This window comes from Macaca mulatta, chromosome 11 (genome assembly GCF_049350105.2).
Source record: "Macaca mulatta isolate MMU2019108-1 chromosome 11, T2T-MMU8v2.0, whole genome shotgun sequence".
Taxonomy (NCBI): Eukaryota; Metazoa; Chordata; class Mammalia; order Primates; family Cercopithecidae; genus Macaca; species Macaca mulatta.
In genome coordinates, this window is record NC_133416.1 from 11,566,332 (window position 1) to 11,626,794 (window position 60,463).

Genomic DNA, 60,463 nt, shown 5'->3' on the forward strand with positions numbered 1-60,463 from the left:
TAATCTTGAAATCTTGACCCTGAGGCCATACTTTTAGTGGCAGTGCCCTGAATTTGCTCTTTTGCTCTGTTGTCGTTTATTACTTTAATCATCTTTTACTGGAAGATAATGGAGATGAGAAACAGTTTTCTTTTCAATCCTAAAATATCTGGCTAAGAAATGTGTTTTCTCTAGATTCTAGTTGAAAACTGAGCAGTTACTTCTTTAGTTCATCTCCAACTTTACCTTATCACATGCAGCTGAAAGAAACCAGCTGGTACATTCAACATCCTAGGTGGATACTTCCTTAGTCACCTTATCACAGGCTGAAGCATTGCTAAACTTTCTGCCACTACATTACACAAGCGACCTTTTTTCTAGCTCCCAATAAAAAATGTATTCCTTGTCCTTCCAGCCTTTACAAAGAATTTCTTAGAGGCCCTTCCAGATTCTTCTCATCACCTGGTCCCCAAACCAATACCACATACCTTAGATTTTTGTGAAATCATTAGCCTTTCATAGTACCAATCTCTGTTTTGGTGATAAATTGTTTCGTGCCAACCACTCCAAAACTTAGCAGTTTAAAGCACTTATCATTTTCTTAGTTCTCATGGTTCTGTGGTTGGCTGGGGTAAGGTGAGAGGTCTCCCGTGGGGTACCCCAAGCAGTTAGAGAATACCTAGAGCTGGAATTACCTGAAGATTTGACTAGGATACTGGGACAACTTGACCTCTCTCACCCTCCAAATAGACTTAGGTCCTCTCTACCTAGTCTCTCCAGCAAGTACTCCAGTAACACTTGTTACAAGGCAGGTCAGGCATCCCAAATGCAAATGTGTCAAGAGACAGTGGAAGTTGCAAGGCTTCTATAACCTAGCTCTACAAGACACACAACACCAGCTCCACACCACTCTGTTGGTCAAGTGAGTCACAGGGCTGGACTGGATTCAAGAATAGTAAAAATAGACTGGAATTCTTGGAGAAGCAGTGTCAAGGACACATGGCAAAAATTCCTGTGGTGCATTAAGATATGCATGTCAAACAGGTGCAGTTTACGGTACATAAATTACATCTCAACCAAGTTTTTGGTTTTGTTTGTTTTTGAGATGGAGTTTCGCACTTTCACCAGTGATTCTCCTGCTTCGGCTTCCTGAGTAGCTGGGATTACAGGCATGAGCCACCTTGCCTGGCTAAGTTTTGTATTTTTGGTAGAGACGGGGTTTCACCATGTTGGCCAGGCTGGTCTTGAACTCCTGGCCTCAGATGATCCACCCGCCTCAGCCTCCCAAAATGCTAAGATTACAGGCATGAGTCACCACACCTGGCAATAAAGTTGTTTTTAAAGGGTATGTCTGTTGGAAGATATGCAGTGATATGCATCTTTGGAAACAGTCTGCCACAGCATTTTGCACAGTTGCTGTCAGGTGGGCCGTGGTCATGATTTACTTGCCTTTCCCTCTTCATGCATAATCTTAGTTGTTTTTCCATTGACATTCCCATTGAACAACCACCATCTCTCAGTGTTCCAATCAACAAACCATTTAATAAGCAGTTGAAAAAGGAATCTGTAATTCTAGTTGTTTCTTGAAATCTTTCAGCGATAAGTTCTTGTAAGATCAAATCATTTTGAGCATGAAGAGCTGCAGAATGGTTTTCAACAGTTTGCAAAACAGCCCCAGAGACAACAGCGAGGCATCCTTTTAGAAAATGTCCTGTGATGTCACAGACCACACAATCGTGTATAAAAGCACAGAATCTGAAAGTGATTCAGAAAAATTACATTCTAAATAAAAGTAAGTTTTAGTAAAAATATCAGAGATGAAGACGGGAGGGAGGCACTGGGCAGCAAAGCTAGCCGACATTCCAAATATATCATTGCTATTTCATGACAGGACAATAAATATCTAGGTTGAACAATACAAAAGTGTCCTTCTTATAGATCCAAACCATCAATGGTGAAGAACCTCCTGATTTGTAGCCTAATGAGTCCTACAAAATTCTGAGGAAAGATTTTCCGATGGATAGCCCAACACAGAAGGCACTTAAACAGAAAAATGGATATAGTATGGTATTTATCTGTCAAGATGAGGTGAGAGAAGTTAAATTATATATTATTGTTTGATGACAGACAAGGCCTAGGAACTTAGCACTGTGTGATTCTGTGATGAGTCTGTGCCATATACTGAAATCGTATATTCATGATCATGGACCATTTCAAAATGGTAGCAAAATTACCACGATCCTACTTCTCTCCTACTTTTCAGAAAGTTTACTTTCCTATAATTGAGTGCCTTCTTTTTATTAAGAATCTGAAGTGTTTCTCAGTCTTATCTTCTCTTGTCTTTTTCTTTACTAATTAGCCTTCTATTATTGATAGTTCCATTTTCCTTCTTACTGAAAGGTATCATTTCTTTTTTCTTTCTTACTCACTGTCATTCTAGTAGGGTCCATAGCTGGCAATAACCTGAATGCATTGCACAGGCATTTTTGCGAATCAAATAATCTATCTTGGAAATGTACAATAACAAAGGAAATAATCGAATGGCCACTAATGAACTATTTATGTCTGAGCATTATAAAAAGAATGCACAAATTTTTCTAGAATCAAGTTAGTAAGAAAATGTTTTTTCCTCTAGTGATTGAATAGAAGAGACTTTACCCTTGATTGGCTACTAAACAAAGAAAGAAAGAATCCTGGGAGAGAATCTGTAATCTCAGCACCCTCTGAAAAGTCACTGGACTGACTGCTTTAGCAACTGTCATTAATAGTGCAATTACTGGCATTGACCAAAAGAGGGCAGTTAAATCCTATAATGAGATAATGAGAGCACTGTGTAGTAAGACATCAGTTGTTAAAGTGGTGTCATAAGGAAGAAGAAACAGAGGAAAAGGTCATGAATAGAAAAAAAAGTTTTTTAAAAAAACATAAAATTATACATATGTCAAGAACAAATAAGATCGTTTGGTCAATCCTAAGTTTCTGTGTACACAGATTATTAGAGAAAAATACTTTTTAATCATTCTATTTGTAAAGTTATCAGAGAAGGAAAACACAATCTCACTTCCTAATATTTCACATACGCAATCTAAGCTGGTTTTCTCATTCTTCTGTTCTCGGCAAAAGCAGAGAATGGCCATCAAAAACAACAAATGAGAGAGGACAAAGAGAATAGATGCGGAGGTAAAGAGATAAGCCTTGAGTGTAATAACTAATGTTTTATTTAGCAATCATCTACTTTATACGTGTGACCAACTTATTGAATGAACAGAATTCATATATTACAATCAGGAAAGAGCTTTATTCTCCAACCAGAGCCTCCATACCCTTGGACAACTTATCAGACAAATCAGTTAGCTCTTCTAATAAATTCAAGCTACTCTAACAGTCTCATTTGACTATCTGATAAAGTTTAATCCAGTCTAAATTAAAATGTTATTCTTATAACCAATTCATTCTTTGTTTCAATTTTTTTTTTTTTTTTTTTTTTGAGACGGAGTCTCACTTTGTCACCCAGGCTGGAGTACAGTCCACGATCTCTGCTCACTGCAGCCTCCACCTCCCAGGTGGAGAATCAAGCGATTCTCCGATTCTCCTATCTTAGCCTCCTGAGTAGCTGGGATTACAGTTGCCTGTCACCACGCCCGGCTCATTTTTGTTCTCCTCTACATACAGCTCTCACAAACCAGCAGTGGGTAAGTGCTGCTGCCCTCCAGCCTCAAGAGATGCGGAATTCAAAGAAAAAGGAAAAGTCTTGCTCTGGTACTATTGTTATCTGGCCATGATTTTGTGGAAGATACCTGGGATGGTTTTTTGATGTGTCAACTTTGCTAGGCAATAGTCCCCCGCTACTCAATCCAACACTAATCTAGATATTTATTGAAGGTATTTTGTATTAAAGCCCATAACCAGTTGATTTTAAGGAAGGGAAAGTATCCTAGATAATCTAGGTGAAATTGGTTCAATATCAGTTGAAAGGTCTTAAGAGTGGTATTAAGGCTTCCCTGATAAACATGAATTTCTACCCATAGACAGCAGCTTCAGCAGCTTCGGCCTCTGCTATAGAGTCCCAGCCTGCCCTTCCTGGCAGCCTGCCTTGTGAATTTTGGAATTGCCCAGCCGTGAGCCAATTCCTTGCAGGATCTTACTCTGTTGCCCAGGCTAGAGTGCTGTGGCACAATCACAGCTTACTGCCATCTTGAACTCCTGAGCTCAAGCGAGTCTCCAGCCTCAGCCTCCTTAATAGGTAGGACAATAGGCAAGCACCACCACACCCAGCCAATTTTTTTATTTCTTTAAGGACTGGGGAGTCCCACTATGCTGCCCAGGCTGGTCTCAAACTCCTGGCCTCAAGCAAGCCTCCTGTCTTGGCCTCCCAAAGCACTGGGATTACAGGCATGAGCCACTGCTGTACATCTTTTAACACAGCCAGGTCTCACTGAATTACAGGGATATGTTCTGATAAATGTAACCCTAAGCAACGTTGTTTTGTGCAAAGGTCATAGATTGTATTTACACAAACCTAGATGGGATAGCCTACTCCACACCTGGGCTGTGTGGTATAGCCAATTGCTCCTAGGCAGCAAACCTGGACTGCATGTTACTGTAGGCAATTGTAACAAAATGGCACATATTTGTGTATCTAAATGTATCTAAACATAGAAAAGGTACCATCAAAATACAGTATAAAATATTTATGGTACACCTCGATAGGGCTCTTACCATGAACAGGGTTTGCAGGACTGGAAGTTGCTCTGGGTGAGTCAGTGAGTGGTGAGTGAATGTGAAAGGCTAAGACATTACTGTACATTACTGTAGACTTTATACACACTGTAATACTGAAGCTACACTAAATTCATTTAAAATTTTTTTTCTATGGTTTTCATAAAGGTTTATTTCATGATTGGTGGGTAGTGCATTTAACAGTTAAATATACTTAAATAATATATAGATGGCTGCATGGTTACAGCATATTGGTAACTAGATACATAACCAATTCAACTAGAAACCAGCTAATGAGTAGCTGTTTAAATATTTAAAATATAGCTCTTGTTTAGATCCTTTGTTTTGATCACCTTCTTTGTGGGGAGAGTCTGTTGGTCATAATGAAAATGTGTTAAAGCCAAATCTTCTGATATCCATTGCCATTTCTTTCAACTGGATTAAGTCTCCAACTCCAGGACAAACCCAGGTGTTTGGCCTCCTGCATTAATGTGCTTTTTATCTAGCAGAGCAGAAAGTGCAAGCTTCACAGCAGGCCTCAGAGTCTGCGTGTAAATGAAGTCTCTTTCTTTCCACTCCGATTAAACTAGAATTGTTGACTTTTGCAAAAACAGAAGCAGTGAAATGCAACTGATATTTAGTGTCAATGACAAAATGAGTACAGTTGGTACTTGATGTCCAAGCAAAGTGTACGGAAGTGTCAAGATTGTCACATACCTTCTGATAAACTAAGCGTCCAAATTCTGTCCCATTATTGTTATTAGTGTGAAGCTCGAAGTCCCCTATCCAGTTATTCCTTGTCAGCTTTGACTTCGCACTGTCAGTGGTCATCTGGTACCCAGCAAGCCAGCCTTCGTAATCAAAGACAGCTGAAGCACAGATTGCAGGTCCAGCAAAATCAAACTTAACATCACAAGCAAGGTTTCTGCACTCCCTCTTGCAAGAGGACTTGATTTTACCACTTTTGTTTCCTGTGATTGCAAAGAAGGTGGTATCAAATATTAGTTTCAAACCTTGACAAATCTGGTCCAATTGTGATTTCTGTTCCCAGAGTATTATCAGCGTCTCATTTTTCTGGGAAAGTCACACCATACTCACACCGTTTATATTTGGTCTCCAAGACCCCAAAAGCTTTTCCAGTGTCTGTATGAAACGAACCAGATGTTGAGAATCCCACAGCACTTCATGACTTTGTTCTCACATCCAGTTTTACCAACCCCCAACCAAATCCTTTGTTAAAAATATCTCTGGCAGCTTTGCCAAGGTTAACATATGATGAAGAAATACACACTGGCCACATGCAGGTCTGCCCATAGGTCGCCACGGTGAGGCCACAGTAAGAGGTGATCTGGTGGTCTCCTAAGGAGGGCCACGGCCACCAGTGCACTCTCAGCTGAGGCTGCCCAGCTGGCTCACAGTCAGGCCGCACCTCCCGTGAAGTGAAGTCATAAATTCTTCAGTAGTAAATTAACCTTAGCTTATTCTAACTTTTTTACTTGATAAACTTTTTCCTTTTTTTGTTAACTTTTATTTTAGGTTCAGTGGGTACATGTGCAGGTTTGTTACATAGGTAAATTGCATGTTGTGGGGGTTTCGTGTACAAATGATTTCGTTACCCAGGTATGAACACAGTACCCAAGAGGCAGTTTTTCCATCCTCACTCTCTCCCAACCTCCACTCTCAAGTAGGCCTCGGTGTCTTTTGTTCCACTCTGCCTCCCTGTATACTGAATGTATACACTTCTGCCTCCCTGTATACTGAATGTAAGCTCCCACTTACAAATGAGAACACGTGGTATTTGGTTCTCTGTTCCTACATTAGTTTGCTTAGGATAATGGCCTCCAGCTCCATCCATGTTGCTGCAAAGAACATGATTTTACTTTTTTACAGCTGTATAGTATTTCATGGTGTATATGTACCACACTTTCTTTATCCAGTTCACCACTGAGGGGCGTCTAGGTCGATTCCATGTCTCTGCCATTGTGAATAGTGCTGCAATGAACCTGCACATGCATGTGCATTTTTGGTAGAACAATTTATATTCCTTTGGGTATATACCCAGGGATGAGACTGCTGGGTTGAATGGTAATTCTGTCTTTTTTGTTTTTTGTTTTTTGTTTTCTTACTTTAAGTTCCAGGGTACATGTGCAGAATGTGCAGGTTTGTTACATAGGTATACACGTGCCATGTTTGTTTGCTGCACCCATCAACCCGTCACCTTCATTAGGTATTTCTCCTAGTGCTATCCCTCCCCTAGTTCCCTACCCCCCGACAGGCCCTGGTGTGTGATGGGCCTCCCTGTGTCCATGTGTTCTCATTGTTCAACTCCCACTTATGAGTGAGAACATGCGGTGTTTGGTTTTCTGTTATTGTGACAGTTTGCTGAGAATGACGGTTTCCAGTTTCATCCACGTCCCCGCAAAGGACATGAACTCGTCCTTTTTTATGGCTGCATAGTATTCCATGGTGTATATGTGCCACATTTTCTTTATCCAGTCTATCATTGATGGACATTCGGGTTGGTTCCAAGGTAGTTCTGTCTTAAGTTCTTTGAGAAATCTCCAAACTACTTCACTTTTTTGTATTAACACACAGTTTACCACACAAATGTATTGTACAGCTATACAAAAATATTTTCTTTCTTTATATTCTTATTATATAAGCTTTTTACTATTTAATTTTTTTTTACTTTTTAAATAGTTTTGTTAAAAACTAAGACACAAACACATTCATTAGGCTAAGCCTACACAGCGTCAGGATCATCAATATCACTATTCTGCTTCCTCATCTTGTCCCACTGGGAGGTCTTCAGGGGCAATAACACTCATGAGGCTGTCCTTTCCTGTGATAACAATGCCTTGTTCTGGAAAACCTCCTGAAGGGCCTGCCTGAGACTGTTTTACAATTAACTAATTTTTTTATAGATAAATATAAAGAACATACTCTAAAATAACAATAAAAAGTATAATGGCCAGGTGCGGTGCCTCACACTTGTAATCCCAGCACTTTGGGAGGCCGAGGCGGGCAGATCACCTGTGGTTGGGAGTCTGAGACCAGCCTGGCCAACATGGTGAAACCCCGTCTCTACTAAAAATACAAAAAATGAGCCAGGCATGATAGTGCATGCCTGTAATCCCAGCTACTCGGGAGGCTGAGGCAGGAGAATCCCTGGAACCTGGGAGGCAGAGGTTGCAGTGAGCCGAGATCACACCATTGCACTCCAGCCTGGGTGACAAGAGTGAAACTCCATCTCAAAAAAAAAAAAAAAAAAAAAGTATAGTATGTTAAGTACATAAATCAATAACAGAGGCACGTATTGTCGTCAGGTTTTCGGTATCATACATAACCGTATGTGCTATAGTTTTTACACAACTGGCAGTGAAGTAGGTTTGTTTACACCAGCATCACCACGAACACGAGTAACGAGCAATGTGTTGTGCTGTGATGTTGTGACAGCTATGATGTCCCTAGAGATAGGATGTCACTAGGAATTTTTCACCTTCATTATAATCTTACGGATATTCTTATGTCAGATATGTGATCCATTGTTAACCAAAACATCATTATGCAGTGCATGACTGTGTGTATCTCTTCTCCTGGTTCTGCTTCTCTGGTTGAAACCTGACTGGTACAATACACAAACACCAATTGTCCCTCATGGTGTCCTTCGATGGGTCTTAGGAAATCCTACACAGAGATGCCTCCCTGGGGAATTTCTGCAGGGCATCATTCCCCGATACAGGTGAGATGCTCTCTGGAAGAACTCCTGTGACTTTACCTTAGCTCTCAACTTCTAGTGAAGCATCCAACATGGCTTTTTTCTTGTAGGCTCTCCTCAGCAATAGGGAGTCCGCTTGGATGAAGCCCTTCGTAGAGGACTGAAACCCACATCCGCTTCTTCTGGGATGAGGGGAGCTCATATACCCGCTCACCAAATAACAAAGCTGCACCTTGAAGCCACCGCACCTCACCCTGTCATCAGGTGTAACTTCTGCTAACTTCTCACCACTGGGCCTCTCTAAACAATAGTCACACAGAAGTGTCTTTGTCCTCTTCAATAAGGGACATAGGTCACGTTCTTCCAAACACTTTTTTGTTCTCCATGCTGTCTCAAATTTACAAGCTCCCGTAGTCAAGCAAGCGTAGAGTCAAGGAGTAAGACTCTGTCCACCTTCAGCAAGCAGCGCCCAATCTCTCCAAAGTGCCCTCTTGTTTCACCTCTCACTTGGAATCAGGGTGGGAGGGGATATACCCCAGTCATCCTTTTTGATTTGTTTTAAGAGTCTCATTCTGTCACCCTAGCTGGAGTGCAGTGGTACGATTGTAGCTCACTGTAGCCTCTATCTCCCAGTCTCAAGCAATCCTCTCTCACCTCAGCCTCCCTGGTAGCTGGGACTACAGACATGCACCACCATGCCCAGCTAACTTTTTTATTTTTTTATTTTTGTTAGAGATGACGACTTGCTATGTTCCCCAGGCCAGTCTTGAACTCCTAAGCTCAAGCAATCTTCCCGCCTTGGCCTCCCAAAGTGCTGGGGTTACAAGTGTAAGCCACCACACCAGACGCCAGCAATCTTTCAATTCACAAATTCTTTGAAAGAATTTGTCTCTGCAATCATGTAATCACCAGCAGGTTCTTCCTGCCCTCTGCACGGGCAACAGCAATTCACTGAGACTACGGCACAGCAGTAAAGAAAGAGTTTGATTGACAGGAGGCTAACTCATGGAGTAGAACCAGAAGTATCACTCAAATCAGTCTCCCTGAAGGCTCGAAGTTTAGGGGTTTTAAAGGATAGTTGGTGGTCAGAGGGCTAGAGAATGGGGAATATTGATTGATTGGGGTCAAATCATAGGGGTATGAAAAATAGTCTTCAGGCACTGAGTTGCCTCTGGGTAGGGCCGCAGGACTGATTGACTCATGAGTTGCAGGTCTGGCTCGAGTCAGCTGGTCTTGAGAAATGTAACAGTCTGAAAAATATCTCAAAAGGCCAGTCTTGGGTTCTATAATAGTAGATGTTATCTGTAGGAGTAATTGGGGAAGTTACAAATCTTGTGACCTCCAGAACAATGGCTGGTTATCATTTAACTTTGCCTACATTTCAGCAGAATTCAGGCCCCTCTCATAATCCCAACCTGTGGCCTTTCATTGGTTGTACAGAGGTGGTTTAGTTTTAGGAAAGGGCTATTATCATCTTTGCTTTAAGGTTAAAGTATAAATTAAGTGCCTCCCGAAGTTACTTTGGCCAAACTGAGGAATCACCAAAGACATCTTGTAGCTTAGAAGCAAAATGGAGTGGACTATGTCAGTTTTCTCTACTGTCATAATTTTGCAACGGTGACTTCATTAAGTCTCTATCTTTTCCTGATATAGTCTGTTGGCAATTGTCCTTAGACCAGTTTTGCAAAGTCCTGTAGGATATGCTAAGAACTCTCTTTGGAATATAGGATTTCTTAACACCTATTGTTCTCTGCTTTAGATTTTAGCCAAAATTCTGAGTCAACCAAAAAATAATCTCTTTCTAATATTTTGTTATACTCATCACTGAGTAGCTTTTTGCACCCTCAAAAAAATCAATTAATCATAGGTGAGCTTCTGTGATGATTAATTTTATGTGTCAGCTTAACAGGGCCATGAAATATCCAGATACCTGGTTAAGTATTACTTCTGAGTGTGTCTGTTCAGATGTTTCCACTAGAGATTAGTATTTACATTAGCGGACTGACTAGAGCAGATGCCCTACGGGGTTGAGCATCATCCAATTAAGTGAAAGTCTGAACAGAACAAAAAGACAAGGGAAGGGACAGTTCTCTCTCTTTCTCTTTCTCTCTCTCTCTCTCTCTCTCTTTCGCCCCCCGTCTCTCCCTCTGCTGACTGTTTGAGGTGGGATACCAATCTTCTTCTGCCCTCGGACTGTGACTTACATCATCAGCACTCCTGGTTCTCGGGTCTTCAAACTTGACTGGAACTTATACCATCAGACCTCTAGTTCTCAGGCATTTGGACTTAGACTAGAACTCACACCATCAGTTCTCCTGGTTCTCAGAATTTGGGGCTTGGACTGGACTACATCACCAGCTTTCCTGAGTCTCCAGCTTGCAGATACCAGACTGTGGGACTTCTCAGCTTCCAAAATCATATGAGCCAATTCCTCATGATGAATCTCTTTCTATATCCTATTGATTCTGTCCCTCTGGAGAACCCTGATTCATATAGATTTTGGTACGGAGGACTAAGCTCTGATTTTTTATCTTGCCCAAATTCTTACCTAAGGGGTCTAGGGAATCATGCCCTACAAACCATAAATTCTCATCAGATGGGTTTTATTTGACCCTACGTATCGTGACTTACTTTTCAATCTGACTCTGGCATAACATTACAAGACAATGAAAAAGTATTTCACCCCAAAATATATTTCCTGGCCGCACCTTGAAGTTGCCCTGCAAAGTCTCTTCTGGGAAAAATCCACAGAATCCCCTTTCCCCTTTGTTTTCCTTCCTTCCTTTTCAGATCCAGGAGATAATCAACTGAGAGCAAGGCACCCTTTTAGGTCTGATAAGAAACATTTCACAACCTGCTGTCTCTCTGAAGTCTGCTATCTGAGAGATTCCTCTGCACAATAAAACTTGGTCTCCACAATCCTTTATCTTCACCTGAACACTCCTTTCTGTCGATCTCAGGTCTTTGTTGTGGGTTGAACTATGTCTCCCCAAAAAAGATATGCTGAAGCCCTAACCCTCAGTACCACAGGATGTGACCTTCTTTGGGAATCGGGTTGTTGAAGATGTAATTAAAGATGAGGTCATTGTGGAGTACTGTGGGCCCCTAATCCAATATGACGGGTGTCCTTATAAGAAGACAATCATGTGAAAAAAGACACAGGGAAAATGCCATTTGAAGACAGAGGATTTGAGTGATCGGTTACAATCCAAAGAATACATGGGGCTCTTGGAAGCTGGGAGAGATGCATGGAACAGATTCTCCCCGAGAAGGAAGCAACCCTGCCAACACCTTGACTTTGGGCCTCCAGACCTATCAAACAATACATTTCTGCTGGCTTTAGCCACCAGGTTTATGGTACTTTGTCAAGAAATTAATATGAGTCAGACAAACTCAACCAATTTATCAGCCAGAAAATATTTAAATTTACCTGTAGCCTGGAAGCCCTTACTTTGAGTTGTCCCACCTTCCTGAATGAAACCAATGTATTTCTTAAGTGTATTTGATTGACGTCTCATGCCTCCCTGAAACATATGAAACTAAGCTGTGCCCCGACTACCTTAGGTATATGTTCTCAGGACCTCCTGAGGGCTGTGTCATGGGTCATGGTCACTCATATGTAGCTCAGAATAAATCTCTTAAAATGTTTTACAGAGTTTGACTATTTTTGTTGACAATATTTTGGCGCCCAAATACACGGGGCCTCAGAGAAGACTCAGGACGCTGAAAGACTAGCCCGAATCCAGAGCTAAGGTCCCAGCAGGGGCCCATCGAAGTCCCACTGAGTTCAAGTTTCTCTCCTGGTGGAACTAGTAAGTCCCCCCGAGCCCCAGACCTCCCTTTGGTTGACGGTCCTTGATTTATTCTGAGCTGGTTTTCTCCTAGGAAATTGTTGTTTAAGGATCCCAATTCTACTTCAGAGATGCATTCTAAAGGGAGTTCTCTATTGCTTTTTCTCCTAAAATTTATCTTGATTCAGTTTGTCTGTGTGCATTTGCGTGAGGAACTGAACTGTTGTTTTCATAGCTAAATGAGACTGAGTTTTTTAGCTCTGAAGAGAAAGGGCATTTGCTCCTCCCAGCTGAAAGGTGCCCCTGGGTGACCAGCGGCCTCACAGGAGTGTCTGGGGGGTTGAGCCCTCGCCACGTGCAGCAGCCCTGGAGGGAAATCCCCAAAAAGAATTAATTCTAAAATTGTAAAATTAATTTCTGCCCACACTCTCATGCCGTTGCAACCTAGGCCTCCACAATTTGACCATTCTCTCACTACCCCCTGCCGGGAGATCCCATCTGGTGTGCTCACTGCAATACTTGTTAAATTGAAAACAGGTCACCCTATCTCGTCAACCTTTACACAGAACATCCCCACTTCTCTTTGCCTTAACTACAAGCCAACTGTTTCTTAAAAATTATCTCCTCACAAAATGAGGCTACTAAGTTGCAACGAGAGTGGAAGTAGTGGAAGAGAGGAAAGTCAGCATTTTTGTTATTGTTGTTTTCCTTGCTGACTCCAGACCATTGTTTCTTCATCATAGAAAAATGGTTCCTTTAGGCTGGGCACAGTGGCTCACGCCTGTAATCCCAGCACTTTGGGAGGCCAAGGGGCGGCAGATCACAAGGTCAGGAGTTCGTAGACCAGTCTGGCCAACATAGTGAAACACTGTCTCTACTAAAAATACAAAAAATTAGCCAGGTGTGGTGGCAGGCCGCTGTAATCCCAGCTACTTGGGAGGCTGAGGCAGGAGAATTACGTGAACCCAGGAGGTGGAGCTTGCAATGAGCCAAGATCTCACCATTGCACTCAAGCCCGAGCGACAGTGCCAGACTCCATCTCAAAAAAAAAAAAAAACAATGGTTCCTTTAATGGATAGTGATAATGCCTGCACAACAGGGTGAACGTAATTAATGTCACTGAATTATACACTTAGAAATGGTTAAAGTGATAAACTTCATATTATGTACACTTTATCACAATAAAAACAATACCCCCAAAAAATGGCTTCTTTGAGGCACATGCCACCTGCCCACCCCATCCACTACCCCTTCTCATCACTTTCATCTTCAAACTTTTTCCTTCCCTCTCAATAATCCAAGACTTTGCCCAGAACTCAGTCCATCTTCTCTCTTCCAAGTTAGATATCACAACTGCAAAAATTAACTACAGATCAAAATGTGAAACCAAATAATAATTAAAGCCAGTTTAAGAGAGGGCAGGGCACAGTGGCTCACACCGTAATCTCAGCACTTTGGGAGGCCAAGGCGGGTGGATCACCTGAGGTCAGGAGTTTGGCCAATATGGCGAAATCCCGTGTCTACTAAAAATACAAAAATTAGCCGAGTGTGGTGGCACGTGCCTGTAATCCCAGCTACTTGGGAGGCTGAGGCATGAGAATCGCTTGAACCCGGGAGGCGGAGGTGGTTGCAGTGAGCCGAGATCATGCCATTGCGCTCCAGCCTGCGCAACAGAGAGAGACTGTCTCAAATAAATAAATTAATTAAAAATATAAACTTATTAGAAAAAAAAATTTGGAAAAATACAAGTAAAATCCCAAGCAGGCAATTCTAGGTGGAATACCAAAATCCACAATAAGGGGAAAACAATGACAGTTTTGACTTTGTTAAAACTTAAAATGAGGAGGGGGGATTGGGGAGATATTCTTCAAAATATACCAAATTTCAGTTGGAGAGGAGGAATAAGTTCAAGAGGTCTATTGTGCAACGAAGTAACTGTAGTTAATAACAGCTTATTCAGGCCGGGGGCGCGGCTCACGCCTGGAATCCCAGCACTTTGGGAGGCCAACGCAGATGGATCACTTGAGATCAGGAGTTCAAGACCAGCCTGGCCAACATGGTGAAACCCCGTCTCTACTAAAAATACAAAAATTAGCCAGGCCTGGTGGTGCACGCCTGTAATCCCAGCTACTTGGAAGGCTGAAGCAGGAGAATCGCTTGAGTCCGGGAGGCAGAAGTTGCAGTGAGCCGAGATCGCACCATTGCACTCTAGCCTGGGCAACAAAAGTGAAACTCCATCTAAAAAAAATAAAAATAAATAAAAAATTAAAACACACACACACACACACACACACACAATGTACTGTATTCTTGAAAATTGCTAAGAAAATAGATTTTGCCTTTCTGCCCTCGGACGCCACCGAGGAAGCGTCGTTAAAGACTCTCTTCTCCCTGCCGTCATGTCTAAGTCAGAGTCTCCTAAAGACCCTGACCAGCTGAGGAAGCTCTTCATTGGAGGGCTGAGCTTTGAAACAACCAATGGGAGCCTGAGGAGCCACTGTGAGCCTGGGGAATGCTCAGGACTGTGTGGTAATGAGAGTCCCAAACACCAAGCGCTCCAGGGGCTTTGGGCTTGTCACCTATGCCACTGTGGAGGAGGTGGATGCAGCCATGAATGCAAGGCCACACAAGGTGGATGGAAGAGTTGTGGAACCAAAGAGAGCTGTCTCAAGAGAAGATTGTCAAAGACCAGGTGCCCACTTCACTGTGAAAAAGATGTTTCTTGATGGCATGAAAGAACACACCGAAGCCTCCTGTAATCCCAGCACTTTGCGGGGCCGAGGCGGGGGTTCAAGAGGTCAAGAGATCGAAACCATCCTGGCCAAAATGGTGAAATCCCATCTCTACTAAAAATACAAAAATTCCCCGGGCGTGGTGGCGCACGCCTATAGTCCCAGCTACTCAGGAGGCTGAGGCAGGAGAATCGCTTGAACCCGTGAGGCAGAGGTTGCAGTGAGCCAAAATCATGCTATTTCTCTCCAGCTTGGGTGACAGAGCCAGACTCTGCCTCAAAAAAAAAAAAAAGAAAAAAAGAAAAGAAGAAGAAGACACTGAAGAACATCACCTAAGAGATTATTTTGAACAGTTTGAAAAAATTGAAGTGATTGAAATCATGACTGACTGAGGCAGTGGCAAAAAAGGGGGTTTTGCCTTTTGTAACCTTTGACAACCATGACTCGGTGGATAAGACTGTCATTCAGAAATACCATACTGTGAATGACCACAACTGTGAAGTTAGGAAGGCGCTGTCAGAGCAAGAGATGGCTAGTGATTCATCTAGCCGAAGAGGTCGAAGTGGTTCTGGACACTTTGGCGGTGGTTGTGGAGGTGGTTTTGGTGGGAGTGACAACTTTGGTAGTGGAGAAAACTTCACGGTCGTGATGGCTTTGGTGGCAGCCATGGTGGTGGTGGATATGGTGGCAGTGGGGATGGCTATAATGGATTTGGTAATGATGGAAGCAATTTGGGAGGTGGTGGAAGCTACGATGATTTTGGCAATTACAACAATCAGTTTTCAAATTTTGGACCCATGAAGGGAGAAATCTTTGGAGTCAGAAGCTCTGGCCCCTGTGGTGGTGGAGGCCAATACTTGACCAAACCAAGAAACCAAGGTGCCTATGGCGGTTCTAGTAGCAACAGTAGCTATGGCAGTGGCAGAAGATTTTAATTAGGAAACAAAGCTTAGCAGGACAGGAGAGCCAGAGAAGTGACAGGGAAGCTACAGGTAACAACAGATTTGTGAACTCAGCCAAGCACAGTGGTGGCAAGGCCTAGCTGCTACAAAGAAGATATGTTTTACACAAATACTCATGTGTATGGGCAAAAAACTTGAGGACTGTGTTCGTGACTAATTGTATAACAGGTTATTTTAGTTTCTGTTCTGTGGAAAGTATAAAAGCATTCAACCAAGGGTTTTAGTGTAGACTTTTTTTTTTTTTTGCACCCATGCTGTGGATTGCTAAATGGAATAGTCTGATCGTGATGCCGAATAAACATCTTTTTTTTTTTTTTTTTTTGAGACGGAGTCTCGCTCTGTCGCCCAGGCTGGAGTGCAGTGGCCGGATCTCAGCTCACTGCAAGCTCCACCTCCCCGGTTTACGCCATTCTCCTGCCTCAGCCTCCCGAGTAGCTGGGACCACAGGCGCCACCACCACGCCTGGCTAATTTTTTGTATTTTTCAGTAGAGATGGGGTTTCACCATGTTAGCCAGGATGGTCTCGATCTCCTGACCTCATGATCGGCCCATCTCGGCCTCCCATAGTGCTGGGATTACAGGCTTGAGCCACCGTGCCCGGCCAAATAAACATCTTTTTTAAAAAAGAAAAAGAAAATAGATTTTAAGTGTTCTCACCCCACACACATAAATATGTGAGGTAATGCATATGTTAATTAGCTCATTTACCCATTCCACAATGTATATATATTTCAAAACAACATGTTATATGTTGTAATATATACAGTTTTTATTTTTCAATTAAAAAAGAACAAAAACAAGTCATCCACAGTGATACACACCTGTGGTCCCAGCTACTCAGGAGGCTGAGGCAGGAGCATCACTTGAGCACAAGAGGTCGAGGCTACAGTCAGCCATGATCACAGCACTGCACTCCAGCCTGGGCAAAACCGTGAGCACCTGTCTCTAAAATACACACACACACACACACACACAGACAGTCACACACAGACACACACAGATACACACACACACACAGACACACACACAATTTTTAAAAAACTTATAATGCATGAATAGAAAGAAAATAAATGCTCCATAATGTTTTAAGAAAACAAATAATATAAAATATTTGCAACACATATGACTGACAAGCAGGTGGCATGTGCCTCAAAGAGCGCCTACAGATTGATAAGAAAAAAAGACAAAAAAAAAAAAGCAAACCCTGATAGACTGAATAGCCAAAGGATATAAACATGAAACTCAGAGTAAATACAAATAACTAACTTACTTGAGAAGATGCTCAAAGCCAGTTGTAGTCTGGAAAGCACAAATGATGACAAAGCTATAACATCCCTCTTTCCCCACAAAAATAGTAATAATAATAATTAGCCAGAATTTAAAACATTGAGAACACATGGAGCTGAGAGGGACCTAGGTCGGGTAGAGTCATCCGTTGCCGGCGGGAGTAAAATTGCTCCAGCCTTTTTGAAAAGTAATCCATTGGTATTATTAACACTTTTGCTTTGGCATTTGTTTTGGCTCATGATTTCAAAACACAAAAAAACAGAATACATGTACAAAAATGTTCACTGTGATGTTTTATTTCGTCTCCTACACTATTACTCCCAAATCTTTTCCTATACATGTCCCTCACTTCAGGGACCCTATTATTTGGTTTTCTCGCCTACTTCTCTTTTCTGACACCTTTTCTCTTCCCCTGAAACCACGCCGTAACATCCTCTCCCTCCATCCTTCTTGCTATTTGATTTATCTATTTTTATGACTAATCCCATGTGGCCTGCTGCCAAAAATTATGCAATAGTACAGACTGAAATCACTAAAAATATATGGCCTCCTGCTGCACCCAAGCTCGCAGAGCTGCCCAGCAATGTCGTGCCTCCAGGCAGATGCCTCTCTTTGCCGTTTGTGATTATTCAAAAATTCCGCTGTCCACAGACCCCCAAACCTATTATTTCCTCTCTCCTTCGTAGTACATGACGTTGTCTTTGATTTCACTGAGAAAATGAAGTTCACCAGGCAAGAACAGTTTATTTTCCTATCACTTGTAATAAACCCATCAGAATCCTCACCCATCTTTCCTTCTTCCGTGGGAAAGGGGCACTCTTCACTCTTTCTACCCAAGGTTACTTCTTCCAGTTGTCCAGTCAGCTTCATATTCATCCACTGACTCAAGAATTTTGGTCTCTAAAGGATCCTCTCTCACATGCTTTTTTTAAATTTTTTTATTTTTTTTGAGATGAAGTCTCACTCTGTCATCCAGGCTGGAGTGCAATTGCGCGATCTCAGCTCACTGCAAACTGCACCTCCTGGGTTCAAGTGATTCTCATGCCTCAGCCTCCTGAGTAGCTGAGACTACAGGCATGTGCTACCACACCCAGCTAATTTTTGTATTTTTAGTAGAGACGGGGTTTCACCATGTTGGCCAGACTGATCTCAAACTCCTGGCCTTAAGTGATCTGCCTGCCTTGGCCTCCCAAAGTGCTGATTACAGGCATGAACCACTGCAACCAGCCACACCCACATGCATTTTTAATATCTCCCTTTTGACATAATTTTGTTACCTCAGGTTACAAAATGTGCTACTCTCTTCTATCTGTATTTTAAGGTACATTGACCCAACATATTGACTCTACTTAGATATTATCTCTTTCCTTCCTGTCTTAACCAAACTGTGAACCATCTAAACTCATTGTTTCCACTTCCTTACTTGTATTATCAGTCTGCTAAAATTTCACCTGTCCACCACACCAGTGAAGAATAATAAACATGACCTTCATATTGCCATTTCCATTGAATACCCTCCTCTCATTATGTTACTTTACAACTTTTTGACATTTTGTTCTAATGAGTGCTCCCTCCCCCTTGAAAACCACTGCTTCTTTAGCTTTCGTCACATCATTTTTATGCTTTCCTCTGTGCCATGAGTTTTCTTCTCTCCTCTTTATTTCCTTTCCCTTCTCATTGCTAATATAGAAACAAAGACTTTACTATCACCAAAACTTTGCCATGTGAGAGCATTACTAGCAAGGGAAAGATGTGTATTGTAGATGTCCCAATGTGAAGAATCTGAAAGACCTCCTTCTAAGGAAAAACCTCTCATTATCCTTCAAAAATGGAACCAGGAATGAAGTCATCATAATCATGAAGAGCCTGGGGTTCACCTTATCTCTGCCTTGTGAGGGTATAAAGATATAGGCACCCAAATTTATACATTGTTGGAGAGTTTAAATTGGTGGGACCATTTAAAGCTGTCATAAAATTTAAAATTCATATTGCCATTAACTCAGTGATTTCCCCCAACATATTCACACATATGCTAAATGTATAAAAAGAGCATTTATCTAAAATCTATAGTAAAACCCACAGGACCAAGAACAGATTAAACAATTTTTAAAAAGAAAAACAAAGTTGGAGGACTATACTACCCTATAGTCTTACTTACAGACTTACTATAAAATTACAATGGGGTAGAAGTGACAGGATAGATATACTTTGAAAAGGAACAGAAGAGAATGCAGAAATAAACCCATGTGTTGGCCAGGCATGGTGGCTCACACCTGTAATCTCAGCACCTTGGGAGGCTGAGGCAAGCAGATCGCCTGAGATCAGGAGTTTGAGACCAGCCTGGCCAACATAATGAACCCTTATCTCTACTAAAAATACAAAAATTAGCCAGGCATGGTGGTGCATGCCTGTGATCCCAGCTACCCAGGAGGCTGAGGCAGGAGAATCACTTGAACCCAGGAGGAGGAGGTTGCAGTAAGCTGAGATCATGCCACTGTACACCATCCTGGGCAATAGAGTGAGACTCTGGCTTGAAAAAAAAATCTGTGTGTTCATGATCAGTTGATGAATTTCAACATAGGTCCCAAAAGAATTTAATGGGAAAAGAATACTTATTTCAATAAATGGCTCTAAAATAATTTGGCATTTATAAGAAAAAAAAATCTCAACCCATACCTCACACCACATATAAAAGTTATAAAAAAGCAGGCTGGATGCGCCAAGGTGGGCGGATCACGAGGTCAGGAGATCGAGACCATCCTGGCTAACATGGTGAAACCTCGTCTCTACTAAAAATACAAAAAATTAGCCGGGCGTGGTGGCAGGCGCCTGTAGTCCCAGCTACTCAGGAAGCTGAGGCAGGAGAATGGCATGAACCAGGGAGGCGGAGCTTGCAGTGAGCAGAGATCACACCACTGCACTCTAGCCTGGGCAACAGAGCAAGACTCCGTCTCAAAAGAAAAAAAACAGACTGGATGCTGTGGCTTATGCCTGTAATCCCAGCAGCCCAGGAGACCAAGGCTAGAGGATCACTTAAGGCCAGGAGATCAAGACAAGTCTGAGCAACACAGTGAAACCCCATCTCTACAAAATTTTTTTTTTTAATTGGCCAGGCATGCTGGCATTCACCTGTGGTTCCAGTTAGCTGTAAGGCTGAGGCAAGAGGATTTTGAGCCCAGGAGTTTAAGACTACAGTGAACTATGATGGTGCCACTGCATTCCAGCCTGGGTGATACAGCAAGATCATCTCTTTAAAAAAAAAAGAAAAAGAAGTTAAATACATTACCAACCTAAATGTAAAACCTAAAACTATATAATTTCTAGAAGAAATCATTAAGGCAAACTAACTTTGTGGCCTTGGACTAGGCAAAGATTTCCTTAACAACATACAAAAAGAGTAAGCTAGAATGCAAAAGATTGAATAGGAAAAGAAAATCAAAATCTGTTTCTCCCATACTATACTCTCATAACAGAATGCTTTTGTGACCAAATGCCTAGGGATGTTTCCTCACACACCAAGCAAGCGATCGATACTGCAGTGAATTCTCCAGAGGTCACCAGCTGAGTGTCCTCTAACTCAGTTCAATTCTGATACTATCTACCTGGAGGTAGCATCAGATCCCACAAGGTCAGGACTCAGTCCCGCAAGACTGTCTCCCACTTCCAATGCCAGTCCCAAGCACAGGATGTGGCCTGAGTTTCTGACTGATTGGCTTTAAATCTGGGTATCCCTGACACCCTCCTCAGGTCCAGTTTGCTCGATGGCCCACAGAACTCAGGAAAACACTTAAGGTTTATTCATTTATTTTAAAGAATATTACAAAGGATACAGATGAATGGCCAGACGGAAAAGATGCATGGGGTAAGCCATGTAAGAAGGTGCACAGATTTTCCAGGCCCCACACAGGTGCACCACCTGTGAGAAACCACCACCCGTTCAGCTGTCCAGAAGCTCTTGGAACCAGTTATTTTGGGTTTTTATGGAAGTTTCATTACATAGGCATAATTGATAACATCATTGGCCATCATTGATGGCCATTGATCAACTCAACCTTCAACCTCCCTGGAGTTGAGGGGTGGGGCTGAAAATTCCAGCCCTCTAATCATGCCTTGGTCTTATTGGTGACCACCCCTGATCCTAAAACTATCTAGGAGCCCCCAGCCACCAGTCATTCATTAGCATACATAACACACTCTTATCACTCCGGAGATCCCAAGGGTTCTAGAAGCTATATGTCAGGAAATGGTAGGAAGACAAAATATATATAGTCATGCACACATAACAATGTTTATGTCAGCAATGAACCATATATACACTGTGTTCCCATAAAACTGTAATGGAGCTAAAAAATTTCTGTTGCCTGGTGATTCCATGACGTTGTAGCTCAAGGCACTGCACAAACACTGTTGTAGTGAGGCAGGTGCAAATAAACTCACTGTGCTGCCAGTCACATAAAAGTATAGCACATACAATTAGGTACAGTACATGATACTTGATAATGATAATAAACAACTGTTATTGTTTATGTATTTAGTATCCTTTTGTTTTTTTAGAGATGGGGTCTGGCTATGTGGCCCAGACTGGAATGTGGTGGCTATTCACAAGCACAATCATATCACTCAACAGCCTCAACCTCCTGGGCCCAAGGGATCCTCCCATCTCAGCCTCCCAAGTAGCCAGGATTACAGGTACATGCCATGGCACCCAGCTATTTCTTATATTTTTAATCATTATTTTAGAGTCTATTCCTTCTACTTATTAAGAAAAAAAAAGTTAACTATAAAACAGCCTCAGGCAGGTCCTTCAGGAGGTGTTGCCAAAGAAGGCATTGTTATAATCGCAGGTGTCAGCTCCATGCCTTACTTCCCAAGAAGACCTTCCAGTGGGACAAGATGTGGAGGCGGAAGACAGTGATACTGATGATCCTGTCCCTGTGTAGCCCTAGGCTAATGTGCATGTTACCTGATGATGATCAGGTATGATGAAACAGTTCATATACCTGTTTGCCATTTCAATGTCTTCTTTTGAAAAATGTCTATTCAGACCTTTTGCCCATTTTAAAATTGTGTTATTAGATTATTTTTCCTGTTGAGTTGTTTGAGCTCTTTATATATTCTGGTTATTAATCCCTTGTCAGATGGATAGTTTGCAAACGTTTTCTCCCATTCCATAGGTTATCTCTTCACTTTTTAAATTGTTTCCTTTGCTGGGCAGAAGTTTTTAACTGGATGCCATCCTATTTATTCATTTTTGCTTTGGATGCCTGTGCTTGTGGGGTATTACTCAAGAAATCTTTGCTCAGACCAATGTCCTAGAGAGTTTCCTCAATGTTTTCTTTTAGTAGTTTCATAATTTGAAGTCTTATATTTAAGTTGTTAATTTTATTTAATTTTTGTATATGAAGAGAGAGGAGGGTCTAGTTTCTTTCCTTTTTAATAGAGACGAGGTCTCACTGTGTTGCCCAGGCTGGTCTCAAACTCCTGAGCTCAAGTGATCCTCCTACCTCAGCCTCAGAAAGGTCTAGTTTCATTCTTCTGTATATCAATATCCAGTTTTCTAGCACTATTTATTGAGGAAACTGTCCTTTCCCCAGTGTTTATTCTTCATACCTTTGTTGAAAATGAGTTCACTGTAAATGTATGGATTTACTTATGAATTCTCTATTCTGTTCCATCAGTCTATGTATCTGTTTTCAATGCCAGTGCCATGCTGTTTTAGTTACTATAGCTCTGTAATATAATTTGAAGTCAAGTAATATGATTCCTCTGATTTTTTGTTTGTTTGTTTTGGTTTTTTGCTCAGGATGGCTTTGACTATTCTGGGTTTGTGGTTCCATATAAATTTTAAGGTTACTTTTTCTATTTCTGTGAAGAATGTCATGGGTATTTTCATAGGAATTGTATTAAATTTCATCTGATGCTTTAGGTACTATGGATGTTTTAACAGTGTTGATGTTTCCAATCCATAAACATGAAATATCTTTCTACTGTTTTTGTGTTCTCTTCAATTTTTTGCATCAGTGTCTTATAGTTTTCACTGTATGGTTTTCACTTCTTTGGTTAATTCCTAGTAATTTTATTTTATTTGTAGCTATTGTAAATAGGATTACTTTCTTGATTTCTGTTTCAGATTGTTCACTGTTGGTATATAGAAATGCTGCTGATTTTTTGTAGGTTGATCTTGTATCCTGCAACTTCACTGAATTTGTTAATCAGTTTTAATAGTTTTTTGGTGAACTCTTTCAGGTTTTTGCAAATATAATATCACATCATCTACAAACAAGAATGATTTGACTTCTTCCTTTCCGGTGTGAATGCCCTTCCTTCCTTTCTCTTTTCTGATTGCTCTAGCTAGGACATCCAGTACTATATTGAATAACAGTGGTGAAAATGGGCATCCTCGTCATGTTCCAGATCTTAGAGGAGACACTTTCAGGTTTTCCCCATTACGTATAATACTAGCTGTGGGTCTGTCTCATATACGGCTTTTATTGTGTTGAGGTATGTCTTTGTATACCCAATTTTTTAGCGTTTTTATCATGAAAGGATGTTGAATTTTATCAAATGCTTTTTTGGCATCAGTTGAAAAAATCCTATGGTTTTTGTCCTTCATTCTGTTGATATGATGTATCACATTGATTGATATGTGTATGTTGAACTATCCTTGCATCCCTGGGATAAATCCCATTTTGTCATAATGGCACGATCTCGGCTCACTGCAACCTCCACCTCCCTGGTTCAAGCAATTCTCCTGTCTCAGCTTCCCGGGTAGCTGGGATTACAGGTGCCCACCATGCCTGGCTAATTTTTGTATTTCTAGTAGAGATGAAGTTTCACCATGTTAGTCAGGCTGGTCTTGAACTCCTGACCTTTCTGCCCACCTTGGCCTCCCTGTTTGAAATTTTTTTTAATGTGTCTTTGGTTTTGTATCAGGATAATACTGGCCTCATAGAATGAGTTTGGAAGCATTCCCTCCTCTTCTATTTTTTAAAATAGTTTGAGGGCTGGGCACGGTGGTTTGCACCTGTAATACCAGCACTTTGGGAGGCTGAGGCAGGTGGATCACTTGCAGTCAAGATTTCAAGACCAGCCTGGCCAACATAGCAAAACCCCATCTCTACTAAAAATGAAAAAATTAGCCAGGTGTGGTGATGCACACCTGTAATCCCAGCTACACAGGAGGCTGAGGCATGAGGAATCACTTGAGCCCAGCAGGCAGAGGTTGCTGTGAACCGAGACTGTGCCACTGCACTCCAGCCTGGGCAACAAAGCAAGACACTGTCTTAAAATAAAATAAAATAAAATAAAATAAAATAATTTGTGTAGGATTGGTATTAGTTCTTCTTTAAATGTTTGGGAAATTTCAGCAGTGAAGCCATTCAGTCCTGGGCTTTATTTTCCTGGGAGACATTTTGTTACAGCTTCAACCTCATTACTCATTGTTGATCTGTTCAAGTTTTGGATTTCTTCATAGTTCAGTCTTGGTAGGTTGTATCTGTCTAGGAATTTATCCATTTCTTCTAGGTTTTTCAATTTAATGGCATATAGTTGCTTGCAGTAGCCTCTAATCATCCTTTGAATTTCTGCCGTGTTAGTTGTAATGTCCCCTTTTTTTAACCTCTGATTTTACTCATTTAGATCGTCTGTCTTTTTTTCTTAAGTAATATGGCTAAAGATTTGCTGATTTTATCTTTTAGAAAAACCAACTTGTGGTTTCATTGATCTTTTGTATCTTTTTTCATGTCAATTTCATTTACTTCTCCTCTGATCTTTATTATTTCTTCTACTAATTTTGGGTTTGGTTTGCTCTTGCTTTTCTAGTTCTTTAAGATGCATTGTTAAGTTGTTTATTTGAGGCATTTTTACTTTTTTGATGTAGGCAGTTTTAGGTATAAACTTTCCTCTCAGTACTGCTTTCACTGTGTCCCATATATTTTGGTATTATGTTCCCATTATCATTTGTTTTCAGAAGTTTTTTATCTTCCTTCTTAATTTCTTCATTGGCTCACCTGTCATTCAGTAGCATATTTTTAATTTCCATGTGTTTATATAGTTTTCAAAGTTCCTCTTGTTACTGACTTCTAGTTTTTTTTTCCATTGTAGTCAGAGAAGATACTTAACATGATTTCAATTTTTTTGAACTTTTAAAGGCTTGTTTTGTGGCCAAATATATGATCTATCCTTGAGAATGATCCATATGCTAAGGAGAAGAATGCATACTCTGCAGCCATTAGATGAAATGTTCTGTAAATATCTATTAGATCCACTTGGTCTATAGGACAGATTAAGTCTGATGTTTCTTTATTGATGTTCTGTCTTGATGACATCTCTAATGCTGAGAGTGGGGTGTTGAAGTCTTTCAGCTATTACTGCATTGGGGTCTATCTCTTTCTTCAGCTCTAATATTTGCTTTATATATCTGGGTGCTCCAGTGTCAGGTGCATATTTCTTTACAATTAATTGTTATATCCTCTTGCTGAATTGACACCTTTATCATAAGGTCAAAGAGACCTTGTCTCTTTTTACAGTTTTTGTCTTGAAATCTATTTTATCGGACATAAATATAGCCAGTCCTGCTCTTTTTTGGTCTCCATTGGCATGGAGCATCTTTTTCCATCCCTTTGTTTTCAGTCTATGTGTGTTTTTATAAGTGAAACGTGTTTCTTGTAGGTGACAGATCGTTGGGTCTTGTTTTTTTATCCATTCAGCCACTCTATGTCTTTTGATTGGAGAGTTTAGTTCACTTACATTCAATATTGTTATTGATAAAACCTACTCCTGCCATTTTGTTATATGTCTTCTTGTTGTTTTGCGATCTTCTCTTCCTTCTTTCATTCCTTCCTGTTTTTCTCTTAGTGAAGGTGATTTCTTCTGGTGGTATGTTTTGATTTCTTGCTTTTTACTTTTTGTGTATCTGTTGTATGTTTTTTGATTTGAGGTTACCATAAGGCTTGCAAATAATATCTTATAACCCATTATTTTAAACTGATGACAACTTAACACTGATTGACTAAACAAAAAAGCAAAGAGAAAACTAATAAAAACTCTACACTTTAACTTCATGCCACCACTTTTGAACTTTTTGTTGTTCCTGTTTATGTTCTTGTACTGTCTGTCTTAAAAAGTTGTGGCAGTTATTAATTTTTTGGTTTATTAATCTTTTAGACTTTCTACTCAAGATATGAGTAGTTTATGCATCACAATTACAGTGTTACAATATTCTGTTTGTCTGTGCACTTACTATTACCAGTGAGTTTTGTACCTTCAGATGATTTCTTATTGCACCTTATGTTCTTTTCTTTCAGATTGAAGAACTCCCTTTAGTATTTCTTATACAACCAGTCTAGTGTTGACTAAATCCCTCTGCTTTTGTTTGTTTGGGAAAATCATTACTTCTCCTTCATGCTTGAAGGATGTTTTCACTAAATACATTACTCTAGGGTAAAAGTTTTTTTCCCTTCGGCACTTTAAATATGTCATGCCACTCTCTCCTGACCTGTAAGGTTTCCACTGAGAAGTTTGCTGTCAGACAAACTTCTCCTTTGTATGGAACTCCTTTGTATGTTATTTGTTTCTTTTTTTCTTGCTGCTTTTATGATACTTTCTTTATCCTTAACCTTTGGAAGTTCAATTATTAAAGGTAGTCTTATTCGAGTTAAGTCTACTTGGTGTTCTATAACCTTCTTGGGCTTGAATATTGATATCTTTCTCTGGGTTTGGAGAGATCCCTGTTATTATCCCTTTGCTTTCTACCCTGATCTCTGTCTCTACCCCCTATTTAAGGTCAATAACATTTAGATTTGACCTTTTGAGGCTATTTTCTCCATCTTGTAGGCATGCTTCATTCTTTTCTGTTTTTTCTGTTGTCTCCTCTGACAGCATATTTTCAAACAACCTGTCTTTGAGCTCACTAATTCCTTCTTCTGACTGATCAATTCTGCTGTTGAGAGACTCTGATGCATTTTTCAGTAGGTTAATTGAATTTTTCAGCTCTAGAATTTCTGCTTGATTTTTCAAAATTATTTTTGTTAAATTTTTGCTCTCTTTGTTAAATTTTTCTGATAGGATTCTGAATTCCTTCTCTATGTTATTGATGTGGTTTGGCTGTGCCCCCACCCCAAATCTCATCTTGAATTGTAGCTCCCACAATTCCCACATGTTGTGGGAGGGAGCTGGTGGGAGGCAACTGAAATATAGGGGTGGGTCTTTCCCATGCTATTCTCTTTATAGTGAATAAGTCTCACGAAATCTGATGGTCTTACGAAGGGAGGTTTCCCTGCACAAGTTCTCTTCTCTTGTCTGTTGCCATGTGAGACGTGCCTTTCACCTTCCACTGTAATTGCGAGGCCTCTCCAGTCATGTGGAACTGTGAGTCCATTAAACCTCTTTTTTTTTTTTTTTTTTGGTAAATTGCCCAGTCTCAGGTATGTCTTTATCAGCAGCATGTAAACAGACTAATACAATTGTCTTGAATTTCATCAAACTTCCTCTAAACAGCTATTTCACATACTCTGTCTGAATGGTCACATATCTCTGCATTCTGGCATTGGTCATTGGTGCCTTATTTAGTTCATTTGGTGACGTCATGTTTTCCTTGATTGTCTTGATGCTTGTGGATGTTTATTCATGTCTGGGCATTAAAGAGTTAGGTTTTTATTATAGTCTTTGCAGTCTGGGCTTGTTTGTACCCATCCTTCTTGGGAAAACTCTCCAGTCCTTCAAAGGGAAGTGTTGTGATCTAAATCTTTGGTCACTGCAGCTAAATCTGCATTAGGAAGCACCACAAACCCAGTAACACTGTGACTCTTGCAGACTCATAGAAGTACCACCTTGGTGGTCTTGGGTGTGATACAGGTGAATTTACTAGATTACCAGGCAGAGCCTCTTGTTATCTTCCATTGCTTTTCCCCAAAGAAACAGGGTCTCTCTCTCCTTACTAAGCTATCTGGAGCTAGGGGAACAGTGACACAAGTACCCTTGTGGCCACCACCACTTGGAGTGCACTAGGTCAGACCTGAAGCCAGCATAGCACTAGGTCTCACCCAAGGCTTGTGGTGACCACTACCTGGCTATCACTGAAAGCCAAGGCCCAAGGGCTCTTCAGTAAGCTTATGGTGAATGTTGCCAGGACTGGGTCTCTATCTTCAGGGCAATGGGCTCTCTCCCCTGTGACCCAGGGCAGGTCCAGAAATGCTATCCAGGAGCCTGGAATCGAGGACCCCAGGTGCTTACTTGGTGCTCTATTCCACTGTAGCCAAGCTAATACCTAAGCTGCAAGACAAAGTTCCCATTAGTCTTAGGTTAAATCTCTCCTTATCTACGTCCAAACTCCCTCTCATTTCCTCAAGCAGAAGGAGTCTCTCCTCATGGCTACCATAGCTAAGAATGTGCTGGATCACACCAGAAGCCAGCATGACACTGGATCTCACCCAATACCTATGGCAAATACTGCCTGGGTACTGCTGCTGATTATTCAGGGCCAAAGGGCTCTTTAGTCAGCAGGTGATGAATCCTGCCTGGACTGAGTCCTTCCTTTCAAGGCAGCATGTTGCTTCTGGTCCAGAGTGTGTCTTAAAATATCATCCAGAAACTAGGTCCCAGAATAGAGACCTTAGGACTCTGCGTGGTGGTGCCCTATCCTTCTCTAGCTGAGCTGTATCCAAATTGCAAGGCAAAGTCCTCTTTAGTCTTCCATCTCCTCTCCTCAAGTAGAAGGAAGGAGTCTCTCCCAGAGCTGCAAGTTCCACTGCCTGGGGTTGGAGGAGGGGTTACACAAGCACTCCCTTGGCTACCCAGCTGGGGTCTCATTAGGTCACGTTCCCTCCAAGTCCACTGGCTCTGAGCCCAGCATAGCACCAGGACTTGCCCAGGAATTGTGGTCCTTGTAGCCTAGATTGCCTTTCAGGTTTATTTAGGATCCCAGAGTGCTTTAGCCTGCAGTGGTGGGACTAGCAGAAACTCAGGGTCCGACCACTGGGATGCACCATTCCCCTGTGGCTAGGGATGGTCTAAATGCTCCCTCTGTGGGCAATGGCTAAATTCTGTCCCACGTTGCTATCTGCTTTGACAGGGCAGCACTGAGTTCCACTGCAAAGTCCCATAGTCACTGCACTCTTCCTCCCCGAAACACAGACTCTCTCTCCACCCCACACTGTGCTGCTGGGAGATGGGGAAGGGGTGGCACTGGCAAATCAAGACTGTCTCTCCTGCCCTCTTTTGTTGATATGATGTTAAAACCAGGTACTGTGACTGCTCATCTGATTTTTGGTTCTTACGAGGGTGCTTTCTTGTGCGGATAATTGTTTCGTTTGTATTCCTACAGGGGAAAAATCGGTGGAGGCTTCTTGCTCCGCCTCCTCCTGTGTGTTCCTGGATTTTCTTCATTTTAATTTTGTGACTGCTCTGTTATAATCTTTAATAAATGTCTTATTCCAAACACTGAATGTCCCAGATATGTTTAATGTATAATGTCCATCAAAGGAGTCCGCTGTGCAATGTAAGTGCTAATCAAAACAACTGTTCATTTCTAGTTTTACCAAACTTTATTTCACTAAGTAAGGTACAAGAATTGAGTTACTAACTGACCCCAGCCCTTCATAAATAAGTCTAAGGAATAAATAAGCAACCAGGAAGTAAACTGGTACTTCTCTTGTAACAACCTTAAGGGAGACAAAGCAATGAAGAACCACATCCAGTTCTGATAATAGGTGGATAAATCCTTATAAAAGGCCTGAACCCTAGTCACAGAGGAGGTCTGCACACATCCTGCCTGCTCAGGTGAGAATTTAAGACCCGGCTGTAGTTCTCCTTTTCTTCTCTTTCAATAAGTAAATGAAATAGTCCACCCTGCAGTAGCCAAGCCATGGCCCACATGGAATCGCGCTCATTAAATCCTTAATGAAGTGAGAGTCACTACCGTCATATCCGTAACTCAGGGACACTTCCTGCGCCAGAACCAAAGGAAAGAGATCACTAGGAGACAGGAGCTTGTTTCCATGACTTCCTTCTATGAGCACTGTATCCAGATTCACTGGCCCTTTGCCTTTTTAGAGTTAGCTACTGAAGACTCATACTGGTGAGTTAGGAAGGATTAGGATATACTGTTTTTCTCATCTTTAATTCCTCTAATTTACGGGCTAACAGAAATAACTAGAATGAACAGTTTTCATTATTATTTATTATTCATCCATTTAATTATTTGTCACTGAATGTAAGCACCGTCTTAGGTATTTGGGATACAGTGGTAGATAAGATACAGTCCATGTTTTTTTTTTAAAAAAAAAAACTATGAAAGATAAAAACAAAAGATTACAATCCAGGATCATCAACACTACAGAATTATGGTCTATTTCATTACTGCACCTTCTCTCCTTATGTATGTCCAAACTCTACTGAGGAGAAATAATAAAGTTTTTCTTATTTTTGAGGCCTTAGTACCTAAGATAATCTGGTGATCCAAGCACATAAAGTGTTTCTGTAAACTTTCCTCTATGAAAATGCCTTATCGAATTGACTGCTATCTTGAAATTAAAATGCAGGTCAAACAGTCACAGAATGGAAAAGATACAATCACACATTGGTTAATTCAACCACATCTATGTATACTCAGAAAATAAACAAAATCAATTACGACCGGATTTTTGCATTAAGAGTGAAGACCTGAGAAGGAGGAAGTACCACCTTGCCCTCACTCACTTCCCACAATTTATATTCTCACATTAGCATTATGTATTTATTTTCTTTTTAGAGATGGTGTCTTGCTGTATCTCCCAGGCTGGAGTGCAGTGAGGCAATTATAGCTCACTGCAGCCTCAAACTCCTGGGCTCAAGCCACCCTCCCACCTCAGCTGCCCAAATAGCTAGGACTACAGGTACACACCACCATGCCAGCTAGGTTTATTCTTTAGAACAAAGCTTGATTTGCAAAGAGTCACTGTTAGGATAAAAATATACCATCAGGGATCAGTAATGTACTAGAGGAGTACAGCAATAACGTACTTATCTACTACATAAGCAATAGCATATATTGGCATAGATTTTATCAGATTAGTTCAGAATATAACATGAAAAAGGTATATTTTTGACAGAGATGGTTGGGATGGGGATGAGAGTGGCAGCAGTAGTTGCCATACTGAGAAATACAAAAAAAACAAACTTATCTATTTCAAAAACTTGCTTATATCTGGTCTTTAAATTGTTCACATAATATCTAAATAGTCTCAAAGAGAATCCATCTGTTAGGCATCAATCCCCAGGAGGTTGTCTTGCATCTAATGCCATATCTGAGCAAGTTCAGTATTTGCTAACTACATACTCATGGCTTTCCCAACAGCCAGTGGCCAGCTCCCTCCTTTTAGGGATACATGACAGATCTGAGGGTCAGGACAGAGTGGTCATCCATCAAGGGCTGACCTTCTTACACACCCACTGTAAAGAAACTTCACAGCTTGAAGCTTGAAGACTATTTTTGTTGATGGCACCGCATGTCTGCACCAAGCTATTAGAATAAATCCTGTAAGAAATCAGAAAAGTCAATCACTTGAGGCCGTATGCACAGAAAAGGAGTTGAAAGGCATGAAGGGATAAAAATTGAGCAAATTCTTTCTCCCTATTCAGGCAGAAGAATTAAAATTGTCCATTAGCCTCTCTTTAAAATGTTATCACCTTTTTTTATTTTTTATTTTTTATTTTTTGCCCTTACCCATTGTTCATTCCCTTCCTTGTTCCCTATTTCCTCTCCTTTTCACTTTTTCCTCTTCTCTCCATCTGCTCTTCTTAATCTATTCCCCAAGTATTATAATTTGGCTTTCCTTTTTCCTCTCTCTCTTTCTTGGCACTCCTTTGAAGCCCCTTACCTTGAGAAGTTTAGAGGTGATCCATCTTCCCACCTCCAGCCAGAATTGTTCCTCAGACCAACCCAGTGAAAGGCCTCACTGAGGAAATCTTGGAGCAGGCTCTAAGAGAAAGGTTGAAAACCAAAAACGAGACCTAGTGTCACAGTCAAACAACTATTCCTTTCCACGTTGGATTCCTAATACTAAGTTAAGTAATTAATTAAAAGACAAACTAGCATTCTTTACACCCTCCATCACCACCACTCTTAAGGACTGAATGCTTCCTAAAATCAGTATGTTGACCCCCAACCCCTAATGTGATGATACCTGCTGGTGGAGCCTTTAACAAGTAATTAGGTATAGATAAGGCCATGAGGGTGGGGCCTCCATGATGCAATTAGTGTCCTTACAAGAGGAGGAAGAGACCAAAGCACTCTCTCTGCCAAGTGAGGATACAACAAAAAGGCAACCATGTGCAAGCCAGAAGTAGGTCCTCACCAGGAGCCAGAGAACCTTGATGTTGGATTTTCCAGCCATCAGAACTGACAGAGAGAAACATCTGTTGTTTAAGCCATCCAGTCTATGGTATTTTGTTTGAGCAGCCCAAGATAAGACAACTATTCACTCTAAATAACTAATTTCTCATTTAACATCTAATTCTAAAGATTTGTTAACTGTAGAGAGGAGCAGCATCCTAGAATTGACCTTTCTATCCATATCTGGATTCTTATAATGTAGCAAATAAGAAAATATTACATCTCTACCTTCCACTGCAATTTTCTCCTTAATTAAAGGGAGTGCCTGATAGGTATTCAGATTATTTCAAAAGAAAGAAGCTCCACATTTGCTGCAGAAGTGGTCATCTTTCCCATCCTTAAATATGTAAATTATGATTAAACCTATAGCAATATTCTTGGTTTTTTCCCAAAGTCTCATTTTCCATGTCCTTGTCAATCTTGTATATGGTAAGAAGAAAACAGTTCTTAAGGGAATAAGTTTAAGGTAAAGGTATATCGGCTACACCTCTTATGTGTGCCATGTTACCCAACAGAACAGAGATAAAAGATCCTTCGATCTGCAAAGTCTGACATTCAAATGAAGAAGTTTATATCCAAGAGAATTGCCTCTATAAATGAAATAAAATAAAATATTAAAGATTAAAATAGATTAAAATAAAAGGTTAAAAAGATAATCCAAGCTAATTTTGTTGTAGGATTTAGTATTGGTGTAATTAACAATTACAGTTGCAATATTTTCTAATGACAGCTTAATTGGTCAAACACCTTTGGAATAAAATATTCTTTTTTATCTAGAAACTACTAAGAAAGCAACACAATTTCAACTGCCTATGGTGATTATTATAACACCAGATGTCCCATTTTGATGTTGTTTTTATTCCACTCCTGAAAGATGGTTGCTGAAGAGTAAGAATTTATGGCCTCTGCTCTTAACTGTCTCTCTTTGCCTACTTGGACCCTGCATGAGCACAAATAGAGTTGCTCTTCTAAAGTTAAGAGAAGGCCAGGCACAGTGGCTCACGCCTGTGATCCCAGCACTTAGGGAGGCCGAGGTGAGTGGATCACTTGAGGTCAGAAGTTTGAGACCAGCCTGGTGAATGTGGTACAAAACTCCCGTCTCTACTAAAATAAAAAAGTAAAAAAAAATTAGGCATGGTGACGGGTGCCTGTAATCCCAGCTACTTGGGAGACTGAAACATGAGAATCGCTTGAACCTAGGAGGCAGAGATTGCAGTAAGCCGAGATGGCACCACTGCATTTCAGCCTCGGTAACGGAGTGAGACTCTATCTCAAAACAAAACAAAATAAAATAAAGTTAAGAGAGGCAAAAAGCCTCTTTGCACTTCTAGTAAAGACACTACAGGAGAGAAAAGGAATCTTTTGTGCTATTTCTCATGGTCAGAATAACCTCTATTTTCTCTTCACTGGGTTTCGGTCCTGTTTCCATTTAGGACATGACTGTGGTGGTTCCTAGACGAAGCATTTGAAAAATGAGTATGACTTGTTTATCAATGCTTTTCTTCCCAAATAATCTATGCCTTATGATGACTTTGTTCTCTCAGAACCCAGTATCCTGAAAACAATTATCTCTTACATTTGTATTGCACTCTAAGGTTTGCAAAATCCCTCTGCGTTCATTCCCAACATCATTTGAAATACTACATACACAGTGTGGCATTTAGGAAAACAAAACAGAAACAAAATTCTGGAGGCTCCTAGCTCCCTCCTTCTATCTGAAGATGAGCAGGTGGTTTACTCTGGCTGAGCTTCAACTTCTTTATGAGCGTTTAGCTTAGATATTTTCTAGGATTCTTTCCAGTTATGAAATTCTTGACAATCTTGGAAGGTAGGCAACTATTATTATCCTCACCTTTAGAGATGAGAAGACGAGGTCATGTGGGTGAAAGAATTCATCCAAGAATTGGATCCTTATCAAATAATCATCCAAGTTTTCTCTCCCAGTGCTAAACTTTTCATCACTCTGTGCCCCTGATTAATGTCCTCCAGTGGTCTCGCTTTTCACACAGAATAAAATCTAAAATCCTTACAATGTACGCACAGTCCTACATAATCTAGCCCCTGCTAACCATTTCCTTACTTCCTAGGTGCCAGCCACATGAGCCTTCTTTCTGTTCCTTTCACATGCCAAGGTCATTCTTGCTTTAGGGTCTTTGCATAGCTTTTCCCTCTGCCTGGACTATCTTTCCTGAGATTTCTACATGGCTGTCAATCAGGTCTAGATATCAACTCAAATGTTCCCTCCCGAAAGAGGCCTTCCTTAACTAACCAATCTAAAATAGTATTCACATTTACTATGACATCATACTGTTTCATTTTCTTTAAAGCACATATCACCATATTCATTTGTTTAGTTTTGTCTGTCTCTTCCGAAGACAATGAAAGCACATGTAACATGTATGCAATGTGTAATGATCAGAGCAGGGTAATTAGCCTATCGCTTCAAACATTTACCATTTCTTTGTGTTGGGAACATTCAAAATCCTCTCTTCTAGCTATTTGAAAATATACAATACATGGTTGTTAACTCTAGTTACCCTGCAGTGCTGTAGAGCAAGGGTCCCCAACCCCCAGGCCATGGACAGTACCAATCTGTGGCCTGTTAGGAACCGGGCTGCAGAGCAGGAGGTGAGTGGCTGGGCGAGCCAGAATTACCGCCTGTGCTCTGCCTCCTGTCAGATCAGTGGATCAGCGGCAGCACTGGATTCTCATAGGAGTACAAACCCTATCGTGAACTGCGCATGTGAGGGATCTAGGCTGCCTGCTTCTTATGAGAATCTAATGCCTGATGATCTGAGGTGGAACAGTTTCATCCTGAAACCACCCCCGCCAAAGGTCCATGGAAACATTGTCTTCCACGAAACAGGTCCCTCGTGCTAATAATGTTGGAGACCACTGCAATAGAACATTAGAACTTATTTTGCCTGTCTAGGTGTAATTTGTATACTTTAACATAACTCTCCCTAACCTCCCCTTCCCCAGCCCTTCCCAGCTTCTTCTATCCTCTGTTCTGAGGTCAACTTTTTTTAAGTTTTCACATAAGCAAGAACATCCAGTGTTTAACTTTCTGTTCCTGGTTTATGTCACTTAACATGGTGTCCTCTAGTTCCATCCATTTTGCTATGAATGACAGGATTTCATTATTTTCTATGGCTGATTAGTATTCTAGTGTGTATACATACCACATTTTCTTTATTTCATTTTTTATTATTATACTTTAAGTTCTGAGGTACATGTGCAGAATGTGCAGGTTTGTTACATAGGTATACACGTGCCGTGGTGGATTACTGCACCCAGCAGCCCGTCACCTACATTAGGTATTTCTCCTAATGCTATCCCTCCCCTAGCCCCCGACCCCCAAACAGACCCGGTGTGTGATGTTCCCCTCTCTGCGTCCATGTGTTCTCATTGTTCGACTTCTACTTATGAGTGAGAACATGCAGTGTTTGGTTTTCTGTTCTTCTGTTAGTTTTCTTTATCCATTTATTTGTTGTTGAACATTTAGGTGGATTTCATATCTTGGCTATTGTCAATATTGCTACAATATACATGAGAGTGAACATCTCTCTTCAACATACTGATTTTATTTCCTTCAGATAAATACCCTATATATGTAATTATGTGTCAATTTAAAAAATGTTAATAACAAAATTAAATTTAAAATATCATTTTCCTTAAAAATAAATACATAAAATAAAATGTAAACATCATAACAGCAACAACTCTTGACTACCATATCCCTAGCAGTTAGAAAAATACATAAAATTATACTCAATAAATGCAGACCAGGCATAGTGGCTCATGCCTACAATACCAGCAATTTGGGAGGCCAAGGTGAGAGGATTACTTGAGGCCAGGAGTTCAGAACCAGTCTGGACAACATCGTAACACTCTATCTTTACAAAAATTTAAAAATTTAGCCAACTGGTCATGGTGGCATGTGCTTGTAGCTTCAGCTACTTGGGAGGCAGAGGCAGGGAGGAGGATCACTTGAGCCTCAGAAGTTTGAGGCTGAAGTAAGCTATGATCATGCCATTGCTCTCCAGCCTGGGTAACAGAGTGAGATCCCATCTCTTTTTAAAAGAATTATGTTTAATAAATATTTATAGAAATAAAGAACACACAATCAGGTATTATGCTGCAGGAAGTTAAAACCCTCTGAACAGAAACTGTATATTTTTTACTTTCTCTCTGTAAAACTCTTAACTGTGCATGCTGGGGGTAAGGAGGTAGACAGGAGAGTGAATGAAGTATACGACAGATGAAATGACACTGTAATTTTCAACATAGCTTAAAATTTTTACGTTTCTTAACCAACTTGTTTAAAGAATTATTTAAATTAGGAAAAAAAGAATGGATTTTTCTCTTTAATATTTTCACAAAATTGGTGTGGTAGTGATAGCCACGATCTAAAAGACTCAAAAATAAATGTTACTGCATTCAAAGTATATAAAATTTGAGTATATGTGAATCAAAAATTATAAACTAAATATTTGAAAAAATAAATTGATTAAAATTAACAAAAGGAATAAAAGAGTAATTCCCAATTTCTCCGTTGGAATTATGAGAAAAATAGTCCATTTCCTTTTCTTTCATTTCAAGAGGAGGAATGGCAGCTAATGAAGCACAGAAATTGATAAAGATTTGCTCAGAAACTTCAATTAGAGTCTGAAGAGCTAGGATTGGGTAATGCCCACATACAAACCCCAATCCTGTGCTCATTTACTACCCTCAAGACCCATATAATTCTAAGTCACTTGATCAATCAGTCCTTTTACAACTTCTCATTGGTGAGGCTAGATATTGAAAATGTTTATTATGGCACCTTCACTCGAAAATCTTCCACTTGGAAGAGGCCTTCAAAACCATAGTGCTAAAACCTATTCTATGTACTCATGGATGTGTGTGTGTGTGTGTGTGTGTCTGTGTGTGTGTGTCTGCATGTGTGTGTGCATTAGAGTGAGAGAGAGAGAATATAGAAGCAGCATGAAAGTAGAAATTGTAGAAAGTATAACTGTAGAAACAGCATGAAAGTATAAATTAGTCTGCTGCAGTGGCTGACACCTGTAATTCCAGCACTTCAGGAAGTCAAGGCAGGAAAATCCCTTGAGCCCAGGAGTTCAAGATCAGCCTAAGCATCATGGCAAAAACCCCAAATTTTTGTATTTTGTTAATACAAAAAATATGAAAATTAGCCAGGCAAGGTAGCACATGTCTGTAGTCCCAGCTACTTGGGAGGTTGAGATATGAGATAAGAGGATCATTTAAGCCTGGGAGGTGGAGGTTGCAGTAAGATGAGATTGTGCCATTGCACTCCAGCCTGGGTGAGAGTCTCAAACAACAACAACAAAAGTATAGGTAAAGGTGGTGACTGAGAACTCTTGTCACCCAGAGAAGGTGTGAGCTAGAACACTTAGGTGTTATGTCACTTAGCATTTGTAATGTTTGCTTATATTTTAGAAAAAATGCAAACCCTAAAAGCAAAGTGAAGATAAAATCCAAACAAACAAAATCAGGTGCACTTTTTCTTGTCTTTTCCTTTCTTGCTTTTTTAGTTCAACATTTATAACTTCCACACACACTTCTGTATGTAATATTTTTAACTGAAATTAAAATATCATTAAGGCACAAAGCATATTCCTTAAACTTCCAAATTAACATAGTTTACAGAATGTATGTAAGTTATTTCAACTCATATTAAGAAAAACTAACAATACATTGAAACTATAAAATCATATCTTTTGATTAGCCAACTTAATTCTAGGGAATATAATGTAAATAAATGACCGCAAGCAAAATGATTTCTATAAACATGCTCATAGCTCATGACAATTGAAAATTAGTAGAATTTTATCTAAGACTATGAAGAGATTTAAGCAATAGTGAAATGATGCAGAATGTGTAAAAATACTGTTTAAAACTAAAATAAAATCTGGTTGCAATTTTTTATTACCTAGAATAATTTAATGCTTAGTAAAAACCAAGAATGAAATAATACTATTTGATAAAAGCAAAATATAAAATAACGTGTTCCAAAACGCCTAAAAACATAGCATAAAGGTATTTTTAGACAGTATAGCTCTGTTTTGTCCCACCAAACCCGGGGCTAAAATCATCCTGAAAGCAGCGACAGGGGAATTCCCACAAGGGAGAGCCTCAAACCATCACGAGATGGGGCTGGCTGGGATACCATAGAATAAAGCACTCAACATCAAGGTGATCCGTGCAAAGCATCTATTACGGGAACTTACAGAGGGCTGCAGCAATCCTCACGATGGACAGTCAGAGAAAAGGAACGTTTGACCTACGTATGTCCACAGCAAGGGGGTCAGAGATGGAGCTTTTATGAGGGTTTAAGGAATCTGACTTAGGGCTGAGGCTACTTTATTTCAGTGTTTCGAGCTGCAACCTAGATACCTTTATCAGTGACTGGAAATATTCAAGGCTGGGGTTTGGGTTGGAGCCTGCAGGGGAAAAACCTGTAGCTGGGTGGGTCATAGGCCAGTCAAGGCCTTCTGCGATTTTCAGCCAATGCAAAGAAAGAAAGCCAGGAACTGGGGAACCCTACAGCCTCATATTTTCAAATAATATCATTATTGTGTTTTTCTTCAGACACTTTTCCAGGTGAAGTATTTAAAGCAAAGGATGTAATTACTAATTTGAAAAAAATTACAATACAGAGTACTCATAAGGTCTAAAAATAATTATATCTATTGCTTTAAATTTAGAGATGTTTCACTTGAAAACGCATCTCAAGATTGAGTAAAAATATAGAGCGTATTACTTGAAAATGCAACTTACTGTTTAAAAATAAGTTTAGCCTGTTTCCAGACTTTTCAGATATCCTATAATATGAACACATTAATTACCATCATCTAAAAATATGCAAATAACATTAAGAAATTTCAAAGGAAAATTTGACAGGTTACAAATTACTACAGCTTAATATCAATAAGAATTTTCCCTATAATTTTGCGTAAGTACACAATGCTAAAAGTCAGTAAGCCCTGCTCTATAAACCATCATTTGCTCTTCTTTTTAAAAGCTTGTGGAAACAATGTCCGTCAACAGATGGATATCCAAGTTCACAGCAGCCTTATTCCCAACAGGATAAATGGATAAATGGACAAATAAAACGTAGTACATCCATAAAACAGAATGTTATTCAGCCATCACTTTGATCCATGTTACAACATGGAAGAACCTTGAAAACATTATTCTAAGTGAATAAGCTAGACACTGAAGGACAGAATCGGCAAATTCATAGAGACGATAAGTAGAACAGTGATCACCAGGAGCTAGAGGGAGGGGAGTTATTGTTTAAGAGGTACAGACCTTCAGCTGGGGATGATGAAAAGGTTCTGGAGATGATGGTAGTGAAGGTTGTACAACAATAGGAACGTACTTAATGCCACCGAACTGTACACTTGAAAATGGTTAAAATAGTAAATTTTATGTTATGCATATTTTCCCACAATTTTTCAAGTTAAAAAATAGTGGAAATATCCTAGCCTATCATGCCCATCCCTTGTTATGCAGTTCACACTAGCTGCTTAATCTGATTATAAAGAAGCGTGACAAAAGACACACATTACCAGACTGTGAAGACCTCCAGAGTAAAACAGTTCCCCTACCATCTACCCTGTTGCCAGCCATTTCTTTGAATCTTCTGACATATCATCTCAGATTTCCTCATAAACAAAATACTCAATTCAACAAGTCATAATTTACTCTGTGATGTATCTTTTACTGAAATTGTGTCTTGGGACACAGAAGAGCAAAGTAAAAGTTATTTTTGGCTCTGGACTTTATATTGTTGTTTGAGATTTTTGTGTTTTTGAGACAGAGTATCACTCTGTCTCCCAGGCTGGAGTGTAGTGGCCTGATCTCGGCTCACTGCGACCTCTGCCTCCAGGGCTCAAGTGATTCTCCTGCCTCAGCCTCCTGAGTAGCTGGGATTACAGGCGTGCACCACCACGCCCGGCTAACTTTTTGTATTTTTAGTATAGATGGGGTTTCACCATGTTGGCCAGGTCTTGAACCTCGAACCTCAAATGATCCACCCGCCTCGGCCTCCCAAAGTGCTGGGATTACAGGCGTGAGCCACGGCGCCCGGCCAGTCTAGAAAGTTTTATCTTCACTTTGTACACGAGGAAACTGAGAGTCAAAAAGGTTAAGGAAGTTGCTGAAGTTCACACAGCTAGTAAGAAATATAGTAGAAGCATACTCATGACTGTCTGAGAGAAACCAAGCTGTTTTCATTACCTGATTGAAAATATACAGAAAAGTGACCACGTTACCGTAGCGTTTGTATTGCTGTACCCAAAGAAGGAAACCTTGGGTATTATTAGATGTAAATCCTAAATATGTGAGAAGCCCATGCCAGAAGTTCAGGGAATCCCAAGTTTAGGAAGATAGGTAAAGTTGAATGAGAGGTTGTTACAACAGTAAAGTTGGATCATATAATTCCAAATGATGATAATGAGGAAGAGAGATATTATAGGGCAAGGAACATCAGAATAGATTTAAAGAAATCAAAGCAGTTTCACTGGGAACTCACTAATGAATACATACTTTAAAATAACATACCAATAACTATAAGGAATCATGGCTAACAACATCCAGGACGAACTGAGCTTGGTGGGGGAAAAATGGCAAGAAAAATCAAGAATTTGAATATATCCAAACATCTAAAGATATACTCAAAGGGCAAGAAGGAGTAAGGGGGCCGGGCGCGGAGGCAGGAGAATGGCGTAAAAACCCGGGAGGCAGAGCTTGCAGTGAGCTGAGATCCGGCCACTGCACTCCAGCCTGGGCGACACAGCGAGACTCCGTCTCAAAAAAAAAAAAAGAAAAAAGAAGAAGAAGGAGTAAGGGCTGATGCTATAATGTTAACACAAAAATGAGAAAATAATAGAGCAATTTAATTTCCATTTTGTTTTTATTTTCTCTATCAAGAATAATCTTAAGGTCCCAGAGAGAAAAAAAAGAAACTATAAGTAAGCATCTCACTATTTTAAATATATTTAAGCCTATAATCCCAGCACTTTGGGAGACCAAGGCGGGAGGACCACTTGAGCCCAGGAGTTCAAGACCACACTGGGCAACATAGTGAGACTTCATCACAATAAATAAATTTAAATCTCCACGGTCATACAATGTACATTCTGTATGTCAAATTCAAAAAAAATTTTAAATATGTATAGAAAAGAAACCAGAAGACAATTAGTAGAAAAAGTTATCTTGTTGAACATGTGCAAAATGGATTCTGGAAGTTGTCAAATACAATATTTCTATAAATGACTTTGAAGGTGAGTTGATGTAGATTTTTTTTTTTTTTTTTTTTGAGACAAACTCTCACTCCATTGCCCAGGCTGGAGTGCAGTGCTGTGATCATGGCTAATTGCAGCCTTGACCTCCTGGGCTCAGGCAATTCTCCCACCTCAGCCTCCCGAGTAGCTGGGACCACAGGTGCATGCCACCACACCTATCTAATTTCTGTATTTTTTTGTAGAGGCAGGGTCTTGCCATGTTGCCCAGGCTGGTCTTGAATTCTGGGTTCAGGCAATCCACCTGCCATGGCCTTGCAAAGTGCTAGGATTACAGGTGTGAGCCACCGTGCCCACTAGAGTAGAATTTAAAATTTGGCTCTGCCAGATTTGTAGCCTTAGACTTATACTCATTAATTCTCTGATTTTTTTTTTTTTTTTTTGAAACTGTCTCACTTTGCTGCCTAAGCTGGAGTGCAATGGTGCGGTCTCAGCTCACTGCAGCCTCCACCTCGTGGGTTCAAACGATTCGGGTGCCTCAGCCTCCCAAGAAGCTGGGATTACAGGTGCGCAACAGCATGCCCAGCTAATTTTTGTATTTGTAGCAGAGACGGGGTTTCACCATTGTAGCCAGGCTGCTCTTGAACTCCTGACCTCAAGTGATCCACCCACCTCAGTCTCTCAAAAAGTGCTGGGATTACAGGTAGGAGCCACCATGCCCAGCCAATTCCTCTGAATTTTACTCATTCACCAACAAAATGGGGATGTGGAACTCTATTTTTCAGAATTGCTGCGACGATTAAGAATACTATACATAAAGGCCGGGCGTGGTGGCAGGCGCCTGTAACCCCATCTACTCGGGAGGCTAAAGAGGAGAATCGCTTGAACCCTGGAGACAGAGGTTGCATTGGGCCGAGATTGTGCCACTGTACTTCAGCCCGGGCAACAAGAGCAAAACTCCTTCTCAAAAAGGAAAAAAAAAACAAAAGAATACTATACATAAAACACCTGGCAAAAAGCAAGTGCTCAATCTACGGTAGCCTCTGTTATTGTACACTTTGCTGTAAGTGATCTAAGATAGGAGGTGAACTCTACTTAAGTATCTCAATGAAAGATGACCATTTAACAGCATGAGAGGGATATTTTCCATAGGCCTGTAGATTCTGCATACAGCAACGAAATCCTCTAGCACTTTCCACCAATGGAACGGCAGTTTGAAAAACTTCAGTTTTAACAGATCCATAGAGCTCTCTTTTTTATTTTTACTTTTTGCTCTTTTGGTAGTGGCTCAGACCCCAGTATGATACTAGAAACACTGTACATACCTCAAAATAGTATGTAAATCTTGCCCTGAGAACAAAAGAATAGTAACACTAGAACAAGAGACGCAGCAGGTCAGGTAAAAGTCAATTCGGTTCTACAGAATCTGACAAAAGTCAGAGCAAGAAAAACAAAGCAGAGAATCAAGTAAGATTCCAGGGGAGTGTCAAAGGTCAAACTTATGACATCTAGCAGGGACATTCCACCCTCTCCAGCACTGGCCTGGCCCCACGGAGCCTTAAGAGAAAATAAACTCAATTTGGAAATGCAGTGAGTGTAACTCTGCTGGTTTTACTCAACAATAGTCTCAGGAATGGCGGCATGTAAGGAAACAAAGGAGGGACAAAATCCCTCTAATGATCCTGCCCTTCCTCTGGATACCTCAGAGAAACAGCAATATTGCCATTTTCCCAGATGTTCTGTGCCTTCATCCTTTCCCTCCTCACCTCTCATGATCACACTGTGAAATGTATAGTAGCTGCTACACCACAATTTTCTGTGGCAGTGTCTTGTGCTATGACTCACGACTCCTGTTTATGAGTTTTGCCCTCAATGTTTCAAATTCATGGCTCACTTCTGCTATTTACTTCAGTCAGCTCGAATCCTCAGAGTCACTATATCAGAATAAGAATAGGGGTTGCTACAAGGTCCAGAAAGCAAGGCTATTTTGCTGGAGGCCATAAAACTAAGATGGCATGTTTAATGAGTATGACTCAATGCATTCTGCCACCTCACTTAGAGAAGACTTAAAAAAAAAATGTTAGTCACATATGTGGAATGATTTAGAGTTTAGATTCTATGTGGAATTCCAAAGGAGTAAGTGTTTCTTTGACAGAAAACAAGAATCTGTATGCTTTATATAGGTAGCTGTATAGGTAGTTATAAAATTTAGGAACTATATGTTATCCCCAGCTGCTTTAGAGTAACCTCTGGATTTTTTCCAAGGTAAGTTAATATAGTTTAATTCTCAATAAACTGTTCTCTGTGACTAGATTCTACCCCAAAAAAGAAAACAGAAAACAATAGCAAAACACAAAAATCAGTATTAAATTAGTGCTAAAGATGAAACTAAGATTTCTTGTTTTCCTTATAGATGTTATTTATGTAGACAAATTAGAATTTGATTTTTATACTAGGCAACCTCAGGATGTCAATTCCTTGTGTTGCCTTGAGATGGTCTAGAACCAATAGCAAGTTCTTTTCCAAGAGATTGCTGGTGGATAGGAAGGATCTGAGGGGCCTGAAGGAAGTGGAGGCCACCACACACACACACACACACACACACACACACACACACAAACACAGGTGCTTATATCCCAACTTTCTTGACACTGCAGTCTGGAACTTACTGGATTCCAGTGAATAAAGGGAAAACTTTTTAAAAGAAGGCATTTAAGCCCTTATCACAATCACTCTGTCCCCGTGATCTCTATCTTTCCCTCCCTCCCAAGTTCCACTATATAAGAATCTGCTGCCAGGCCTGGCACGGTGACTCACGCCTGTAATCCCAGCACTTTGGGAGGCTGAGGCGGGCAGATCACGAGGTCAAGAGAGCGAGACCATCCTGGCTAACATGGTGAAATCCCGTCTCTACAAAAATACAAAAAATTAGCCAGCATGGTGGCGGGCGCCCGTAGTTCCAGCTACTTGGGAGGCTGAGGCAGGAGAATCACTTGAACCTGGGAGGCGGAGGTTGCCGTGAGCCGAGATCATGCCACTGTGCTCCAGCCTGGATGACAGAGGGAGACTCTGTCTCAGAAACAAACAAACAAACAAACAAAACCCAACAATCTGCTACCTTGTTGTTGGACCTGTATGTTTCCAGACCTAAGACTTCTTTTAACTAGAGCTGTATTTCAAGTCTAATTCCTCTCCAAAACACTCACCATCCTTCTGCCTCCTTGCCCCATATACACACTTACATGCTATGCAAGCATCTGGGTTGCTGTAACTGAGGTTTGTTGGAGCAGACAGCATAAGAGTAAAGAGTGGGGAAGGAGAGGGAAGAAGGCGGAAGTAGAGGAAGAGGAAAGAGAAGAAGAGGGAAGCGGAAGAATACAGTATCCCCCCAAATCACAGATTCCTTCTGTTCCTCAAAAGAGGATACATGATCCATTTAAACAGCAGCTAAGAAAAACAAAAGAAACAAAAACAAAACCCCTACATTTTCTAAATGTTTGCATTTACCATTTCCTGTTTGTCCGTTATCATAAGGAGGTGTGAGTCTCTGGCTAGGCAGAATTCCAGACTAGAAATCCAGTCCTTTTTCTCCACTGAGAAATAGTAACAATGGTTACCATATTTCATCCAGTGGTCTGGGCAGCTAGGACAGCTGGCACAAGTAGAGTACTTGGAGCCTAGGAAAGAAGAGGACCTGGTTCACATCTTCATGGACCACTCAGTCTTGGAAATGAAATGGGAGATAAAATGGAATATGGCAGTCCCAGGTCTTCCCTGCTCCACCACTTTTCAGATTAAGGGTTAGAGAAATGTGTAACAATGCATGGTCTCAATTTGAATACCTCATAATGTCCACCCCCATCATCTACTAAGTATGTATTCCACTACACAAGAATAGGACTATAACTGAAGGAGCAAAGAAGAAAATGTAGAACAATCTGCCTGAAAACTCTGGAGCAAGTACTTTACTTGTGCTAGAGATCTCTGTGCACATGTAATATACACACACCAGATAACTGTGTGCTTGTATGATATGCGTCTGTGTACTGTCTTTGCTCAGTGCATACATTGCATAATTGCATAATGTATATTACTTAAATCAGGCAGAATCATTCAGAATGCCCAACCAAAAATGCACAAAAAAAAAAAAAAAAAAAGAAACTAGGAAAAGCAAACTTAACTAGAATGAAAGGTTTTGCTTTTTTATTATCACAAATGTAACTCTCACCATTGAAAACTGGAAAAAAACACTTATACTTCAGCAAAAAGAACTTACGTTGATATTTTTTTAAAAGGGTTTTCTGGCAGAGAAGCATAACAGGTGCTAAAGTGAAAAGTGATAGAATGTTCTAACCAAGATCTTTTAAATACGGAAGATCCGCATTCCTTTAAAATGGTTGGCTCATAGTTTTGTTAAGATGAAAGGGAACTGGCCAGGCATGGTGGCTCACTCCTGTAATACCAGCATTTTGGGAGGCCGAGGCAGGTGGCTCACATGAGTCCAGGAGTTCAAGACCAGCCTGGCCAACATGGTGAAACCTCATCTCTACTAAAAAATACAAAAAAATCAGCCAGGCATGGTGGCACCCGCCTGTAATTCCAGCTACTTAGGAGCTGAGACATGAGAATCAGTTGAACCCAGGAGGCAGAGGTTGCAGTGAGCCAAGATCACACCACTGCACTCCAGCCTGGGCAACAGAGCAAGACATTGTCTCAAAAACAAACAATCAAAAATGAAAGGGAACTGAATATGCTTTCAAGGTAATTCCAACCAAGATTCCAAAATTCTACTGATTTTCTACTTCAGTTTCAATACTTAAACATATTTGCATAAACTCACCGTAAGCACAATTCTACAGTGAGCAAGTATAAGCCATTATATTCCATGAGCACATGTGTAGATATATAATTGCAGAATAGAGTATATATCTACTCTAGATTTGGGAGTTACAAAGTGGGGAAAGTAGTACTTTTCATATAAATATTAGATAATTGTTCTCTAGGAAGACCCGGCATACAACCAATGTAAGTTTTGGAGATCAAGCTGTTAAATTGGCACCTTATAGATTTGTGCTTTTTCCATACGACTGTGACATTAGTCAGCCTGGATTAGAAATTCCCAACTTCCCTAGGAGTTCCTTTTTGTCAAAGGTCAGACTTGGATCTGAGGTAGAAACCCTGGAGCTAAACTCTTAAAATCCTAATAAATCGGCAGAGCACAGTGGCTCACACCTGTAATCCCAGCACTTTGGGAGGCTGAGGAGGGCAGATCACGAAGTCAGGAGTTTGACACCAGCCTGGCCAACATAGTGAAACTCCGTCTCTAATAAAAATACAAAAAATTAGCCAGGCATGGTGGCGGGTGCCTGTAATCCCAGCTACATGGGAGGCTGAAGCATGAGAATCGCTTGAACCTGGGAGGCAGAGGTTGCAGTGAGCCGAGATCACGCCATTGCACTCCAGCCCAGGTGACATTGTAAGCCTCTGTCTCAAAAAAAATTTTTTTTAATTAAAAAAAAAAGAATCCTAATAAATCACTTCTGTATAATCTGTCACTATCATCCCCTAAAAACATAAACCTAAGCTGGGACTCTAGACTGTAACACAATAAACTGAGAGCCCTCTAGATCACTAGATTTAAGGACTTAGAAGAACTAAACTTAGAAAAATTAGTTTCAGAAAATGTGAAAGCACCGGACTGGCAAACAAACAAAAAAAAAATCAGAATATGTTTACTTACATTATGATATATCTATATGTGAAAAGTTAAACATCATTAATATTATAATTCAAGTATCACAATACACATGGCAGTACAAAAATGTTTCTGGCAACATAAAATTAAAAAGCAATATACAAAATTATGAGCATACTATGATAAGAACTATTCTCAGCCTTGCATTAGAAGAAAGAAAGGTGGGAGAAATTTTAAAAGGACTTGATTGCAGTTCTATTAAGAAAATATGGTCAGGTGCGGTAGCTCACACCTGTAATCCCAGCACTTTGGGAGGCCAAGAAGGGCGAATGCCTTGAGCCCAGGAGTTCAAGATCATTCTGGGCAACATGGTGAAATGCCTCTACAAAAATAATAATAATAATAATAATAATAATAATACAAAAATTAGCCAGGCATGGTGGTATGTGCCTGTGGTCCCAGCTATTCGAGAGGCTGAGGTGGATCACTTGAGCCTAAGGAGGTCAAGGCTGCAGTGAGCTGTGATTGTACAGTGGCACAGGGTCCACTGGTATAGCAGCACACAAATCTATCACCCACAGCCTGGGTGACAGAGGGAGACCCTGTCTCAAAAAACAAAAAGAAAATACACACTGACACAAATGCACATGGTCAAAGACGAGGAGGCTATACCCAGGAAATAGTTGTATAAAGATGTCGATGTATTTTGTTTGAATTATTTTTTGATTTTTCAAAGCTCCTGCTATGTTATATTGCTTTTATAATATAAAATGAAAGATTAATTTTGGTTTAAGTTTGCACTTACCCTGGCACAGGATCCACTGGTATAGCAGCACACTCATAAGAACTGCAGTCAGAAGCCCCAAAGCTATTGCCACAAGGCAAGAACAAGAAGGCCTGGAAGAGGAAGCTGCAACAACAGAGAATCAAAGCACAATCCTGAGTCAGAAGATAGGTTGAAAGAAAAGAGAAAGTCAGGGAAGGATACTGCATCTTAAAGCAATTTGGCCTAATGGAAACCGAGATCCAGGCCATAAAGTTTCCTTTTCTAGATGTATCAGGAACTTGCTCTAGAGTCAAAGGTAACCACTAACACCTGTATCAAATAACTTACTGTATTCATCAAGATAAAGAATGCTTTTTTCCTTTGAAATTGTGACTTATACTGTCTCATACTCAGGTGGTGAGAATACAAATTGGTGCCTCTTTGGAGGACAATTCGGCAATATCTACCAAAATGGCAAAGGCATTTACCCTTTGACCTAGAAATTTCTCCTTAAGAAATTTTTCCTACAGATACTCACACGTGCAAAATGTCATATTTATTCGTGGCAGCAATATTTGTAGGAAGAGAAGACTGAATACAATCTACATTCTATCAGTAAAAGGCCTGTCAAATACATTTTTGATATATCCATAAAGTGAATACACAGCTTCTAATAAAGACTGGCTTTTTTTTTTAACTGATATGGAATATTTTGTAAGATATATAGTCAAGACAAAGAAACGTTCTGCAGAACAGGGTATACAAATATCTCTGCAAGCACATCCAAGAATCTGATAACATTGTTTGCCTCTGGAATGGAAAAAAACAGTCACTGGAGACAAGATAGGAAAAAGACTTTTTACCTTATTTTCTTTTGTACCTTTTGAATTTTGAACTGTGTAAACATATTATCCATTCAAAATTTAAATACATAAAATTTAGATAAAAATAATCTACATTTCAAAAGTGCTTTGTAAACTGTCATTATTAAAAGAGCAGTAAGTTTAGGTTGATGCCATGTTTAAGCATAGGACACTACTTCACGTTAGCTATGTTGCATACAACCTAAATCTAAATTTCAAATTTGAAAAATGGAAGTATTTTCAGCAAATCTTCATTTTAAAATCGAAGGTATCTCATAGTCCGATAGTGTAGAAATTACGTGTAACGAGCAAAACTCTGTGAAGTAAGATGATATTTAAGTTCTAATTTTGATTCCTTTGTTTAATAACCTTGAATTAGGAAATTAAACTTGCCTGTTTGGGCTTCAATTTTCTGTTTACATTTTAGATAAATTATTCTATCTATGTGTGTATCTATGGAGTATTCCAAACTTCTTAAAGAAAAAAATGTATAATGAGAGATGCCTTCATAAAGAGAGAATTCTGCATAATAAGTATTTGGACTGATGAATCCAAAGGCATTAGATTTCTAGTAAAACTTTTAAAAAGACATTTGCATCACAGGAGAACATTTAATGAAATACACAAACGTTCATTCTTGTGTTATGCTAAATTTAAAAAAGGTATCAAAGCATAATTGTATTTGTGTAACCACAAGCCAATTCAAGAAGTAAAATAAATTTTTTAAATTTACTTTAAGTGTATATTGAAAGTCTCTAAATAGTTCCAAGTAGGTTCCAATTTATCACCCAGTTGTGTGTGTGACCTTGAACATATACTTTGAGATATACATTACTTGTAACTTAATATTTCTATTCCTTAGAAATTAACACAGATATAATTCAAAACTAGGAAAAGATTACACAAATAAAGATGTCCAATGCTGTATAATTTATAGTAATAGAAATAAGTCTAAATATCCCAAGTATACTAGAATGATTTAGCAAATTAAGGCAACACTCGCAAAAGACATTAAAAATTATAATAGTAAAACTATGTAGTAAAAAGAGAGAAAGCTTAGGGAACTACCCTAAAGAATATACTTCGTGGGAGTTTACTGCCTAAGATACAAAATCAAGGATTAATTTTGGCATTTGCACTATTACCTATCTGTCTCAGATAATGTTCTCTTGGGGCTCTATGTACAAATGGCTCTTTTGCCTTCAAATCCTCAGTCACAGAGACTATTCTCTGTAGTGTTCTTGATACTTTTTCTTCCCTGTTTCTTCCCTGTCACCATTCTAGTGCAACACTGAAGTTAAAAAAAAAAAAAAAAATCTAGATGTGTAAATCAGTTTCTTTCCTGACAAAGCTCTTAGTATTATCCACCAGCAAAACTATTGGTGTCCTCCTCATTCCATAGTCAGAAAAACAGCCATACTTTTAAACAGCTGGTCCAAGGTTACTCCGAATATAGCTAAAGAGATAAAGTTCTCCCAACAAAGTTCCCGCTTTAGAGAGGAGCAAGAAGGAATAACGGCAATGCCCTAGGTTGGGTTTCTAAGATGCGATCAAAGAAGTGAATGGTTAGAAAAGGGTTTACCTGAGGCCTAAGATCAGATCCTGTACCATACACCAATTTTTCATATTCCAACTCTGGACTTTAAACTGAACCAAAAGTATTTCCTCAAATTATCCTCGATTCTTCTGCATCCTCTGCTTTAAACTTATTCTACACCCCATTCATCCGTAGCCTACTGTCACTATGCATCGTCTTCCATGCTACCTTGGTTAACTCACATTTTTGCTGTGGTCCGTAGTCATTCTGGGCTTGGGTTGCCGTAGGCAACTCTAACATGGAATAAATAACACTGTCAGTCATCTTCAGCTAAGATCTTTCACATGCAGTTGAGAGAGTTAAATTATCAAAGTGTGAAGGGATATGTATCAGTCAGGAAATAGCCCAATCTCTAAACTGCTAGCAGGAAACTTGACAAAAGCAGAAGTAATTTTTCAGGAAATGATTCAAATTTGGGGACTGCCTATAGAAATTAATATTTTAAGTTGCTATTTTTTTGCCCCATGATACTCTAGATGCTCATTAAATAGATATTGAATTGATTCCCCACGTCACCTAATTCTGTTGAGCAAGGAAAAATTGCTCTCAAGTCCAGCAATTTCAGTTATGGAAACTAAAATAAAAGTGAGAGTGGTTACTAGCTATGAATTTCTCTCAGAATTTTTTCTCTGCTTTGTTTCCTTCTGAAAAATGTATGCCAAATGAGACTGATTTCGTCATTTCTTGGAACTTTTGGGCAGTGATAAGCAATAATGAAATGGACTGTTGGTTGCATGCCTGGAATCATGGGAGAAATGGACTATTGCCCAGATATGTTTTGTGAATATGACATAACCACATCTTCCCCAAAACATTGTTCAAATTGTGCTATCATCTTTACCCTTCACAGTATCAGAAATTCCATTAAATTTTTTCTGTTGTCTTATTTTTACATGCAAAGATGACTAAAAAGAAGAGCAAAGTAAACAAATACATTCTAACATCTTAGTAATTTATTTTTAGTAGGTGAAAAGTTAATAAAAAGTTAAAGTAGGCCAGGCATGGTGGCTCATGCCTGTAATCTCGGCACTTTGGGAGACTGAGGCAGGTGAATCACCTGACGTCAGGAGTTCAAGACCAGCCTGGCCAACATGGTGAAACCCCTTCTCTACTAAAAATACAAAAAAATTAGCCAGGCATGGTGGTTGGTGCCTGTAATCGCAGTGACTCAGGAGGCTGAGACAGGAAAATCGCTTGAAACCGGAAAGCAGAGGTTGCAGTGAGCTGAGATCACACCATTGTACTCCAGCCTGGGCAACAAGAGTGAAACTCCATCTCCAAAAACAAAACTTAAAGTAAAGAAAACAGAAAGGGTATTGAAACTCCTAAGAATGGATAAGATCATCAAGATAGACTGCATAAGGATAAAAGAAGAGAAACAGGGAGTGCATATTAATAAAAACAAATAAAAACAAAATTTCTGCCTCCAGTCATGACAGAATGGCATTAGACTTACTCTCCAATCAAAATATTACACATGGCAAAATACACGAGGCAGCTATTTTCAGGAACACACAGGCAGCACTGTGATCCTTGAGAGAACACAAAGGTGAGTGCTGTGATCACCCTAGCTTTCTATCTAGGACCACTTTCTAGTACAGAGCACAAAAATGAATCCTAAACAGAACAGCAGTCTTACTAAAATGAGGAGGCAGAGCTTGGAGTTTTAAGCTGCTTAAATGGCTGGAATTTGCAGGGCAGGGTAATTCACAAGAGAGAGGCACCCTTAAGACTATGTAGGAATTCACCATACGTCTGTAGCTAAGTTCTAGGCTGCGCAGACATAGGACAAAACTCTGCAAGTCCAAGCTGAAATAGTTCCTGTAGGGCCAAGAGCTGAACAGGGAGAACAGAGGTGATGCATTGCTTAGTAGCACCAACCAAAGACAAACAAACAAAAAAAATCTTAACATCACCAAAGAGAGTCACCGATAGTTTAGCTGCCTCTGAGAACAAATTTTCACACCCTTAATATGAAGGCAAACAAACAAAATGTGGTCTATACATACAATGGAATATTTGTCAGTCTTAGAAAGGAAATCCTGTCATACTTTACAACACTGATGAAACTTGAAAACATTATACTAAGTGAAATGAACTGATCACAAAATGACAAATACTGTGTGATTCCACTTATATGAGGAATCTGAAGTAGTCAAACCCATAGACAAAGAAAGCAGAATGGTTACTGAAAGAAGTTTGGAGGGAAAAGGAAAAGGAAGTTGCTTAATGGATACAGGGTTTCGGTTTTGCAGTGTGATTAAGTTCTGGAAATATGGTGTACAACAATGTGAATATTCTTGTATTCACTTGCTTGGACTATCACAACAAAATACCATAGACTAGGTGACTTAAACAACAGAAATGTATTTATATTCTCATCATTCCACAGACTGAAAGTCGAAGATCAAGATGCCAGCAGAGTTGGTGTTTGGAGAGTGCTTCCCCCGTAGGTTGCAGACTTCTCACTATATCCTCAAGTGGCCTTTCCTCAGCGTGTGCACAAGGGGAGAAAGAGTGGGCTCTGGTCTCTCTTCTTACAAGAACATTAATCCTATCAGATCAGGGTCCCACCCTTGTAACCTGATTTAACCTTAATTACTTCCTTAAAGGCCCCACCTCCAAGTATAGTCACACTGAGGATTAGGCCTTCAATATGTGAATTTGGGGGAGACAAACATTCAGTCCATAATAATACTTAACACTACTGAATTGTATGCTTTAAAATGATTAAGATCATTTAAAAACAAAAGGAAGGTGTATTAGTCCATTATTGCACTGCTATAAAGAAATACCTGAGGCTGAATAATTTATAAAGAAAAGAAGTTTAATTGGCTGACAGTTCTGCAGGATGCACAAGAAGCACAGTGGCATCTGTTTCTGGGGAGGCCTCAGGAAACTTACAGTCATGGTGGACGGCAAAGGGAAATGTCTTACATGGCCAGAACAGGAGCAAGAGAGACCAGGGCAGGGCGGGGGAGGGTGGTGGTGGGGAGGTGCTACACACTTTTAAACAACCAGATCTCGTGAGAACTTTATCAGGAGAACAGCTCTAGGGGGATGGTACTAAACCATTCATGAAAAACCATCCCCATTATTCAATCACCTCCCACCAGGCCCCATCTCCAACACTGGAGATTACAATTCAACGTGATATTTGGGTGGGGACACAGATCCAAACAAACCGTATCAGAAGGCAACATAGGAATCAGGGGCTCTTTGAAGAAATGGCTAATTCTAGGGCCAGAACAGGGAAAATACAAAATAAGCTTGGAGGATCTCCTAGTCTTTTTTTTTTTGAGACAGAGTCTTGCTCTGTCGCCCAGGCTGGAGTGCAGTGGTGTGATCTCGGCTCACTGCAAACTCTGCCTCCTGGGTTCACGCCATTCTCCTGCCTCAGCCTCCCGAGTAGCTGGGACTACAGGCACCTGCCACCACATCTGGCTAATTTTTTTGTATTTTTAGTAGAGACGGGATTTCACCATGTTAGCCAGGATGGTCTCGATCTCCTGACCTCGTGATCCGCCCGCCTCGGCCTCCCAAAGTGCTGGGATTACAGGCTTGAGCCACCACGCCCAGCCTGATCTCCTAGTCTTTTAATGTTAAAAAGTAAGCAAGTTAAAAAAAAAAAAAATGGGAGCTCATCAGGACACAGGAACCAAACTGGAAAAGCTCCCAATGGAACAGTATCAACAACAAAATAAATGACAGTATTGAATTATAACACAAGGGGAAAAACTATATAATCTGTACTGATTTAAATAAATAAATGAGTAAATAAATAGGGGAGAAGTGACAAATCTTCCTTACAGAAGGTACCAAACAATATACGTAGATAGTCCCCATTCAGGATGTGGAATTTAACTCTCCTCCCTTTGAGGGTAGTCAGGGATAAGAGACTCACTTCCAAAGATTAAATTATGGATAAAAGGAAACAGTAACTATTCAGTAGAGAATCTTGGCAAATATCACCTCAACCACATGAACAGGGTTCACTACGTGAACCACCAGTGATGAGTCTTGTTGATATCATGTACCCCCTAATATGATGCAATGATAAAAGCACCTAACCACTAAGGTTTGTTCCTCAAAATCCATGACCCCAGGGTGACATTATATATATGTATATATTGGTTTTCATCCACAGTTTCTGGCTCCTAACTCCTATGGTCCCTGTTATAATCCTTTCTTATAATGTTGAGTGTGTCAGGCCTCAAGGGGAAGGCCTCTGGCCTTCTCCTGCCCTCCTTTCATCTGTCTCAAGGCAGGACTCTAATTTTTCCCTGTCTTTCTGATTGTGGGTCTTAAGACCTTCCCCAGAGAGGGTCCTGCCCTTTACTGGGGTGATGACGGGGAGGGGGTCAGGAGCAGGAATGTCGATGTCCTGAAGCTTCCATAAAAACCCAAGATAACTGTGTCAGAATGCTTCCAGATGACTGAACCTGTAGAGGTTCCTGGAGAGCAGTCTTCCCAGGGAGGGCATGGAAGCTCCGCACCCCTTTCCCCATATCCTGCCCTACAGTTCTCTTCATCTGTATCTTTTGTAATATCCTTTATAATAAACTGATAAACATAAGGGTTTCCCTGAGTTCTGTGAGCTGCTCCAGCAAATTAATTGAACTCAAAGGGGAAGTTGTGGAAATCCCAGCTTGCAGCTTATTGGTAAGATATGCCAAGAGGCCCGAACTTGTGACTGGTGTCTGAGGGTGTAGGGGGCAGTTTGCATATTGAACCCCTGAACTGTAAGATCTGACACTATCTCCATGTAGATAATGTCGGAATTGAATTAGAGGACACCCAGTTGGTGTCTGCTAATTGGTATGTGGAGTACACCCCTACCACATTTGGTCACACAAGTCTTCTGTGTTGGTATTTGTGGTAGTGGTAGTGTGAAAGCAGAAGTAAAATGGAGTTGAAAAAAGTTTTCCCCTACATATCCAATCTAAACATGAGAAAAAAATCAGATAATTCTAAATTGAGTGGTACTCTATGAAATATCTGACCAATACTCTTCAAATAATATCAACTTCACGAAAAATAAGGAAACACTGAGAAACTGTCATAGACCAGAGGAAAACAATAAATATGACAACTAGATGCAATGTGGTATCCTGCATTGGATCCTGGAACAGAAAAAGGGCATTAGTGGAAAACTGGCAAAATTCAAACAATGTAGCAATATTAATTTCGTACATTTGAGAAATGTGCCATGATTTTTAAAAATGCTAACATTAGGGGAAATGGAGTGAAAGGTATAAAGAAATATTCTGTGCTATCTTAAAAACATTTCTGTAAACTTGAAATTATTCCCCAATAAAACTTTTCTTCAAAAAAGGGGATCCATAACACAGATTAGCCATAATGCATCACATTTAATGTCTAGCATACAATAAAATATTATTAGAATCCAAAGAAATAAGAATATATGGGTCATGGATCAAAGAAAAGTCAGTAAGTAGAAAAGAAACTTATGTGACGTAGATGCTGGAACTAGCAAACAAGGACTTTAATATCCACATAAATATGTTCAAATACTTACAAGAAAATATAGTCATAATGAATAAAAATTTGAAGAATGTCAGAGAAGTAGAAAACACAAAAAAGAATCAAGTGACTATTCTAGAACAGAAGAGCATTCATAATTTTTAAAAATAACTGAATGAGGGCCAGGCATGGTGCCTCACACCTGTAATCCCAGCATTTTGGGAGGCAGAGGCAGGTGGATCATTTGAGGTCAGGAGTTTGAGACCAGCCTGGCCAACATAGTGAAACCCTGTCTCTACTAAAAATATAAAACATTAGCTGGGCCTGGCGGCCCATGCCTATAGTCCCAGCTGCTCAGGAGGCTGAGGCAGGAGAATCACTTGAACCCAGGAGGCAGAGGTTGCAGTGAACTGAGATTGCACTATGGCACTCCAGGCTAGGTGACAGAGCGAGACTCCATCTCAATAATAATAATATAATTATATAATAATTATTATTATATTATAATAATATAATATATAATAATTATATAATAATATAGTATATATAACAATTATATAATTATTATATAATATATAATTATATAATATATATAATAATTATATAATATATATAATAATTATATAATAATACCTGAATGAGATTAATAGCAAATAAAAGAGGGCAGTAAACATGAAGATAGATTGCTAAAAATAATTCAATATGAAGAATAGAGGGAAAAAATGGGAGAAAAATATGAACAGAACATCAGTGACCTATGAACAATGCCAAACAGCATAAAAAAAGTGAAACTGAAGTCCCCCAAAATAAAGGGGACATATAATGAAATTGGAAAGGAATTTGAAAAAGTAATGATCAAATATTCCCCAAATTTGGGATACAACTTACAGGTATAAGAAACTCACTGAATCCTCATCAACATAAACATAAGGAAAATCACCCCTAAGAACATAATCTAAAACTGACGAAAACCAAAGATAAAAAGAAAATACTGAAAACAGCCAGAGGAAAATAAATAACACATTAATAATGGGAAACAACGACATGAATGATTGCTAAATTCTCATCAGAAACAAAAAAGGAGAAAGGCAATGGGATGCCATCTTTAAAATGGTAAAATGGGTCAGGCATGGTGGTTCCCACTTGTAATCCCACCACTTTAGGAGACCAAGGCAGATGGATCATCTAAACTCAAGAGTTCGAGACCAGCCTGGCCAACATGGTAAAACCCCATCTCTACTAAAAATACAAAAATTAGCTGGGCGTGCCACTGCACTCCAGCCTGGGCAACAAGAACAAAACTCTGTCTCAAAAGAAAAAAAAAAAAAGTTAGCTGAGTAAAAAACATTCTCTAAAGAAAAAAGGTAATGTTACGGTAATTTTATATTGATAAAAAGGTCAATTTAATAGGAATACATAACAATTACAAATATATATGCACTCAATGTCAGAGAATCTAATATATAAAACAAATATTGATAGATTTGAAGGGAGAAATTGACAGCAATACAATAAATTAGTAGACCTCACTACCCCCACTTTCAGTAATGAATAGAACATGTAGGCAAAAAATCAATTAAAAAAACAGCTGATTTGAACATGATAGACCAAATGGACCCAACAAATATATACAGAAATTTTCACCCAACAGTAGAAGAATATTCTTTTCAAGAGCACAGAGAACATTCTCCAGGATAGATCACATGTCAGGTCACAAAACAAGTTGTAGCAAACATAAGCAGATACAAGTCATTCCAAATATCTATCTCTTTCCATTAAAATGGAATGAAATAAAAATCAATAACCAATAAAATGAGAAGATCCACATTTACACGGAAACTAAAAAACACATTCTTGAATAACCACTGGGTAAGAGAAGAAATCAAAAGGAAATTTTAAAACTATCTGCAAACAAACAAAAATGATAACACAAAATACCAAAACTTATGAGATGCAGTAGAAGCAATACTAAGAGGAAGCTTTAGAGCAATAAACGTCTACATTCAAAAAGCAAATCTCAAATAAATGATCTAACTTCACACCTTAACAAATTAGAAAACAAATTAAGCCAAATGGTAGCAAAAGGCATAATAAAGATTAGAGCAAAAATAAATCAGATAAAGAAAAGAAAACAGCGCCGGGCGCGGTGGCTCAAGCCTGTAATCCCAGCACTTTGGGAGGCCGAGGCGGGCGGATCACAAGGTCAGGAGATCGAGACCACAGTGAAACCCCGTCTCTACTAAAAATACAAAAAATTAGCCGGGCGCGGTGGCGGGCGCCTGTAGTCCCAGCTACTCAGGAGGCTGAGGCAGGAGAATGGCGGGAACCCGGGAGGCGGAGCTTGCAGTGAGCCGAGATCGCGCCACTGCACTCCAGCCTGGGCAACAGCGTGAGACTCCGTCTCAAAAAAAAAAAAAAAAAAAAAAAAAAAAAAAAAAAAAAAAAAAAAAAAAGAAAAGAAAACAATAGAAGAAAATTGACAAAACCAAGAGTTGATTTTTTGAAAAGATAAAATCAACAAATACTTAGCTAGTCTAAGGAAAAAAAGGCTGGGCTCAGTGGCTCACACCTGTAATCCCAGCACTTTAGGAGGCCAAGGTGGGCAGATCACCTGAGGTCAGGAGTTCAAGACCAGCATGGCCAATATGGCAAAACCCCATCTCAACTGAAATACAAAAATGAGCCAGTGTGATGGTATACGCCTGTAGTCTCAGCTACTCTCACCATGTTGGTCCTCTGAAGTGGGAGGGTTACTTGAGCCTGGGAAGTCAAGGCTACAGTGAGCCATGGCTGTGCCACTGCACTCCAGCCTAGGCAACAGAACAAGACCCTGTCTCAAAAGAAAAAGAAAAGAAAAGAATGAAGAAAAAAAGAGTGAAAACACAAATAAAAAATGAATAAAGAGGCATTACAATGAATGCTGCAGAAATAGAAAGGGTCATAAGGAACACTTAAGAATAATTATATGCCAACAAATTGGATAACCTACAAGAAATGGATAAATTTGGCCGGGCGCGGTGGCTCAAGCCTGTAATCCCAGCACTTTGGGAGGCCGAGATGGGCGGATCACGAGGTCAGGAGATCGAGACCATCCTGGCTAACACGGTGAAACCCCGTCTCTACTAAAAAATACAAAAAACTAGCCGGGCGAAGTGGCGGGTGCCTGTAGTCCCAGCTACTCGGGAGGCTGAGGCAGGAGAATAACGTGAACCCGAGAGGAGGAGCTTGCAGTGAGCTGAGATCCGGCCACTGCACTCCAGCCTGGGTGACAGAGCAAGGCTCCGTCTCAAAAAAAAAAAAAAAAGAAATGGATAAATTTCTAAAAACATGAAGCCAATTGAAGCTGAATTGAGAATAACTAGAAAGCCTGAAAATACCAATAATAAATGAGGAGAATAAATCAGTATTCAAAAATCTCCCAACAAAGAAAAACCCAGGACTAGATGACTCCATGGATGAATTTTACAAAACATTTAAAGAAAAATTAATACCAATCTTCTTAAACTCTTCCAAAAAATAGAAAAGGTGGCCAGATGTGGTGGCTCATGCCTGTAACCCCAGCACTTTGGGAGGCTAAGGCAGGCAGATGACTTGAGGTCAGGAGTTTGAGGCCAGCCTGGCCAACATGGTGAAACTCTGTCTCTACTAAAAATACAAAAAAAATTAGCCAGGTGTGGTGACAGATGCCTGTAAACCCAGCTACTCTGGAGGCTGAGGCAGGAGAATAGCTTGAATCTGGGAGGCAGAGGTTGCAGTAAGCCTAGATCACACCACTGCACCCCAGCCTGGCCAACAGAGCAAGACTCTGTCTCCAAAAAAAAAAAAAGGAGGAGGAGGAGGAAGAGGAGGAGGAGGAGAAGAAGAAGGAGAAGGAGAAGAAGGAGGAGGAGAAGAAGGAGGAGGAGGAATGCCTCCTCCTAATTATTATCAGGCAAACAACACCCAGATATCAAAGATACCACAAGAAAAGGAAACTACAGACAAATATCCCTGATAAACACAGATGCAAAATCCTCAATAAAATACCTGTAAACCAAATAACAACAGCACATTAAAAGGCTCATACACCATGACCAAGTGGAATTTATCCCTGGAATGTAAGGATGGTTCAACACTAGCAAATCAGTGAATGTAATACACCACATTAACATAATGAAAAAACCCTTTTGATCATCTCAACAGATGCAGAAAAAGCATATAGCAAAATTCAACATTCATTCATAATAAACAT

At 40.0% G+C, this 60,463-nt stretch overlaps 1 protein-coding gene and 2 pseudogenes across 2 annotated transcripts; 1 reads left to right on the forward strand and 2 right to left on the reverse strand.

The window, feature by feature from the left end:
- Nucleotides 1–3,241: 3,241 nt before the first annotated feature.
- LOC144332786 (non-selective voltage-gated ion channel VDAC2 pseudogene) lies at nucleotides 3,242–7,450 on the reverse strand (annotated as a pseudogene).
- Nucleotides 7,451–14,593: 7,143 nt separating this feature from the next.
- On the forward strand, nucleotides 14,594–16,089 carry LOC722273 (heterogeneous nuclear ribonucleoprotein A1-like; annotated as a pseudogene).
- A 14,257-nt stretch (nucleotides 16,090–30,346) lies between these two features.
- On the reverse strand, nucleotides 30,347–51,117 carry KLRG1 (killer cell lectin like receptor G1). Of its 2 annotated transcripts, none has more exons than XM_001114131.5 (5): nucleotides 50,931–51,117; nucleotides 48,328–48,432; nucleotides 45,335–45,504; nucleotides 32,044–32,144; nucleotides 30,347–31,700 (listed from the first exon to the last, which is right to left on the reverse strand). In XM_001114131.5, exons 1-5 carry the CDS (start codon nucleotides 51,010–51,012, stop codon nucleotides 31,589–31,591), a joined length of 570 nt encoding a protein of 189 aa, XP_001114131.1. In that variant the 5' UTR covers nucleotides 51,013–51,117; the 3' UTR covers nucleotides 30,347–31,588. The 2 variants fall into 2 exon arrangements, with proteins under 2 accessions (XP_001114131.1, XP_077809719.1); XM_077953593.1 differs by lacking the exon at nucleotides 50,931–51,117 and adding an exon at nucleotides 50,734–50,919.
- Nucleotides 51,118–60,463: the final 9,346 nt, after the last annotated feature.

Excerpts from the sequence above, each read along its gene's own strand:
- KLRG1 (XM_001114131.5), bottom strand. The coding sequence starts at position 51,012 with ATGACTGACAGTGTTATTTATTCCATGTTAGAGTTGCCTACGGCAACC. Across the intron at positions 48,433-50,930 it reads CTACGGACCACAGCAAAAAT|CTTCCTCTTCCAGGCCTTCT; the intron begins GTGAGTTAACCA and ends CTGTTGTTGCAG. Across the intron at positions 45,505-48,327 it reads CCAGTGGATCCTGTGCCAGG|GCTCCAAGTACTCTACTTGT; the intron begins GTAAGTGCAAAC and ends CTTCTTTCCTAG.